Genomic DNA, 72089 nt, shown 5'->3' with positions numbered 1-72089 from the left:
GGGACTATTGTCTTGTGCAACAGTGGTCGCATGCGAGGGACAGTTTGACAAACATCAGCAAACCCCCCCCCCCCCCCCCCCCCTGATTCTCCGGCTCAGGACAGGAAGGACTGTGAAGAATGAGCGAGAAACCAGGAAAACCCTGAATATCAGACTCGAGAAACTGAGGGCAGGACCGTTTTACATGCCCACATTCTTCAGTAAACTTTCACCATAGCAGCATGGCTGTAGTGTCAGTCTGTCTGTCCAACGCTTTGGTCCAGACTGAAGTATCTCATTGAACTATATACTTTCATTTCTATTTTTTGAGACATTCACCTTCCCCAGAAGATGTACCGTTATACCTTTGGTGATCCCCTCACTAGTGCCACCGTCGGGTTCAACACATCCAATCCTTCTGTCCAATTACTTTCAAAGTTATTGACATTCCCATCAGCCGCAGCTATACTTTGTGTTTACTACTGCATGTTTGCATATATTAAACGTTCTAATGTGACAACGTTTTTACAAAAATTGACAATAGATGATACACAAACAATAAAGTGTAATTTTGTTAACTGGAAGTAAAACGTATTCAAACGAAAGACGGAATGGGACTACAGATGAAAAATAGCCTTTTGGCTAACTCTGGCACATTTGCAGAAATGTTTTTATTAATGTGCACTGTCCCGTTCAAATAAACCAATCAAATAAATGAATGTAGCCTTTTGGATGTTTTTCTTTCTTTATCTTTTTTTTTTTTCTTGCAAGGAGAGATACTTTGATTTCCACTAAAATAAAGGTACGTGCTGCATGGCGTTAAAAATAATCAAAAGCGTTCTCTCTGAAGATCAGCAGCAGCAGAAAAAACACAACCTGAACAGTTTCTGTTGCCATCAGATAAATGCCGTTGCAATTATTAATGCTTGACTTCATATATTCTGACACTAACATCCGGCCCATTATTACATCTACTTCACCACATGTGCTGAAGATCAAAACACATTGTGTCTTTATTTATAACATTACCGAGATTATAAATGTGGGATTTCAAAGGATACTGTACAGCAGCTTTCTGTCACAACAAAGGGACTCTGACAGCTGCACACTGTCAAAGCTGCAGCATCAACTGTTGTTCTCCACGAGAGCCACAAGAGAGCAGCGTCACATAACAGCTGCCGGACACTTTACTCGAATGTGAATGCAGAACTTTTGCACCGCAGTATTGCTGCTTTTACATCAGTAACATATTGGAGTATAGGCTACTTCTTCCACCTCTGACAGCCAAGCATCCATGTAAAGTAGATGTTACAGTTGACTGACAGGTAATTATCCGTCTCATACATCCATTATCTACGGATGTACCTCTTATCATGCGCGCGGGGTCCCGGAGGACCGGAGTCCATCAAAGCTCAGAGAGGCGGGCCCCACTGGACCGCTTACCAGTCAATCACAGCATTCAGCTCGTCCATCCGTTCGTGTTTGGATTAGATTAGAAAACTTGTATTAATCCCCAATGGGGGAACTCATTTGCCACCAAAATCAATGAGACAACAGGCCCATGGACAGGCGTATTGTTTCATTCGCCTTTTTGTCTTGGAAAACAGACAGAAATATGCTCTATCTATATCTATATCTATATATATAGATATATATAGATATATATACATATAAGTGTAAACGTGTGGCGTTTTTGCTGAGATTTGGACCAGCAACTCCGGTCTCTCTAAAACCTGTAGGCAAGCACGTTGTATGCAAACGTCATCCATCCTTTTAGGAGAATGTGCTTTGAAGAGCCTTTTTCTTCTGATGGGATTTTTGTCTCTTTCTTTCCCAGATGGACCAAAGCGATTTTGACGCCGCGATAAGAATCTCCTCCAGATCAGATGCGACTGTGTCTGTTTGAGGATGACATGTTTTTAAACAGTGTGACGATGAGACGGAACACGTCTCGCTGCCCGAGATGGCATCACTTGCCGCACGGCGGGCGTGTCGGATGCTTTTCAGACACAAGACTGAAGGCTTTCCTCCTCCATCCGCTCCACCGCTCCGTTATGTAACGTGCTCGCTTATAACTGCAAGTGTGTGTGTCTGCTGCTTCCTTGATCCAAACGAGTTGTGCTCTAAACAAGCCTCATCTTCATCAATAATGGATTTCCGCCGTAAAAAGACGTTTGCTGTCCCTGCTCTTCAGGACTGCTTCGCCTAGCGCGACATACCAGAACAGTTATGTAACGGGGCGGGTTGGGAAAGTTCTGAGTGTGTGTGTGTGTGTGTGTGTGTGTGTGTGTGTGTGTGTGTGTGTGTGTGTGTGTGTGTGTGTGTGTGTGTGTGTGTGTGTGTGGAATGTACATCATAAACGATTACAATGTGGCATAACTAATCAATAAATCCCTGCTATTTTTAACTCCAAATGGTCTACAGCCGGACAATATGGGCCCCTGGACATGTTAAAGGCCCTTCCAACTTAAAAGCAAGACTCCCATCGAACCACTTCTTTCGTGGTTGTTTTGTATCTCTTTGTGGGTGTTTTCCTTCTCTGGATGGTCATTTTGTGTGTCTTTTGTGGTTGTTGTTGCATCACTGATGTAGTATTGCGTATCTCTGTAGTTGTTTTGCATCAATTTAAGATTGTTTTGTGTCTCTTTGTGGTTGTTTTCCATCTCTTTGGGATCTCTTCATGATCGGTTTGTGTCTCCTTCGCAGCTCTTTATGGTCGTTTTCTGTTCCTTTTGTGCTTGTCTTGCGTCTCTGTGAGGCGTGTGAGGCCCACTCAGTAATTCATCCTTGATACTGACAAGTCAACTACCTATCACTGTGGCCAATCAGATTCTAGTGGGGGTGGACGTGCCACCCTTTTGGCCCCTGCCTTTGTGTAGCACATGACTGACAAGTGAAATGCCACAGACAGGGCGGATGGCATTGGTCATGATGGAGGGGGACGATGCTGGATGCCTATCGGACCCCCTCCAGACCCGCCTGCCCGGACCTCAGCCTTCCTGCCAGGCCCGGGCCCTGACATTTCGATGGAGCACACGGGGTCGGTGGCGATAACGAGCCACCGCTGAGATGTCGCCGCTGATCTGGGCTTCGACCGCCATCCTGTGACTTTCCCTCAGTCCGCCGGCTGGGAAGCTGACATTTCCACCGGCGTTGGTTTTGGAGGTAAATGCTGATTAGCGCAGCGGTACAGAGCAGGAATGTTACAGTGACGTGCTGGCAGGTGTGAACCGAGCCCACATGTTGAGCACCGGATGAGAGCGTTTCAGGCGGGTGTCGCATTATGTAATGAAACATAATAGATTTGTGCTGACTGCAGTCCCTTAAAATACGAACTATGCACCAAATATGAATCACCAAATATGAATCTCTTGAGTACTAGTTCCCGACACATTGATATTACCTCAACATCGTGCAGTTGGGAAATAGGTGATGGGTGGGCGGGCAGATTGTGGGGTAAAAATAAAGAGCACGGAGAATGAGTCACCGTTCCCTCAATCCCAGTCTGGATATAAATACATCCACATAGACACACGCACGTATACTCGTACGCTTCTCCACGCGTGGCTGACGTTACATAAGCTGGAGCGTGGGAGGTGTGATGCGAGGCATGTGTAATTCATCGGTGTGGGACTCAACTGAGGAGTAGCTCTTAAACCTGCCCCCCCCCCCCTCCTGCTGTTTGGCTTTGGACGTGATGCTCCATCCTGCGTGGACGCACCTGAGAATCAGACTTCAGTGTTGCATACTTGCCGTGGTGAGTGTGAACCGACAGCCGGCCCAGAGGCTGCGGCGCAGAGCACTTATCAAATACGACAGGAAGTGAGGACAAAGATCAGATTGTCACAGTGGTGGAGCAGAAGTGGAGACGCGAGGATGTGCTGAGATCTCCCAGGAGTCGGAGGATGATGGTGTTACTTCACTTAAAAAAACACACCACAGTCCATTTGAATTCATGTCAGCAATAATAGTTATTTTTGTAGGACCTTCTAAGTAGAACTTAGTACTAGTAGTAGAGTTAATTAAACATCCAGCAGACCCTCAGTGTACCCAGTGAAACCCTTATCATTCATTCGGAGTTGTGTTTGTGTCCACCTGTCGAACGTAAGCCCAATGTTCACTCTCTTTTTGCTCTGTTTTTGGTCTCCACCAACTCCTGAGGGAAACATTTGTCTCTTTCGCTGCTCGGTGCTCCACTTTGTTCACAAAGCTAGTCTCAAACTGTGTCTCTCTGCCTTTAAGTGTTGAAGTGCTGATCAGGTGGTGTACTGTCAGATTTTAGAGGGGGTTTTTCCCGCTCAAAATAGCTACGGCCAAAAATGCGAGAGGGTGAACCAAACCAAACCGAAACAACGAGCGGACAGATGCTAAAATGCTATGAGCTGAGGGGGATTGTACATGACGGGGCATAAACAGCCGTCTCTTGTCCTGTCTTCATTTGACCCGTCCAGTCACCTTGACCTCTTCTGTGGACTTTGTCTCTCTCTACACTACATGACCATACTTCCTTCAAGGCAGCGCTGCACGTCCTGGCTCAGGATTACAGCGGGTAGCTTCATAGGTAAAGGTACGAACACTGAATGAGAACAGCCTGCACCTATGTATTCCCTTGACCCTTTTTTAGTATTAAAAATAAGGTTATTGCTGTTTTAATTGACTTTATTTCAGACCAAGGGTCCACAGTTGAGAAAAAGAGAACCTAACATTTCAAGCATCAAAGAGCTAATTTGACTCATTTTACAAACTGTCATGTTGGCCTATTTAGTGAATAACAATGCATTGTATTTTATAAGATTATAATCATTTTACAATATTACAGTACAATATTTCCCTCTGAAAGATAGTGTGGAAGTATCAAGTAGCAGAAAATGAACTCAAGTGAAATACAAATTCTACAAATTCAGAATTTAAGGTTAAATTGTACAGTACTTTACTCTAAGGCACTTAGAATGAAGAAAAAAGCTGTCTGTGTTTCACATGTGTCCACAGGGGGCGAAAGAGAGCTAGAAAACACATGAACAACTGTATGATTCATGGCTGTCCACTGCAGTCACAGCCCTCATACTTCACCATTTACTTGGCCCGGTATGAATGCTGCATCATCCGAAAACAATGAGAAGCCCCTTTTCTTTTCTTTTCTTTTCTTTTCTTTGTAAACGTGTCTGTCTATCAGAGAGAAACAGAAAGCCGGAGCTGCTGCCAGCTGTAGCATCAGGAGAGCAGTGATGTGAGAGAGCAGCAGCAGCACTGAAAGCCTGCATTGGATTCTGATTCCAGCTAAAACACTTAAACCACTTATATGTGTTCAATCCACCGTCATCAGGTTTGACTGTAGAAGTGGAAAAAAGCTTTTGATTTGGTCATTTGAAGAAAGTCTTCACAATTGAGATGAAACATGATGCACTTCAGTCACAATTATCTCATCCAGCTGAGATATCAACAGTATTAAAGAAGTATTAAAGAAGTATTCTGCGTGAACTTGACAGTCGTAGTAAGTAACCTACTTTCACACTCGGGTCTCTGTGGGGAAACACTGTATTTTATGCGCCAACAACAAGTAACCGAGATACTTTCATTTCCTCCCGTTAATGTCAGATGACAGTCGGTGAAGGGATGACACCAAAGCGAAGCAAACCAGTTCAACCAGTCAACTGAAACAAAACAAGCTGAAAATAAATGTAATTATAAATGTAATTATGTAATTATATGTAATTATAATTATGTAATTATAGCTCTTAAATAATTAGAAGTTTTAGAATTCTTAAGCCCGTCTCACTTTATACACTTTGTGAATACATGTAGTTGTTTGCTTTGTTGCCGAGAGTTGAAGGAGAAGATTGACATCATTCACACACGTCAAGAAGGTGAATGAGCATATTCCCAAAAGTGGGGAACGAATCCCTGTTTTAAAAGATGAATTGTTGGAAACAACCCCCACAGTTTAGCCAATCCTATTTGGAAGTAAAATAAAGGCTAAACATTCAATTATTTCTACCTATAGAGTACTTGGCTAAATTACCATCGGGGTGCGTTTGACCTCCAAACAGAAGAGTTTGGATTTGACTTCTTTACGACCTGTCAGATCTTCTGACTGTAGATTTTGTCTTTTTTTTTGTTGCCCAATCTGACATGTTTTTAATCAATGTCACAGTGTTTCCCAGATCTCAGCCATTGATTTGGTGATGACTATTGTAATCACAACCAAGAGGACTGATATCCGTCCAAAACCTAAAAACTAAGTGAGTAAATCAGAATGTTGGAGTCCGGGCTCCTCCACCCTCCCACTCCACGAGGACTCCCTTTACACACTCACAGCTGAACTTCCCTCTCTCCTACATGAATGTCACAATCAGAAATACCTTCACGGTTGATGTTACAGTTGCTCCCTTTCTACAATAGAAATGTATAAAATAGAGATATAATAAGAAAATATGAATATGAAATATGTATGTAAAAAGATGTGCATTGTACTACAATACAACAATAGATATGGAAAAATATAAAAAAGAATAATATGTAAATTATATATACAACATATAAATAATAATTCTGTGTGCAATAATGGCATGAATAAAAAAGAATATCCGTTTAAATGTGCAGTATAAATAAATGCAATGTTAAACCAGTGGTTTGCACTCAATGATTGTGCTGTTGAGCGAGCACTGCACAGTTGAAGATAGAATACATTATGGGGGGTTGTAGCTGCTACAAAACCCTTGAATGTTCATCAGTGTGGATGTGTGAGGTGATAAGCGTCACACACACACAAGTCGAGCACGAAACATTTACCTCGCAGCGCTCGGAGAACAATTAATAGATCAATATATCTGATGCTGCTAAAAAGTATAGTCCCCTCCAGAACACTGACCTACGGCCCTCTTTACTCTCTGCCACAGGCGAGGGACTACTTTTTGCGTTCCACAAGGCCCACGGGCTCACAGGGACAGCAGAGGGTTGTTAAGTGCTGTGTGTAACTCATAAATCAGCTGATGTATGAAGCACCAGGGGAGCTGCATCCGGCTCCTCCTCCCCTCTTCAGGCTAATGCAGCATTTATTCCCAAGCAAACCCAGTGTATTTCTTTGTTTCCCGCCCTCATGTCTTTTTTTTCCAGTGAAGCATCTAAAAGTAGAAACAATACAGCTCACATGATTCTTCCCCCCCCCCCTTCTTCCCGCAAATGTTTTCCAGGCATTCAGAGTGCAAAACAAGTGGAAACAGACCATGACGAGTTTTAATTCAAAAGGATGGAGTCGACCATGTGTTACACAATGAGTGAATTCAGAAGCATGCACTCACAGGTCTTGACAACTTGTAGGAACTGTGTCACATTCAAGATATAAAGTGAGTTTCTCATGTGCTGTTTTTAAAGAAGTGGGACACATGTCAGTTTAAAAATAAGCCCTTTTTCCCTTTCACTTCACTATTCCCAAAAGTAATATTGTACAATCTTTTTTGAAGAAACAGTGAGCTCACAAATTAGTGTTACTCCGTGTCATTTTTAAGAAATGTATGACTCAAAGAACATTTTTTAGTGTTCATTTTTCCTCATATTTTAGTCATTTTTCCCTCTAATTATATCTTCTTTTTGTGCCTAAACCCAGTAAAAATGGAAGACACAGAGTCTAACAAGTATCAAATTGGGACTTATAGGTTCTCTATCCAACATTCAAAGCATATTAGATGTAGGGGAGTAACCTTTGGTGTGTGTGTGTGTGCGCAGGGCGGTCCTGCTGTTCTGCCTGGAACACTACTGCCCACAATGTATTGATTGTACTGCATTGTCTGACTAAAATGTCTACAAAACATTTCATTTTAAATTCAATTTTTTTTTTTGAGGTAGAATTTTTGAGTGTTTAAATGCTACTTTAAAAAAACAAAAAACAATTTCTCATAATATTACCCTGTCCCAGGGGTTTAACCCTCCCAAATCCTCAATGGTATACAGCAGTAACAGTGATACAGCTCGAATATTCCTTTTCTACTCCACCTTGGAATGGAATTATTGAATTTCTCCTCTCATAATACCGCAGTTACTGTCATATAAGCAGACACTCAAAGCATTTTCCCTTATTAGTGCAGCCCGGCCATTCCCAACAGCAGGGATTTTTCCTCCTGTGGTAACGTCACTGGAAATGTTGACACACCACCAGGCTCCCCCCCCCCCCTCCCCAAAAAAACGCTCCCCTCCTTCAGGATCCAGGGTTTTTCAGTCTGGCCTCGCTCACTCCACATCCTATACGCAGGGATGCTGCAGGGATGTCATCGCAGCTCCGAGCTCGGTGTTGTCTGCAGTTGAATGGAAACTCAGCTGCCAGCTGGACTGTAGTAAAAATCCACTGGCACCAAGTCTGTGGCAGTGACTCGACGCAGGGCAAGGATGTTGGACGCGCTTTAAAGAACTTAAATAACTTGTTTTTTCCCCCCTTCTGGACAATGAGTAGGTCACATGGGAACAGTGGGTGGAAAAAAAGTGGGGAGTTTATTTTTCCTAAGGGCTCATTTCGCAGGGCATTGCGAGCTGGATGGAGCCGCCGGGGCACAGAAACGGTGTTTACCTCAGCCATACTTGTTTTCCGAGCAGAAGTGCTGCGTTTAAAGCGGGCATCGGGCAAAGTGATTTTCTCGGCAGTGATTAGTGCCGGGCGTAAAAATGTTCCACTTCTGCTCCACTGATTAAACATCAGATCCACATACGGTACGATGCTTAAAGTCGGGCCTTAAAAGTGGCTTTAGCTTGAGTGGATTCCGGCTTTTACCAAGAAGATTTACACAAACCAAATCTCCATATGAAATAGGTCTAAATGTCAGCTATTACCCCCCCCCCCCCAACACACACACACACACAGTCACACACAAGTATTCACTGTTTGTATAATCTTGTGCTGTGCTGCATTTGCCTTGAGGTGAAACAAAGTCAGCTGACTTGCCATCATGTATTCACTGCACCGCTCTGCGCAGCCATGATGGATGGGAATACTGTCAAAAGTTCTCCCTTGAGGGCCAATAATCACGGCTGCTGATACACACACACACACACACACACACAGCTTCTTTTCTTTCTTTCTTTTTAGTGATAAGCACCTCTGGATCTGTGCCCGGCTGCATGCTTTGGGGACAGTTTTTACGATCCCAACGTGCCGGAAGACCTCTGCAAGACTTCTAGAGTTCATGGTTTCCCTTTTGTTTAATATGCATGTGAGAAGGCTCTCCCTGACACTGAAACACACAATGCATGTGTGATTATGCACACATACCTTTTCCACACCTGATTTAATTTGCTGAACCTTGCTGATTGGAAACACTACTGGAACCAGTTCTAAAAAGGATAAATTAAAAACACTTCTGCACATAGACAGAGTGGTGCTTTGGTCAAAATGCTAACGTCATGACAATGCTAACATGCTAATGTTTAGCAAGTGTGATGCCCACCATGTTTGCCATCTTAGTTCGGTGTAATAGCATGCTGACATTTGGCAAAACTAATGGAAGGATGATTTTGCGGTCATTTGATCATAGCATTGATCAACAAATTGTCCCCTGATGTTGGCGCTAAATTCAAAGTTAAGGGTTCACCAAAGAAAATGCAATTCATCCTGAAGGGACATGAATGTCTGAACCAAATTTCATGGCAATCCATCCAACAGTTTTTGTAACATTTTAATTAAAACCTAAGATGTCAACCTGGCAAAATGGCAGTAGAGGAAACTTTAATGTCATTAGGGATCATCCTCTGGAAACCATGAATGGCTGTACAAGGCTTCAAGGCAATGTTAGATGTTGAGAAATGTATCTGAATATGGGAAAAGTTTGAACCACTGGTGGAGCTTGATGAAAAGTCGGGGGATCACCAAAATCTGTAGGATTATCCTCTGGAAACCATGAATGTCAGTGCAAAAAAATCGAGTAGATGATGAGAAATTTCAGTGTGAACCAAAGTGACAAGACAAGTTAGGGATTTGGATTTCTACCCCTCTAAGAACGTTCTATGAGCTACAGTAATAATGTGAGTGGCATGCCATTATATGACATATGTAGAGAAGCATTGCAGTTGTCGCCATCATACTTTTGGACAGCTGTCTTTTGAAACTGGAGAAGGGTGAAAGAACTGTCCAGCGGGACAAAAAAAAAAAGGCTTTTAATTGATCAGTTTGCTGACAGATACAGCGGCGGGGGGAAGGCCCAGATCCTATTTCTGCCTCCTGGACCAGAGGCCGGTTCAATGGACTGTCAGATAGCGTGTGAATGGAGCTCTGAGACGACGTTGAGAGCTGAGAGAGTCCTCAGCGCCGTCCCCTTCAACACAAAGAGACAGCTCTTACGCGGGGATGCCTGGGCTTGTTATTGTGCGGCTCAGGGAGGCAGGAGTGCCTCCCTGACCTTGAATTCAACTAGTGGAGCCGATTGCTCGCACAGAGTAATGAAAACTCACACTGTTGCCATTCAGCCGCTGACAACGCGCACATTGTGCTGGCACGAACCTGGGCGAGAGCTTACATGCGCGACCATAAATAACAGGATTGTTTGAGAGCAAGCAATATAATGTGGTTAATTTGTTTATGGAACGACACCGGGGTGGATCATCATAGCGGAGATCCATCCCCTCTCCGGGTGACTGTAAAACATCTCTTAGGAAACAACATTTCCGGACACCGGAGGGAGGCCATCTCATTAATAGAGGGCATCGACGAGCGTTAAATCAACCAGTCGAGTCATGTGGTCGCAAAAAAATGTCCTGTTGCCTGAGTGTGTGTGTCTGTGTGTGTGTTGACATGTATGAGTGTCTAAAGGGTGGCTGGGTGCAGGGTGGAGTCTCGGCGTTGCCACGGCAACAGCCTCGGTTATGTAACATCATATGGTGCGGCGTAAACAAAGCATCCAGCAACGTCTTGTATGGGTGTAACCGAGGACACACAGAAACAGACATTTTTTTCAAACCAATGCACAGCAGTGACATTTTCAAGTCATTAAACCCTTTGTTGCACTGATGATTAATAACGACCTTTGATGATACAATTTACACAGAGAGCAGTGGACGTTATAGCCTCATAATTCACCTCTCACAACCATGCATGTGTACCTCGAAATTGAAAATCCTGAAATATAGTTTGTTGGGGAGGCGGGCGTCTGTTTGTGCTCTGCTTCTGCATTCTGTGTTTAAAGGGAAAGGTGTGCGTGTGTGTGTGTGTGTGTGTGTGTGTGTGTGTGTGTGTATAAGGAAGAGCTTATCTCCGCGGGTCAGCTTGGGTGTCAAAACCATTGCCGTGTTTATACAGGGTGTTTCTGGCCAGTTCCTTCTAAATCTGCTACGATAGGAAGTGTACGGAGGAAAGAAGGAAAAATAAAAAGTGGGATGAAAGGACGCTGCCCTATAAATACTTCAGCAACATCAATCTTTATCCAAAAACGCCTCACTGTGTGCCAGGAGAAATAGGACACTCAGGCATTCCGTGGTGAATACTGTCTTTCTTTACAAGGTCGCGTTCAATAAATATCTATTTTTGATGTGAAGGGAAACAAAGATAGAAAAAAACAGCACGAGAACCCCCCCCCCCCCCCCCCCATGAATATCAGTTGCATAAGGACACAAACAGCAGTGCCTTCCCCTTCACAGAAGAAGCTATTGTTCTGGAAGACATGTTCTGCTGGGCAGCTGTGCTTATTTTCTGTAACCACTCCAGGATATTAATAGCCTCTGGCTGCCGTACACTAACACTGCTTTGGGGGCAGTTGAGGAAGTCCCCTTCTTTAATATGACTGTGATTATATTGCTGCGCTGTATTCAAAGGGAATCGGGCAGACGGACAACACCTTCTGGACGACACGTGGCAAAAACAAACATTCTCTGGTAGAATGGTAGAAGTAGCATAATACTATGTACTACATCTGGCTGTAAATCTGGCCGCGGAGGACAAGATATTACAATAACGTACCGATTCGGATCACGAAAAAACTTCCCAAAAACATCCTTTGATGATGAAATAAAGAAAGAGAGAGCAACAGATGTCATGTGTACAGAAACAACAGTAACAATAAACTGTAGGGAAAAACAATCCTAGACTGCATACAAGAAGTCACTGTGGTCACCGTGACCTTTTGAAACCTCGGATTCTGCATTTTTGGCCATCGCCAATTTCAGCTCCTGGCCGTTGCCACCAGAAGTGAGACAAGAGGGTCAAGAGGGACAAAAGGGGAACTGGAGGTTGCCGCCTGCAGCAATGAGAACCCGGCTCGTTTGGTGTGAAAATCTAAGACCAATTGTTTCTAACATGACCACGAATTTGAAGTGTTACCTCCCACTGTTATTATTGTAAACTGCAAAATGTGCCATGCAGGAATGGAAAGCCAGATATTGTCTCCAAGAGGGGAACTATTAGGAGAGAAGAGCAGCACCTCTCCCTCCCCTCCAGACTTCAGTACAATAAATCTACAAACACTTCCACAGCAAAACCGTATTTCTGCTAAACCCTAAAGACATAAATGGATCTAGTCCAGCTGCAACCACATCAAAACTCAGATCTGATCGCTGCTCGCATTCACTTTGACTAACAGAGTGGCAGCTGAGAGCTCAATGAACAAGCAGTTGTACGACTCTCTGCGTCGCATTAGGTCAAACCAAACAAGTTGTCTTCTCAGGAAAAATGCGGTTTTGTAAAAATGTTTTCACATCACACACACTCCCTCCCCCTCCTTTTTCATCCTGCACTGAAAAAAACAAAAACATCTTCATTTGTATGTGGGCGTACAGACAGCAGGCACAGAGCAATGTCTCATTCTGAGAAAGAAACAAAACAGAAGCTTCTTTTACCATTTTAGATCATTTTAATTGTCATAAAGCTTTGTTGTAATTGAGAGAAAATGGAAAAACACTGTTACATGCACAAAATCATCAACACCCCTGGCTCGTGCATACAAAACAAACGGACAGAAGCGCTGCATCAATGTTCAGATCGCTGGCTGTGAAACGGCAACACCTCATTCCTATACTTGTAAAAACAAAAAAAGTTACACCATTCAAATGTGCCATGTTAAGTTGCAGTTGAAACAGGTGAGTCATAAAGCAGGAAGTCTGCAGGAAGCCTGTGATATGAAGGTGGGCGGATGTCACACAATCACTTATTAATGGGTAGATCTGCCTCACTGCAGCAAAGCTGTGTCTCTCACAGACAGCTTTTGCTGCAACTGCAGCTTGATATGAACAATTTGAAACTTTAAAATCTGCGGGTTCGGTAATCTGGGTCGTCTCATCTCACACCAAAACATCAAAATCTATACAAATTACTTTTTAATTAAAATAGTCAAGTGTGTGCTAATTATAGTGTGTACGCATTTTATTTGAGAGCTATTTCCGACTATGTGTGCAAAATATAGCATGACCTTTTTCGTCTCTGTGATGTGTCATCATTGCTGGACCAACTCCCGCTCACGGTGATTAGAGGACTACCAACAGGATACAAATAACAGCACGGTGTCCTCTTGGTGTTCGACGCACCCGATCACCCAGACGGGTTTCTTCTGCTGCCAATGACACGAAAATATCTAGAAAATGAAATATTATAAAATATGCAAGATTACAATCAACCTATTTCAGATGTTTAAAAGGAAATTGTCTTTGTTTTAAAGACTTTCCTTTGACTGCGGGTTGTGAGAACATGTTGCATTGTGGGGCGGCCTTGTTTCATGGTATTTTTTACATGTTTGTTGGAAGCAAGGTGAAACTGGGGAAGAAGTAAAAATTTCCCTCCATGTTGCTCTTCGCTGGCTTTGAGCCAACAGCATAAAGGGCTCGCTAAGATAAAGCTACTGTGGAAAATATGAGCTAACGTGGGGGAAACGGTGTAAAAGTGAGTGTGAATCACAAAGGTCAGTCGACTCTACATGTCGATCCTACTCAGATAGAGATAGACCTACAGACTTGGTGACTTTGTGAAGGTCTGATCAAAATACAAAAACATTGGCTTGTTCTTCAGAATGTTAGCCTTAGCATGATTGGGAAACATTAGCTGAAATCACCTGTCATTCAATTGGAGAGCTGTCAAGAAAGGTAAGGACATAAAAGTCATTTTAATTTGAGGTTATTATTAATAAGCATTTGTTAACCGTTATCGTTCGCTTATAAAACAAAGAATCAATGTCTGCTTTGGATATAGCTAGCTCCTTTAGCCTCCTAGCCTAGCCTCCCGTAATGTTGGCAGTGATACTGAAGAACACTTTGCAGCATATTATAAAGCAGTCAAACTCAACACTTGCAGGTACGTTTGCGAGCTGTTCGCAAAGTGTTCTGTTTCTATGTGTGCGACTAACAGCAGCTAGCTTAGCTCATTGCTAACTCACTTACAAAGCAACATTAGCTAGGACACTTTTCTTATGGAGATTTGTTTGCTAGCTTGTTCAACAAGGGGACAGACATTTTATGTGCTTATGTCTGAGGAAGAAAGGAAGACATTAGAAATATAAAATGTGCTCAAGGTAATTTCAGTCCATGGTGTTCTGTTTGCGCTTGAGCCTGTCAGTTATTGCTTGACACAGATAAAAGGTACCCTATATGGTGAGTGAAGTTTCAAAATGAAGTGTTGTGATTGACTGTAGATATAGGTGGGTTGATAATGTCAAACCAGCTGGTATTAGTGTAGCAGATGTGGGATAGCAAGCCCACCACACAGAGCGGAGCTCCACAGTTTACTCTGCACAGAAACAGGGGACATAAGACACGTCAGGCACAATTCACTGATACAGATGTGTCAGTCAGGAACATCCACAAAGCTTTGATGTAACCTAACCCGTGTATTGGAAAGGTTGTGTCTCTCAAAAGTGATACAATTCGAAATTCAGAGCATTTCTATTGCACGCTTCCACACGCTTCCTTTCCACACGCTTCCTTTCTATGTTTGATGTTGTTGTGTCTTCTAGTTAATTTTGATCCCGAGAAAAACACAAAAAAATACAATCAGTCATATTTCAATTTTTTTTAAGTATAAAATGAAATGTGCTATGTACTTTACAAAAAATCATATCGTTTTAATTATACCAGTCGATTTTATTCTAGAATTGAACTCATAAAATCCGCCTACCTGGGAAACTCAAGTCGAGTCTACCTTTGTTAATCACCCTTATTGCAAACAAGGCCACGCTGGTGTAATGAACAGGTCAGGGACGTGACTAGCAGCAGTTTGAGTGGTTAGCACCAACGGAGGCGACAGAGGCCATCCTTCTTTTCTTATTTTTCCCCAACAGGCACCGGTCCCGGTGCAAAAAGAGACCCACTGCTGTGAGCCCGCTGCGGGTTTGTGCATGGGAAAGCCCAGTCGCTAGTGGCGGAGGGGCACAACGTGACCTGACAACAAGGAACCTCCGGGAAAACCGTCAGTCCTAAAGTATGTGCAGAAGAGCGAGTGTGTGGGGGTCCACCAGGGGGCGTCACGACAAACGACACGATCTGCGGCTCCTCTAGAAGCGACGAGAAACGATTAATGCAGCCCCATCGCGAGGGAGAGAGGAGGTGTAGCTCAACGAACACAGGGGAAAAAAACACGCGGGTGAAATTTTGGCTCCGGTGTCATCGGCCTTGCGGTGGCTCACCGGCCGTCGGGAGCCCCCCGCTGCCCGGAGAGGACACCCCGTAGCTGGGAGGCGGAGACGGGACCCCCGTTGACGTCAGTGGGCCTGTCTGTTTCCTGCAATAGAAAGTGAGAGAGAAGGTGAAGGGAGAAAATACAGAGCTGTACCCCCCCACCTCCTCTTTACACTAAGAGGTGTGTTACAACCCTGCACCTGTGAGTATTAATAAATCCAAGCTAGATTTGTTTTTCTCTGTGTTTTTGGATCCGGGAGCCGCTGCCCGGTGGCGGGGTGTCAATGTGATATAGGTCGCTGTCGGTAGCTGCAGCCAGAGAGAAGTCGGACATGCTTTTATCGGTGTCCGCTGTGTTGTCTTGTCCGGGTTTAGCCTGCTGCGAACTTTAAAGCGTCTGTGAAGTGTACTTTGTTCACGTAGGAGGCCGGCACCGGTTTCTTTTTTTTTTTTTTTGGCGCAGTGTTGTATTGGACTTCTGCAGCAAACCGTGCTGTTGAGGAGGCAACTTGAGCTCCCCGGGCGGCTGCGGAGCTTCTCTACACGGTGCTCTTTGTTGCTTAATTTGTTTTTCTGCACCTTAGGTAAGCCACAAGCTATTTCCGTCCCCCCCTTACTTATGTGTTCGCGTGGTCACTGTCATCACCAATTGCTGCTGATAAAATGTGCATGTGTGGCGGGCGGAAAAGGTTTTCCGGCCGCGGCGGGTGTTTTGTTGGATACGGTGGAAGTGTCCCGTTCGAGCGCCGATGCAGAGACAGTGAGGGGTTTTCCCTGGCTCCTCCCTCGCCTTGCAGGGCGTTCACGTGTTGCAACAGGCACAGAATACGCTATTCCCACGCATTGTTTTTGCTGACTTCATTGCAGGCGCTTAAATCCCTATGATTTGTCTTTCCTCCTGCCATGTTTGTCACGATCGCGCCCGGTGAACCGTGGCGCTCACCTCACTTTGCAACAACACAAATCTGTGCAGCATCACTCTATTTATATGTCCTTCTATTGCATCTTATTGATTATATCACACACTCCAAGACAATGCGTGACTGTGCGTGCGTTACCGCCTGCTGCTGCTTTTTATTTTATTTTATTTTTTTTACATAATATGCCTCTGGTCGATCCTCAGGTGTGAGTGGAAATCATCATGAGTCACCTGCTAGTGCATTCCAGCCTGCCCGTGTTAGGACATAGCGTTACAGCGCAGCCTTGCCTTGGGTCACCGGTATGTTTATTTTTTGTTTTTTTTGTATCCTCGCTTCAGTATCAGGGTGTTTCCTCAAATATCGGTGCGCACGCACGCACGCGCGCAACCACAGACGGGCTGGCAGACCGACTGACAGACGCGCCAGAGGAAAGAAAAAATGTGCACGTCTCTCTCTCTCCCATCTCCTCCGCCTCATCATCCGCGCAGTCGATCCCCGAACCGAAACCGAATTGCGCATCACAGGTGAGACGCGCGTTTCCGAATCGTGTGACTTCAACCACCCGACCTGGATGTGTTTTAGTTGCGACCTGCTGCAACCGCCGTGCACACACACGCACGCTCACACGTGGGCGCGCGCGACTGAATATATCGAAATCCGCCGTGAGGTGATGTCATTGCCATAGCGCCACATGTACCAACTGTATGGAGCAACAAAAAAAAAATCCTCATCCGGTTGTAGTAAGTGTTATGTAATAAAGTATGGGGGGGGGGGGGGGGGGGGGACAAAGACTGATTCCTGAAGCTCTGCAACGTGCATCGCTCCTGGCGCGAGGTAGAGGTGTTGTGTTTGTGTGTTTGGGGGGGGATGCAAGGGGGAAGAAAGCTTAGGAAAAAATGTGATTCTATCAGATGTTTATTCATGATGTTGTGATTGTCTGTCTCTGCAGAGGTGAGCTTTCCTTCTGCGGTTGTTGCTGTTGTAGCTCTGTGTTTTTGACATGTTGATAACATTTAACTTCAACAACCCCCCCCCCCCCCTTTCTTTGCCATTCAGAATTTGCATGAATCTTACATTACGCTTTTGATCTCTCATTTTGGCAAAAGAGCATCCCACACACACACACACACACACACACACACACACACACACACACACACACACACACACACACAGGTGGGTTCAGTGTTCTGGCGGTCTGCCTCTCCGCAGTGATCCAATTTCAAACAGGGAGGTCTCTCTCTGACAGTAACCTCCATGTACCCCCCCTCCCAGCTGCCCGACCCGAAGCGTTCATCGGCGTCGCACGCGGGACCTCATTGTTTGCATCGTTCGCCATTCGCACCGCCATTCGCACCGCCATTCGCACCGCCATTCGCACTGCCATTCGCACCGCCATTCGCACCGCCATTCGCACCGACATTCGCCAAAGTGAAGCGCGGGCCACCCCTGTATCAGCCGCTGACATCTCACATCAGTCGTACACAACGGCCGATCCACCGCCTTTTTGTTCCAGATCAGAGTGGCAGATAGCAGCTGCTGCAGAGGTTATATTCATATGGAGGGGGGGGCATATTCACACCTCCTCCCCACAGAAGGTAGCCCGAGTAGCACTGGACATTATTGCACAGCAGCTCCGAGAGGCAAAAGGCTTGAAATGAAAAGCCCATTCTTGTTTTGTGGCACCTGTTTGAGGAATGAACTCACTCAGCGACTCTGCCCCGGACTCCCAGGCTACTGCCAAGCGAGAGCAGAGGACTCCGCTCGCTTGCGGGGGCCAGCATGAGTGCCTTATTGATGTGTGGGAGCTCACGTTTAGCCGATTCTGTGACTCAATGTATACATATACGTGTGTTTGCTGTAGATGAACCCTGCGGCTCAGGAGCCAACTCTTCTCGAGGTCCAACGTCCGAGTTTCCCCAAGATGCAACCCGTGAACTGAGGGCGGAAAAGATGCCGCGCACCAAACAGAACAACCCGAAAAACTTAAAAGGTGAGTTCACGCTGCTGAGGTCTGCGTTTATCCTATCAGCTGGTGGATTTTCTTTGTTTGGATTTTTTTACGAAGGCCTAAAGAGGAACTGCTCTGTTGCCTCTTTTGACCACAAAGTAATGAGGTAATTTCATCTTGTTCTGAGATGTTTGTCTTAAAATAGCGTGATCATTATCTTCCTACGTATCCTGAAATACGATTACAGGAAGACTTTTTGTAAGAGAAGGCGTATACTGTCTCTGTCATAGTAGTGACTGATATTGTTTTTAAATGAGCCCACATATTGCGAAATCCATTCATGGCAAATACGATAAAATCCTTGCCAACACTGGTGTGTTGATGCTCGGCTCTGCCAGTTGCAATTTGTCTGTTTGCTTTTTATAAACCACACGTCATGTTGCTCTCCAGTGATGTATCTCTAAATTTGGTGACTTTTAATGTGTCACGTTAACTGTCTTTTTATGCATTAAGAGAGAAATTTGTAACCTCCCCCCGAACTGAAGGATCCATTAGCTTGTCTTATGAACGGGGCTGTTTTTCCTTTTAGACATGCATGCGTTTCACAGGACAGCGATGATCATGTGATCTTTGGCTTTCTTGGTACTAAAGCGGTTGCTTGCTCTTCAGATGGGAGTTCTTATGTTACACTTATGCCGTGTTCACACCGGTCGCGTTGATTTTTTGACGCGCGTCGAGATTACATACAAAGTCTATGCACAGACGCGATGAGACTGGCGCCCAGCGATTTTGCGATGGCGCGTTGGACGCGTTATTGCAGTGCGGTTGGACGCCGCAAAATCGCCAACGCGCGAGTTGAAATTTTTCAACTTCAGCGACATAATCGCGTGACGCTGTGGCGCGATAGCCTATCAGCGTTGAGTTGCTCCCCCTGTCATCACTGGCTTTCTGCCGTTGTTGAATCAGGAAATAAATCCTGTAGCCGTCTGTGTTCACCCAGAGCGCTACGATACCTCATATCAACAGAGACCGGACCAAACTATATGTATGCATGTGTGTGTGTAAACCATACGGTACAAACAATGAATAGACGCTGCCGTATTTACGTCTACGTGACGTTATTGAGTGCTGGTGGAGCTGCTACGATGTTAGCATAGCCTAGCACCGATCCATCAGAGCTCCATTGAGAAGACCAGTAACCTACAAATCGGTATCATTACGTAGTTATTTCGGAGTCCCTTTTTGTCGGAGAAGACAAGTACAAATCGGCATCATTACGTAGTTATTTCGGAGTCCCTTTTTGTCGGTTTATTGCCGTTGAATCACAGCCAAATCAGTTTATTTTGTGTTCCTACAGCTGTAGTAAACAGCGACCGGTGGCTTGCTAGACACAGTGAATACAGCTCGATACAATCCACGGAGCTCCTCTGAACAATATTATGAACCAGACATGACGGCGTTTGGCATTCCGATGTTTGAGGGACGTACAAAACACGTACAAACACGTCCTTATTCCTTTCACGGTTGACAGCGGAAAGAAATGGCTGCCAGGTGAACGGCTTCCAGGACGATAAACCACGCCCCCTCTCCGGCGCTACGAGATTTTGCGGCGTTTGGTGTGAACACGACCGGCGGCGCGTTAGACGCGATTGTGTGGACGCTTTTTTGCAGTGCGTCAAAAAATCAACGCGACCGGTGTGAATGCAGCATTACACTGCCTACATGTTGCTATGCCTTGTTGTAGATCACACTTTTTACCGGGGCTTGCTATTGAAAAAGAAATCTGGTGAATCAATGGTCATCGTGGTAACGACTCAATGTGTCACGGTGTTGTTGTGATACTGTAAGCAGTCTTGATATTTTGCTATTTTTTCGATCTAATTTTAGAAAAGCTGTCGTAGTATGAAGAACAAACCATCAGTGATCAGAAAGGGGTGGCTGAGTAGGTAGAGCAGGTCGTCCTCTGATCGGAAGATCGGTGGTCCGATTCTTGGCTGCTTCCTGTGGAAGTGCCTTTGGCAAGACACTGAAGCTATAGACTGATCATAAGAAGTGGGCGTCGTTACCGTGACGTCACCCATTGGTTGTGCTGTTTTTAAGGCCTCAAGTTCTGCATTTTTTGCCTTTGCCCTCTTGACTTTTTGCAGCAAGAAGCGACACAAGAGAGTGGAGCCAAGAACAACTGAATAAGACATGCAAACATTTTAAAAGTAACTTTCGTGAACTGAAAACACAACGATTGTGAAAGGGTTAGAGTTGACGAGACTGAACAACGCCGTGGTAGCTACCTGTCAATCACAAGGTAGCCAAGCCCTGCTTTATGGTCTATGTGACTCTAAATGGAGCATAACTTACTAAATAAACATGCGGTACTGACTTGAAACTCGAGATTGAGACCATAAACTCATGTTTACAATGTTTACCGAGGTAATAAATCAAGAAAGAAGTAGAGTCATTTTCTCATAGACTTCTATACAACCAGACTTCTCTTTGTCGCCATTAGAAAGAATGGGTCGGCACCTGACTGAACGCCAAAAGCATCTGTGTGTTCGAAGCACTTTGAGTGGACGGAAGACTTGAAAGGCAGTATGAAAATGCAAGACCATTTACTAATTCCATTTACCACCATTACGCTACTTCCTGTCTCAGTTTACGTGGTTACGTTGGCGTGGAAGAGTCAAATGGCTGAAGATTAGGTTACTAACACTGCTGTCTAGCGGCCGGGTGTTCATAGAAAACAGAAAACAAAAGAACCGCTGTCTGCCACGAATCTTTGCATTTCAACTTTTTATTAAAAATCAACACATTGTTTTTGAGAATAGATTCCGTATCACAAAGCATTACATGCCGGTACTTCATGTGTCAATATTTTCTTACACCCCTCACTTTTACTGTGTTTCCAAACCATTCCCACACCACTGGAGTTGCTCCCTTTTGTCAACCAGAGTTGCCCGATTGGACCATTCGCTCCTAAAAATCGGCTGCTATTTTATTTTGATTTAGAGTGGAAGAAGAAGAGGAACGTTGACGTCGACATCATCCAGAGACTTGGTGGAGATACTTTTTCTCCATTTGAAAACGTGCGATCCTCGAGGTTCCTTCTCCCTGATGTTTGGCCTTCTCTGTGGGAGGAAGTGTCTCTAACGTGCATCTGGGTTTAACGCAGACGTGTGTTTCGTATGAGAGGAAGCACAACTAGTTTGGAAGCCAATCGTGGTTCAATATTCAAACACTTTTTGGGGAAACCGGAGACATAGCAGTTGAACTTGCATTTTCATCTGTTTTTTTGTCAACGAGGGAGAAGGAGTCGATGTAATTGAACTTTCTGGTTGAAAAAAATTATCTTCAGCACAAATTGTTATTCATAGCAAATACGAGTGTTGTAGGGGCATGGGTCTTTTAATATAGTATATACAATAGTAGATAATATCCGACTTTATTAAAACACTTGGAGATCAACTGCTGAAATATAACAAAATGCAGTAGAAGTACATGTTGAAGCCAACAGGGCTGACCGAGTGGAGTTCCAGCATCGCCCCATGCTAACACAGAACACCAACTTGAGGGATTTCGTGTTAGGTTGAGAATTGACAGATTTACGCGTCAACAGACGTTTGCAGTTCACAGATCCGGGAATTTTCAGCGTTACACGCTGGGTGTGAAAGTGTGCATCACTGCCATTCCCCAGCAGCAGATCCACGCGACAGATTTCCTCATGTCTGTAGCGGCGAGCCAGAGTCCCTCTGTTTATTCATCGTACAAACACTTCCTGTGCTTTCATTTTCACTGGCCAAACAGCAATAATTGAGTTTTAGAACAGTACATTACATCGCCCGACAGAGGACGATCGACACAGCAGCCGGATAAAACTTTATTCTATTTTTATTGGCGACTCTTTTTTTTGTCGTGGTGCAGACAACGGAGCTGCAGTTGCTGCAGTGTTTTGGCATTTTTGTACTTGAGGGTAAAAGATCTGGACGTGAAGAGAGTATAATCGGCGGGGATGGGGTTGAAGATCCTAAATTCAAGGGCGGGTTTTGACACTTAAAGAAGGTGGGGGCGCATTTGTGAAATGAGTTGAGGTGTGTCAAGACTTGCATTTAAAACCCTGGTTCTCAGCAATAATAAACTGCACGTTGTTAAAAGTTACATTGTTTTATTCACTGTAACAGATGAATGCTAAGTGTATGAAATACAGCTATGGGCAGGTTATGAGACCGCAGACCCCTGGAGTGACACTGCCCCCCCCCACCCATCCTACATAGGATAACCTATGACCCCCAGACACAGAAACACACATCAACTACGTCGTTTGCTGTCTGTGGTCATTTTGCATCTCTTCAGAGGTGTTTTTTATCGTGCTTGTTTCGCGTCTGTTTGTGTCTCTTTGTGGCCGTATTGCATTGTGTGTCTCTTTGTAGCTGTCTCGTGTCTCTTTGTGGTAGTTTTTTTATCGCGCTTGTTTTGTGCTTCTTTGAAGTTGTTTTACGTATCTTTGTGGTTGCGTTGTGTCTTGTGGCTGTGTCGCATCATGCATCCCTTTGTGGTTGTTTTGTGTCTTTGTAGTCCTGTTCTCACTGGTTTGTAGTGTGTTTGTAGCTGTTTTCTTTGTGGATGTTATGTGTCTCTTTGGTTGTTTTTTTAAATCGTGCTTGTTTCGTGTCTCATTGTCGTCGTTGTTCATCTCTTTGTGGTCATTTTGTGTCTCTTTGTTGCAGGTTTGCGTCTCTTTGTGGTTGTTTTGCGTCTCTCTGTAATCATTTAGTCTCTTTTTAAACATTTAGTGTCTCTTTGTGATAATTTTATCTCTCATGCGGCCTTCCCTCTGCAGCTATTGTGATTTAAAAATGCTGGTGTATCTCTCCCTGTTGTCTTATTGGGATTTTTATCTCTATAATTTAAGACTTTACATTGTTCACCATGTTTTAAAGTTTCGATTCAATCTAAAAGCAGTAGAAGCAGCAACAGTCTCTCATTTAAATAAAGCACAGTGTCTTCGAGGTGTTGGCGTGAACTCGATCAACGTGACGTCTCCAGTTCTAGTGAAATTGCTCAACATGTTGTGGGGAGTACCCAGTTCACTTCCTCATCATCTGATAACTCGCTGAGATATTTGTTTGGCTTCTTGTTTTTCCTTGTAACCCAGTTAACTCCTCCCCGGCCTGCACTCGAGGCTTTTCCTTCATCAGACAGGAAACGATAATTGCATGGCATGCGATCACATGCGTGAACTCTTTTCTGCGTCGCGTAGGCTAATGAAGCTCAATGCCTGAGGATAGCTTAAAAAACAACAACAACAACTCTGCACTTGAAGCCAAGTGAGACTTTAACGTTGTGTTTTCTTTGCTTTATAGCAGCAATTAATCGCAGCACCGACGTCAACGCGGTTTTTACCTCAGCATTCTGAGTTCTGGCTGAATGATGGGAAGCCTCGGCTCTGTCAGGGGCCACAAAGTGATTTGTTTTATTGACACCGTGCCGACCCGGCTGCATCTATCAGGTGAATTTAAGGCGGCGCTGCATTCTTGCTGGCGTAGGAGGGCAACGAGTACAAGCATGCTGTCAGCAGTCCGACAAAACTTAGCATGATAAGATATTGTCTTCACTCTTAAGCATAATATTTTACATGACTTCCAAAGCAATTTTGTATTATAAAACATATTTTAAACCAGCATTTTCAAAAAAGCCAGTGTGAACTTTATTGAATGAAATACTCTCATAAGTAGTTACAAGCTAATGCTAATCCAATACAAGCGCTGTGCAATGAACTTTGACTTTAAGAAGCTTGTTAATTGTCGGTTTCTGTTGGCATTGTGGAAGAGAGCTGTTGATCAATAAGCAACAACAACTTTATTAGTTATTCTAAGTTATATTTCAGGCCAGTTTTAGTAGTGACAGGAAACTGATATTTAAAACGGTTTCATAGTGAGTAATTTTTATGGCTAAATCATATTTTAAAATCTTTCTTTTTGTTAAGTTGAAGGCAGGTTCATCGTATAAGCACATGTATAACAAAAAAGCAAATTTTGTTCAGCTTTTAATTACAACTTTCCAGGAATTATTCATTGTAGAAAGCTAAAATGCACCTGCCCTAATAAGAACTACTTCCTGTGTGCCTAAAGTGGTGACTCTGGTTTCAAACGCAGAAATGACCAAAACATGAACAGATCAATACAAGTGGCAGAGAGGACGGAACATTGAGTCTGTTCTGAGTCTTTGGGAGAACATTCCTGTCTGTGTTTATTTTATATGAAACATAATAAACCACCACACACTGTAAACCTTGAGCTGTTATATGGGCTCGAGTTATTCCTGTTGTCCGTTCTCGTTAGCTCGATATCTCAGCCTGGAGGGAACCTCTTCAAATTTGGCACAAACGTTCGTATGGACTCAAAGGTGAATCGATTGGAAGTGGAGGTCAAAGGTCAAGGACACTGACTTCTTTCTCATGAGGTCTCAGGAATTTTCAAAATTTTGGCACAATTATGATAATATTACACAAATGTCTATTAGAGTAAAATGATTGAGTGAGGATATCTTGGACAGACATGGATGTTGAGTGCAACTTGACTGGTTGGCAGACAACCTTGATGTGGTAATTCTAGTTTTTTTTTCTTATCTGAGATGTCAAGAACGCAGAAAAAAAAAACAGCAAAAAAAACGGGACGTAAATCTTAATTTCACAAATGTTTCATCAACGTTTTTGCAGCACACACTGACACGGCTTTGTAACCCGCCTGAGGCCTGTCGGCATACAGCTCATGCACTCCCGATGCTTGCGTGTCCTATGACGCAGTTTGTGGGCAGCAACGCAGGAAGTTAGGAACTCCTGCCCCCCCCCCCCCCCCCCCCAGTCTTTGTTTACTTTAGTCACACAGCTGGCCTCCAGGCAGGGACACTCAGTGGTTTCCCCTCAGACAGACTCCCTCTCTCTGTGGACAGCAGCATAATACTCACTGCTCCCAGGCAAACTGAAGTAATGAGATACTAGGGTTTCTTAATGTACTGCAATGGAAAGTGTAAAACCAACAAGAAAAAGTTAGTTTATTCAGACTGAATGGTGTAGTTCCTCCGACCAGATTTTCCGTGTTTTTAGTGAGCAGATCTGTATTGTACTATCTGTATGTACTTGACAATGAATCCTTTAATTAATTGTTTAAGTCCTTTTTCATGTAAAAATGCCAAACATTTCATAGCGCCAGCTTTTCCAAATGTGCTGATTTTTTTCTCTGCTTTTAGTAATGTTGAGGATTGTAGCGTTGGTTGGGCTTCAAGATGAAACAATGATTCCTCCTGTGTGGTGCACACCTGTAAGCTCACTTCTCAAGTGCTTTAAATCTGCATGCAGTCGCTGTTGTGCAGCGCGCTGTAGGATGTGTGGCCTGGTTAGTCAGTCACAACGGAAGAATGTGACCCCAAGTTAAAACCCACCGCTTCAGAAATGAGTGCAGTTCATTAACCTTTCTGCTGCTGTCACTCTCTGTCTGTATACATCCAGCGACTGTAGCTCCTCTCTCTCCTCCTGCTGCTAGTGTCTCCAGTGATGCAAAGTAACTCAATACATTTACTCAGGTGCTGCAGTTAAGTACATATTTCAGATACTTATACTTTATAAATAGTATAAATAAATACTAAATATTGTAGTTTTTACTCTACTACATTTACACATATCTCCATCTATATGTTGAGAAAATCCTCCTGCTTCTTCAGCTAAATAAACACTTTTGCTATTATTTGACTTATTATTTGAGTATTTTCACAGTGTGTGTATAGGATCTATATACTTCTTTCATACCGGACGGTGTGTGGTGTTTGGCTTTTCAGCGTGCCCCTGAAAATGCCCAGACTTGTTAGCAACACCGGTGTTTATAGAACTGACTCTGGCATTCCTCCTGCCTTATAAAGAAAAGGCTCCTCACACCAGAGCCCAACAGGTCTTTAGTGGAGAACATGCTGCGTGATGAATGGTGAACAACTGCAGTGAAAGGTGTGTGTGTGTGTGTGTGTGTGTGTGTGTGTGTGTGGGGGGTGGTACGTTTAACAAGGTATGTTTTATTGTGCTCTAAGCAGGCGCACAAATTGCCTTCAACAGCCCAGTTTGACAGGACGATGACTGATTTCCGTGATGTGTTTCTTTTTTTTCACTGCCTCGGTAACTTACAGCAAAGTGACAACAGTTTCCTGTTAATGATCGACTGTGCCTCGGACCTCGGCGCTGACTGCGGTTAAATATCCAGGGTCGGAATGAACTGCACTAATCAGAGTTGTCCGATAACCCGAAGACGGCCCGATGCCGGACACGGAGTTGTTTGTTTTGTTGCCTTTGAAGCCACAGAGTCCGGCTTCTCCGGTCCTCATTTTGAGCTACATTTAAACCTCGGAGTGTCTCAAAAAATGAAGGTCGGAGAGGTTTGTGGCGGCCCTTCTGTCAGCTCTCTGCCCCCGGCCTTGTGCTCTACAACCTGCTCTGAAGTTCCTTCCAAATCCCTTTTAATCCCACAGTTAGGGTCTCTTGCATAGCCCACCACTGCCTCAGCAACATTTGGCTTTGTGGAGAACACGCTGTAAATCATGAGCCCTACCCAAAAATAGTTGTTGATAAGAAATTGGCATATTCACGGTGATCTGTACTTATTTAGTCAAAACTTTGACCAAAAAGTTACTCGTAATGCCACTTTAATTGTACACACAGACACACACACACAGGTGGGTAACCAGCCGTTGCTGTTGTCCGTCCCAACTGTGACCTCAACATCTGTAACATCTGTAACATTGTACGTTTCTTCATTATGTTCCAGAGAAACGTACAATGTTGAAACATTCTTTCAGCCAGGGGTCCGACGTCGAGGTTGATTGATTTGTCATGCTTGAGTCATGCCATCACTTCCGTTATTGTGGGAAGAATATTATTTTTATCCAAACAATCTTTTCCTAAACCTTAACAAAGTAACTAACTTGTTTCCTGTGAAGACGATAGTTAATTTTGAAAAGTCCGTATTCATGTAATGAGCCAAAAATGTTCCACGTGTTGCTGGACTTTGGTAAACGCACCAAAAAATGAAGAGTAACGTTTTGGTAAGATGTGACACAAACTGTTGCATGAGTGTACTTTGCATTACTCCACTATATCTTTACATGGCAAACAGATGTCTGCTGCTATATTAATGTGGTGAATGTCATATAGAGCTCTGTTAAGTAACCTTTTAAATGCAGGACTTTTATTTGTAACCGAGTATTTCTGCACAGGGGTTCTTGCTCCTTATAAGGTCAAGTAGTCGTCCACCACTCAGTGTGTGAGCGAGTTAGCCTAGCTCGGTAGGTTCGTCGGCTCCAAGCAACACCGGCCCTGAAATGTCAGTCAACCGTTGCCGTGGAATACGCCCCCCCGCAGCTTAGACTGTTTCTTCAAATATGTCCAAAGGTGCCTCTATCCTCTCAGCGGGACTCTACCAGGGACACTCAACTCACTTCGCCCTGCACAGGGTCCACTTTTTTCAGAATCACAGGAGGCCAGGGGCCAGTTAATCATTTCTAGGATTTGAGGACAATGTGGGGCTTAGCTGGTTCCTCCCCTGGCCCTTTTTTCCCCTTCTCTTTAATACAAACAAGCTAGAGTTTATTTTGTATGCACTCTGGCACCTTATTTTCATAAAAGGTATAAAAAACATTTCCCGTCATGTATCCATTTTTTTTTCTTTGTGAATTCTGAAGTTGTGTTTGGGACACGCAGTTGATTATCACTGGTTTATACTATTAAAAAAGCATTTGTCTGAAGTGAAGGCCTCGGCGGTGCAGAGAAAGAGTTAACGCGTTGGCCCCCGGAGACTGGATTTTTACATGTTGTGTCATGCACAGGCAGCCAAACCAGTGTTTCCGTACGGTCCCTTCAAATTACAGTGTGTTTGAACACAGCGAGACTCACACAAAGGGAACTTCTCTCCCAGAGGCAGGAATAAACCTGGGTTTTAGCAACAGTAACTACAACAGACGGGCCGAAACTAGTTCAGGGATGTCTGTTTGAATTAGTGGTAACCAACAGAGAGGCCTTCACTTTGACAGAGAGGCAGCGCTGGGACGGGTCGGGAGGAATCTTTATGGCCATCGTTTGTGCGAGTGAAATTGAATATGGTGAAGGAAATGGCTCACTTTGCCATCCTGAAATGTGGGATAATGTATATTCCTTGTTATTGAACGAGGAATAAAAGCATCTACTTCAATCATTTTTCCCTGTGTGTGTGTGTGTGCTGGTTTCAATCGGTCAGACATCCTGCAAAATATATTTTTGATGATGGAAAAAGTGATTTTCGGGAGCTTGTGCCCTTTCTCCATTTTGACTGAACTCTTAATTGTGAGGTGTGTTTTTTATTACCGTGGGCCATTTGACACGCGAACTGGTGGTCGCCCCGTGACAGATCAGCCCACTCAGGTTAACAAGTTCACCGCGGCGGGGCAGAGAGGAACCTCCCCAACACCTGGCAACATCTGGTTTAGAGGAAGCCAGTTTGTGAGTTTGATCGTTTGTGAGGATTTTCAGACGGCCAACTGCCGGTCAAACGTTTGCTCACTGTAAATTAAGAAAATATGATTAACTAAGGAGAAGTGAATTCAGAAACATTAACACTTTTTTATTTATTTCATTGGAATTATTTAACCACTTAATTAGCTGACGAGACAACACAACTTGTACTTGTTTCCCAATGAATTGTAAGAATCAGAGCTGCTACAATTACCGTAGTCAATTAATCAGCAACTTTTTTAAGTACTTTTTAATTATCTTGTACTTTAAGTACAATTTGATCACTTGTGTACTTTCAAAGCATGAGTTCTACTTTTATGAGAGTATTTTCACTTCTTCCTAAAGTGGCGATCCTTAAGATTTCACTCCTGGTTGATTTAGAATTTCTATTTTAGTAAAAACAAAGGAAATGTGCTTTGAGTTTAGTCTGGAGTCTTGTGCATCGTTCAATGTTTGTGTGTGTACACAACTGAGAAAACTGTAATACAGCATTTCCCCCCCTGTGAATGTCACCACAGACACCCAGCTCATAACAGTGCAAATATATAACTGTTGCAATACTTTGATCTGGGGGTCGTAGGCTCAATCGCCGTTGTGTTGCCTCCTTCAGCAACAGACGTGTATTTAAATGAAGACTCTTGGAGATTGCCTCTTTAACCACAGCGCTCATACGCAAGTTTCTCCTTCAGTTCTCAGAGCACTTCTCTCTTTCTCCTCTATTGTGACATTTGTCTCCCATGGTAACTTCTCTGTGTCTCTTTAAAAGTGTTGCACCACATTGAAGAACATGTTCATCCTAGTGGAGCCCTTTTTAATTACTGCACTGCAAAGGTCATCCAGTGTGACTGTAACCAAACATATGATCACAATTCAAACCATTTTCAATCAAAGGTACAGTCTGAATTCACTTGTAGCCGTATCGTTCACATACTGTCACACGTCGGCTCCTGTGCGGTGACCACGCGATGCTAAAATGTACGCCGTTCAAACCTGCAACCGTTTTTTCCGCTGTAGCGGATATTCTGCCGATTGTTTTCTTGAGCAATCATTTTGGGTTTAGACTGTCGGTCGGGACGAGAACAAACATTTTTCATAACTTCACACACCAAAAGATCTCCAGGTTACTTTCACATGAAACAAAGAAATAATTTGAATTCCCTCCCACTTTGGTATTTCTTCCTCCCACCTCACCTAAAACCGTTCGCTGTGTGCAGACTCTCAGTATGAATGTCTCTCAAACTCCTGCCTGTTTTATCCGACGCCGGTGACTAATACCAGCCAACACCACCCGCCTGCTTGTGCAGAGGTCTTGTGTGTGTGTGTGTGTGTGTGTGTGTTTCTCCATTTGTTAAGTCGTGCACCTTCTCATCTTGTGCTGCGAGCGTCTCTCTGTGGAGGCAGAGATGCACTTCCATGCGAGACAAAATGTTCTACGAATGATCGAGGCATCCTTCATTAACAGCCTGCCAAGGCCTGTTTACCTGTCGCTGCTCAGATGTCCACAGCTGCTCCAGGTGTGGTTTTTTGTGTGTGTGTGTCGCCACCCACTCGGCCATTTACGTACGACCCCCCCGAAGACAGATGACCTGACTGTTTACGGTGTGTGTGTGTGTGTGTGTGTGTATTGGGCTTACACTTTTCAAAGCAAAGCACAAGTGAAGGGCTCAGAGAGGCCGAGTTAAATTGGAGCTAACGAACGGTTGACCTTCCCCATACTTGTTAGTACCTTTCTCCCCTCCACAGGTGAGCTTCTGTGCCCACCCCCCACCCCCCGAGCCACTTCCTGGAAACTTTGCTGAGCGGCATTGATGTTGGCAACTCGGAGAGGCGTGAGCGTCTGAGTGGGAATGATGAGTTAAGGGAAGGAGAAGGAAAAAACAAAACAGGGTGGGGGCCGGCAGGATTTGCCTCTGCTCACGTCAGCGCACAGGCCCAGAATAGTGGAAGAAATTCTCCCAGCGCTGGCGAGGCTGGATGTCACATTATTTCGGAGATGTGCTCACGACACACAGATGGGGGCGGAGAGCTCCTATACGCAGCGAGGACGCATGTCATCTGCAGAGAAGTGTCCTGACAAAAGCTGCCGTTGTTTGGACTCTGAAACTCAGGGGGGCCATCTTTTTTTTTGTGATTGTGGGGGAAAATGTGACGCCAGTTAAACTGTAGGCGTTAAAAAAAACTCCAAAAAAAATAAAATGCTTTGGAAAAACTAAAAAAAAAAAAAAAGAGAGAAGGGAACGTCTGTAAGCCGGAAACCCTTAAAAGGTTTGTTGTGTGGGGGCCGTGTTTGTGTGTGTGTGTATGTATGCAGAGCTGGTATTGCTTAATGGTTTGCACACGGAGAGCCCGATGTAGGGGTTGCCAGGGAAACAGAGCAGCATGAGTCTCGGTCTGCAGGTGCTGTTCCTTGTGTCCTACGGCTGGAACCTCCCACGAATGAGCAGGGAGGGAGGAGGGCAGAGGAGCATTCTGGGAGGGGGCTGGGGGGGTTCACTCGTATGTTAGGAGCTCTGCTAGAAGGAGGAGCGCTGGTCTGGTTATGTTGCTGTACGAGCGTTTTTTTGTAAAACAAAAGTTTCTATCAAAACTTCCCAAAATGCCCACTTCTTCAAAATGGCCTGTTTTATTGAAACAAAAGTCCAAAACCCAAGAAATATTCATGTCACCTGAGTCACAGTTTAACGTCCTGTCATTTAAGGGCTTGTGCATGGTTTTTAGGCAGCAGAAGTCGCTCACTGATAAATGAAGAAATCAATCCGAAAATGTATCAGATTTGGAAGATGGCGCAACGAGATGACGTCATCCAAAAAAGATCCAGTCAAACAAATTGGAAAAATGGCAAATATGTACGTTTATTTCATGTGTTCATTTGAGGACGGTTGCAGTCTGCTCATCAGTCAAGTCAGAGGTTTTCATCTGCCGCCATTGTTATGTCTCCTTTTATTGTCCCGTTCTCGTGAACACTGTCTCAGGAAACCCCTGAAGGGAATTTCTTAAAAATTTGCCACAATAGTCCGACTGAACTGATTCGATTTTGGTGGTTAAAAGTCACTGTGGACTCACAAAACCAAGTTGTTTTTCACTCTCATTATGACAGTTCTGCGCAAATGTCTAATAGGAAATGAAAAAGTGATGACATTTTGGACAAACATGGATGTATGTCGCAATCTGCAACCTGCAACTTGACATGGTTGGCAGAGGCATACGAGCGTGAACGCATCAAATTGTAGTTCTCTTTAGTCCGCGTTTAAGTCGCGTGCTTCGTGTGCCTCTCGACGTATTCGCTCAGTTTGTTTCCATTGCACGTGCACCAACTTTTCCGCCTCAGCCAAATGTTTCGTGAACGTATAAGTCATGTCTGAATGACAGAACGCCAGCGCTTCAACAGCTTGACGAAGCCAGCTTGGGTGGACACGTCTGAAAAGGTTCTCGTAGCCACAATCGTGTTGTTTGAGGGGGAAAAAAGAATGAACCGCTCTAAGAGGAGGAGAGAGCAGCCGTACTGTCGATTCAACCCGAGGAGCTGGCAGAGAGCTGGGCAGTAAGGTTCGAGGGAGAAAATGGTGGAAATGTGCCGACGTCGCCCCCCCCCCTCCTCTTGAGTGACAAGCCCTCAGACATTCCTCTTCTCTGAGAGAGCTGCTGACTCCGATTTCCCCTCGTGCCAATGAAGCCGCTCCGCTATTAGCATTAGCGGCAGCAGTTTTGCCGCAGCGGCACAACAGCTCATAATGAATTCAATGTCGGCGTCTTAATTTTGCTCACAGACGTGTATTTTCTTCACTGATTGCACACGTTGCTGCCGAATTTAAGGGGATAAATTCCATTTGAGGTTCAGTTTGAGTCTAGCCTTCAGGAGAGTCCTCTGCCGCTGCGCCCACCAGATGTGAAGGGCAGAGGTTAGCTGCGTGGTTTCCTGCAGGTCAGGCTGTGGGCTGTATTTATCAACCCTGACACTTGTCGTTTCTCCGCCACGTGAGACGTCCGCCATCATCGGGCAGCGTGGGGGTCATATCCACGAGGGGGGGGAGGGGGAGGACCAACGATCAGAAACTGTTGCTTCGCTTACAGGCGACAAACTAAAGCGACACTTTGCCGTCAGGAGACGTGTCGGCTTTTTTAAAATTTGTCCTCCTCCCCTTTTAAACACTTAGTGATCTGTGGAGAAGCTCGGAGAGGAAACGTGAAGAAGTGCTGTGCGTTTCGCGGCAAAACAAGCATTTTGAAATGATTATAGAGAAAATTGCAGCGAGCCTTTTGTGGCGTGCAGTGACGGATGCTCTTTGTGTTTGTTGGTACAACACTGCTGAGACATAGTTTGTGATGGCGGCGCGACAAAAATAAAATCTTGTCGGCTTGTACTTAAAGACAAGACGTGTGTTAGTTTGGTTGGAGAAAAGTTTGTAAGCGTTTTGGAAAGAACAAGGCTGGCTGTTTCCCCTTGCTACCAGTTTTTATGCTAAGCTAAGCTAACCATGTTGTGACTTTAAGGTCCATACTCAATCCACATTGTGAGTCTTTTTTATATTAGTGCCATTCCTCACTAATCAATCTTTGTTTTTCTCTAAATTGTCAGAAAAAAGGTGAAAAATACCCCCGATTGTTTCCCAGAGTCCAAGTGTCATCTTTAGACGTTTTATTTTGTCCAACCATCGGTCCCAAAACTCATATCATCAATTTAAAATGTTATAAAACTGAGAAAAGTCACAAATCTTCACATTTGAGAAGCTGGAACCAGCTAATGTCAGGCTGTGTCTGCTTGATAAATGACTTAAACAGTAAACAAATGACCCCAAAAAAAGCCATACCGTACTTTTCGGACTACAGAGCGCACCGGTATATAGGCCGCACCAGCTGATTAAAAAAAGGAGAAGAATTTGTACATAGATAAGCCGCACCGGTCTATAAGCCGCAGGTGTCCCCGTTGAACAGCAAGATGCTTTTAACAGTACTAAAGTTGTCTTCTTCTCTGAACATCATAACATGTCTCTAGCTTCTAAGCTAATTTTAACATTACGGCCAATGGGGAAATGCTCACCGCGATTAGCATTAGCGAATATAATATATATTCGTACATCTTTTCATGCAGACATACTTACAGACTAAGGTCTCTCAAGGCTACCAAATGGAAGAAGTAAAACGAAGCTTCATCCGTGTGTGTTTAGTTAGGTATCGACTCAGTGAGGTATGCGGAGGAGGAGTATGACGGAGGGAGTGAGCGGTGCACGCCCCGAAGTGTCCGTCGGGGGGAGGGAGAGGGGAGGGGGGAGCAGAGGGGTGGGGAGTTCGTCCTTTGCTGCCCAACGACCTCGTGGACTCCGGTGGGTCGATGGTGAAAGATTGAAAGCCCCCCCCCCCCCCCCCCCCACAACAGAGTGTCAGTCATCGGAAAGGTTGAGCAGGGTCGGACGAGGTCGGGTCAATATTTTAAAGACGTAGGCACACACACCTATATTTAGAGCGAGGTCAGGAGGTCGTCGGCCGCCACCTTCTGGCTTGCTGCAGGAGCGGAGTGACTAGCGGCGGTCAGGTGTGACGAGTCGGCGTCCCACACGACCCTGACCCACGTGTCTAAAATACCTTTTAATGTTCAGCCACAGCAAATACACATCGAAGGAAACATTTTGTATTAATGAAGATATCCCTTCTAGAAGTTACAAAGTATGTTACATCTCACCATGTGGTGTTACAAAGATCGTAAAAGTCCTAACATGTTGGTGAATCCTGCAGATATCCTGAAAAGGTGACGATGGGCAACTCCGCTCCCCTCAGCAGGGTCATGGGGTCACATCAAGCCTCCAGCAAACCAACCAACAGCTGACTGGAGGAGCAGCCTCTTTTTTTTAACCAAAAACCGCTCAGCAGTGCTGCAGCAGCAGTGTTTCTGCAGCCACGGTCAAATATAAATGCCTCGGAGGAGGAGGAGGAGGAGGAGGAGGAGGAGGAGGATCTTCCTTTAGCCGCTGTTGCCATGGGAAGAGATGTTGGGAGGGGGGGGGGGGGTTCTGAGCTCCCCGATGCCTCACGGCGGGAGAGACTCTGGGGGATTCTGAGCCGCGAGTTTAAGAAAAACAATCCTCCAGTGATATTTTTAGACCTCGCATTCTCGTTGATTCTGCCGGCTACCTCCAAACACACACTTTATCAAAATAAATAACAAGGAAGCTGCCGCCATGTGAAACCGCGTGTGTGAGAGAACCTGCAGGGCGTTGATGTGTGACTCATTCGCTGGTTCAGGTGTGTCTTGTAAAAATGAAATCCGGGAATTGTTTAGAACTATTTTTATTTTTTCCATGTGCTCGGCATGACTAACAGTGAGTGTGTGTGTGTGCAGGTATTGTGTCTGACGGTGTGTGAGTCTGTGTGTGTGTGTGTGTGTTGTTATCAGCCCCGTCCAGTTGAGTGAGCGATGAAGAAAACAGTCATCCTCACCTGTAGCGCTGATATGAACAGAGAGATGAATCGACAGCAACTTTGGTGATTGCTCGTTCAGCATTTGTTTTTTCTCTCTGAGAGTTTAAGATGATCAAAAATAAGGTGCTTAGCTTAGCATAGCATAAAGGCTGGAAACAGTCGCTGTGCAAACAGAAACGTAAAAACTGTTTTTAGATCCTCCGTACTAGAGAGAGAGAGAGAGAGAGAGAGAGAGAGAGAGAGAGATCCCTCCCTGGTTTTTTAAAAAGGAGGAGGAGGAGGAGGGAAAGAGAAGGAACACAAAGGCAGGCAGGGAGGAGGAGGAGGAAGAAGAAGCGTGGTTACACTAACAGTGGAGAAAAGCAGCCAGAAGTGAAAGCACAGCGACACAGTTAGTGAGAGAGGACAGACCGAGGACACACGCTCTGCTGTTGTCTTTTTTTTTGTTTTATTTGTCTTTCTTTCTTTTTCTCTGGGAGACAGAGGCAGAGGAATGTCAGCGGTTATTAGTTGGGGAAGTCTCTGACTGTCTTTCTGTCTGGGTCGGGAATGTCAGGTGCCCCCCCCCCCCCCCCCCTCGTAAGCACACTTCACTCCGAGAGGGAGAACCAGCAGCCGCAGCTACTCTTTCTGAGAAAGTGTCCACTTTGGTTGGCTCGACTTCTCCCTGCTAACAGGTACTGTGTGCTGCCTGAGCTCGCTTGCTCAGTCACATTGTGTGACGACATCTCTTCCTCCTCGTTTTCTCTTTCTCTCATGTCATTTTACATCGTTACAGTTCTCCTCCTTTATTCTGTATGTTCCCTTCCAGCCTCGCTGTTTGTGGTTTGTTGTTTTTATGAGATGTTGACCCTGCTGCGATGGGATGAATTGTATTTAAATTGATCACAATATTTCACTTATTTTGCAGGGTTTCATCTGAGAATTTGTTTTCTCGATTAATAGAAACGAGGGTCTTCAAAGTCAGAAGTTTTACAGCTTAAGGTGACTTCTTCAGATTGCTTTTTTTATTCAGTTTTGCTTGTGCAAGACAATATAAAAGGACAGGTTGCATATAAATATATATTCAGTTTACTATAATGTAAGACAAGCAAAATGCAGAAAATCCTCACATTTGAGAAGCTGGAACCATGAAATGTCAAAGGCATATCAAAATAGTCGACTGATCAATTAACCAACTAACTGTGTCATCTGTTCTTATTTTACGGGTTCAATTCAACAGAAAATAATCTGAAAGTAACGAAGAACACAAGTTCCTCAAGCTGTTTTTTTTATTTTTGTCAAATCTGATTATTGCATTCCACACCAGAACATTTCCCGCTGCTCGTCTTTCTTATTGACATCTGCTCTGAGATGTGTGACTTCGGTCGGAAGGGCTCCTACCCCCCCCCCCCCCCCGTCAGTGGCTGAGCTGCCGGTGTTACGCAACCGGTGTCTCAGCCCGGAGATAGAGCAGAGCTGAACTTAAGACACTTCTGACTTGTTCCTCAACGCACCATGAGAGCACCAGACTCACTCCGCTTCATGTATAGCTGGAGCTATCACAGAGGAGCAGCACGATGAGGTCAGTATGAGTGCCGTTACGTGAACGCCTCCTGACCGAGCCGTTCGTTCATTTGCAAACATCCTTTTGTTAATTTGCTTTCCAATTAAATTCTGCCGTAATTCCATTACGCTCTTTTAAATGCGTCATCTCATGAGCTCTCCTGGAAACGTCCCCCCCCCCCCCTCCCCAGTCTGCAGTGGCCTCCGTTAACCTCCAGTGGTGCGGAATGTTTGTCACATTTACTTATTAAGCTCTTTTTTTTTTTATGGATAGTTTCAATTTGCTTTAGCTCAACTGAGGTGGAAAAGTTGATCTATCGATAAAAACATCGGTGAAATGTGAACAGGCATTTTGACGTCCATGATGCAGATGACTTAGACATCCAGTGACGAGACAAAATCATCACATCTGTGTGGCGCAATAAGGAGGCCGCAATGTTCCTCAAAGTAGTACGTGAAACAAAGACCAAATTTCCATCCTGTCTTTTAATTCTAGCTGCATCCTCTTCTACTTCTCTGATAGTTTAATGGCAGATTGGATAATTAGAGTCACCAGCTGTTTATCTCCATGAACCAACTCTCAATATTGACATAACCAGCTATCGTAGAAGGAAATGTGCATATATTGTCATTTTGGTGTTGTAGATTTTCTGGAAATTGGTTTGGAAACTTGATTATTATCTTGGAAACGATAATGTTTCGATGATTAATGAGTCAGCTTGTCATGGTTCCAGCACCTTAAGCGTGAGACTTAGCTTCTTCTATTTGTCACTTTAGTTAAATAAACTGAATATCTTTGGTCAAACAAAACCCAAAAGCCATTTTAAGAGGTTATCTTGGGCTCTTCCTATAGGAAGTTGTGATGTGGGCAAGCATTGGCAAAATGTTTATTCAATGAGGAAAATGACAGTTACTTGCAGCTCTAACTAGGACAGGCATTGGTATTTTTGTGCTCGTATAGATGTGAACATGTGAGTGGAGCAGTTTGGTTGTGTAAGACGCAGACGTGTTGTTGGTTTCCTCGTCCTGGTTCTGTTTTTAAACTCTGATGTGATCGTATCGGAGGAGAGGGAGTGGGCAGCAGAGGCAGGAAAGAGACTGCGAGGGAGAACATTTGAAAATTGGGGGATGAGGTTGATGATGATGGGAAGAGGCAGAAGAGAGGGAGGAGAACAAGAAGACAAGGTGGGGAAATTGGGGATTTAGAGGAGGAGGAGGAGGAACACAAAGAGACAGTGAGGGAGCGCCATGTCTCTCGAGCTGTGTGTGGTTATGTAATGTTACCTCCTGCCTACTGCTGATGGCAGAGGAAAGCACAGAGTAACAGCAGTGAATGCCGTGGAGGTGGGTGGCAACAACAACACCACAGAGGAAGACGCTGTGGCAGTATCCACCAGAACCGTATCAAAGGTCAAAAGCTGCTTTTATGTTTGTGTAATTCAGAATGTTTGTGGTTCGACAGACAGTCGAAACCTGCTTTTCTTTGATTCTAATGTGGTAGTAACTCAATGGATTTGGGGGTTTTGGAATGGAGATTGGCCAAAGCAAGTCATCAGGATACATCAATTCTGCAAGGTATTTTTCACTGACACTGTTGACCAAACAATGAATTGATTAAGCGAGACAAGGAACATAATTGTTAGTTGCAGCCCTAATATGTAATATGGATGACAGTAACTGTAACTGTAAGATGCTAACAGTCAATTGGCTCACATACAGTTTTTGGACCACACTCGGGCTCGTTTCTGTGAAAAGCAATATTGCTAGGTGATGGTTTTCTGTAAAAAGAAAATGATATTTTGGTTGTTTTTTCCCAGGTTAAATCCCTCAAAAGGTACATTTGCTGACTCTCAACGCTTCGCTGGCTGACATACACAAGGCTGTCTGTTATGGCCACTGTTGAAACATGTCCCTCTGTGTTTACATGCGGTACCAGTCATGCAGTCATACGAGAGCGTGTATGTGCTAAATGAGCTATAAAAGCAGATGGTTGTGTGGCAGCATCCACAGAGAGAGAAACCAGAGAGAGCCTCAGAGCAGCTACAGGAGAGCCCTGTGGGAGTCTGCAGAGACGGCCACTGGTCTCTGCAGACGAGCCAACTGCACACTGTAACAACACACCGTAACTGCGCACTAACAACACACCGTAACTGCACACTAACTGCACACTGTAACAACACACCGTAACTGCACACTAACACACTGTAACTGCACACTGTAACAACGCACTTCATGGTAGAAACACACTGTAACAACACTGTAAGACAGAAACACCCAGCAACAAAACACTGTTCACAATGTATGGCAGAAACACGCTGCGACAACACGCTAATATAACACTGTATGGCAGAAACACACTGTAACAACACACTGTAATAACACGCTGTAATAACATGCTGTGACACACTGTAACAACACTGCATAGTAGAAACACACTGTAGCAACACACTGTAATAACACGCTGTACCACATTGTAATAACACTGTATAGTAGAAACACACAGTAACAACATACTGTAATAACATGCTGTGACACACTGTATAGTAGAAACACACTGCGACACACTGTAATAACACTGTATAGTAGAAACACACAGTAACAACACACTGTATAGGAGAAACACAGTAACAACACACTGTAATAACATGCTGTAACACACTATAATAACACACTGTATAGTAGAAACACACTGTAGCAACACACTGTAATAACACGCTGTGACACACTGTAATAACACGCTGTGACACACTGTAATAACACTGTATAGTAGAATCACACAGTAACAACACACTGTATAGGAGAAACACACAGTAACAACACACTGTAATAGCATGCTTAAACACACTGTAATAACAATGTATAGTAGAAACACTAACAACACACTATAATAACACTGTATCGTAGAAACACTGTAACAACACACTGTAATAACACTGTATAGTAGAAACACAGTAACAACACACTGTAATAACACACTGTAACACACTGTATTGTAGAAACGCACTGTAGCAACACACTGTAATAACACGCTGTGACACACTGTAATAACACTGTATAGTAGAATCACACAGTAACAACACACTGTATAGGAGAAACACACAGTATCAACACACTAATAACATGCTGTAACACACTGTAATAACACTGTATAGTAGAAACACAGTAACAACACACTGTAATAACACTGTATAGTGGAAACACACTGTATAGTAGAAACACACTGTAGCAACACACTGTAATAACACGCTGTGACACACTGTTATAACACTGTATAGTAGAATCACACAGTAACAACACACTGTATAGGAGAAACACACAGTAACAACACACTGTAATAGCATGCTGTAACACACTGTAATAACACTGTATAGTAGAAACACTAACAACACACTGTAATAACACTGTATCGTAGAAACACTGTAACAACACACTGTAATAACACTGTATAGTAGAAACACAGTAACAACACACTGTAATAACACACTGTAACACACTGTATTGTAGAAACGCACTGTAGCAACACACTGTAATAACATGCTGTAACACACTGTAATAACACTGTATAGTAGAAACACAGTAACAACACACTGTAATAACACTGTATAGTGGAAACACACTGTAGCAACACACTGTAATAACACGCTGTGACACACTGTAATAACACTGTATAGTAGAATCGCACAGTAACAACACACTGTAATAACACTGTATAGTAGAAACACACTGTAACAACACACTGTAATAACACTGTTTGGCAGAAACACTATAACAACATACTGTAATAACACTGTATAGTAGAAACACTAACGACACACTGTAATAACATGCTGTGACACACTGTAATAACACTGTATAGTAGAAACACATTGTAATAACGCTGTATGGCAGAACCATAATGCACCACACTGTAAAATGATGAATCGACTATCAAAGTAGCTTCTTGACAAATGAATGAATGATTTAAGCTCTAAACCGGCTGAAATAAGAATTATGTCTTGATTCCACAGTCAAGACAAGAACGAAAAAGGACATTTGTTTGAATTAAATCAAAATGGAATTCATGCTGGCAACGTGCCACATGTTTCCATGAACAATGGGGAGGCTGACGGCTGTTTTGCAGTCGAAACAGCAGAAAGGAGGAGGGAGACAGAGGAGGGTAGGTGAGAGGCAGCCAAGACACAGAAGCTGATCCTGAGCAGGATACCGCTGCTGTTTTAGAACATGATCAATGACCTCGCGTACCGTTGAGATCCTTATTTCCTGTACAGGCCCACTGCCTTTTGTTACACCCGCTGCCTCTTGCTGCGCTCAGCCTCATAAGCTCCAGATCTGATTAAGAGTTGTCTCTTTTCCTAGACGGCTTGGCGGCTGCAATAGTGTCTCTTCCCGTAGCGAGGACGACGCTGTGATTCGATTCAGAGATTCAAGAGCAACATCTGTCAACCGGATGACACTTATTGGCCAGATATGTGTGAGATTCCTCTGATTGGACTCACGGTTGCGTCAATGCCTGTGAGCTACAAATGTGTCTCTGATGGTAAGTGGTCGTGTTCAGGCTTCTCTGGAACGTTAGCAGCTGTGGAACAAGTATTCATATCAGTTACAATGTAGGCTGCTTATGAAACATAAGTATCGGTACACCTGGGACTGAAATATATATATATATATATATATATATATATATATATATATATATATATATATATATATATAGACATTATTAGACTTTATACTGACAGCATTTTACTGTTGCAGCTGTTTCTTTGTGAAATCCTTATTTGAAAAGTAACCATTTACCTTCAATTAACTTTACAATGTACGATTTACATATAGTGGAGTAGAAGTTTAACGTAGCATGGAATAGAAATAATCAAAGTATAAGCATCTCAAACACGCTGGTTTCAGACTGCAGTTTGACTTTTTGCTTCTGATAAAAGTTGAAGTATTTTTGCCTAAAAATCTGCTCATTCCGTATGAACGAAGGGACATGTGACTGTGGCCTTTGTGTGCGGCTTAATGCGGTTCTGTACGTGTTCCTCTTTGAGATGAAGCCCAGTGAAAGAAGGTTATGATGGGAGCTTTCTGAATAGTGTCTAACTCTGCGATTGGGCTTTGTTATTCATCCCCCCCCCCCCCCCTTCCCCCTGTGGTTGTGGATTGGTTTCAGTTTGGTATTCAGGGTATGAAGGGGTCAGCGTGGGCGTCTGGTTGTATGTGGAGACATTTTTTAGCAACAGAAGACTGACTGACTGTGTTCGTGTGCGTTTGCGGACATCTTTAACCCAATGGACATCCAGCACGCACAGAGTATTGGAGGTTACTAGCTGGATTACTTAATGTAGGCTCTGTTGCATTATCACCGGCTCAGCTGTCATTAACTCGGATTGTTCCCAAAGGGAGGAGGCGGTGCATCCTCACCCTCTCCCCCCCGCACCGACACAAACACTTACATGGGCAGCGTTTGCTCAGTGATCCCTCCTTAGATCATTTTTAAGAACAGTAGAGGCCGTTTCAGTGACTCAGTGCTTATTTTTCGCCAACACCAGCTCTATGCCGTCGCTTTGGCCGGTGTAATTACAGAGCGAGATTGTTGATTCTGGAGTCTTTGCCTGTGAAGTATTTACCATCTGTACACCGGCAATGACACTACAGAAACTGCTTGGTCACACGGTTTGTTGTCCCTGGCCATGTGTAAATATTCATCAGATTTTCTTAACCTCTTTTGCGGTAAAACTGTAAAACCCTCAGAATTCCCCGTAATGACTAATCCAAAAACAAAGCAGAGGGAGCTTCCTGTTTTTATTCCTCCAGTGCAGTGAGGTTAAACGTACAGGCGAGCTTCACTCAGAGAGATGCTTATGTCATCTATCTATTCCCCCCCTCCCCCCCTCCCCAGCTTCAACCGAGTAGCTAAATTTACTGTTGAACTTTCAAAGATTCTGCAGTTTTCACGGTCACCAGACTGTTTATTTTTCTCCCGCACGCTTGCATATCTCTCTTCTTTGGAGTTATAAAGAAGAACAATATTGCTCCGGGGTGTCTCCGTTTTTCGCAGATTTCTTCAGTTGAGATCAAGAACACAAGTAGTTTGCTGCTTTTAAGGCCCGACGTGGGAAGCGCTATAGGACGTCCAATGTGCTTTACACAACTACAAACTTAAAGTCCCCCTTCAGTCAAAAATGTCTTTTGCTTGCTTATGTATGTATATGTTTATGTATATAAATATACACATATACATACACGCATATATGTGTGTGCCTAAATTTGGCAAGATTACTATCTGATCAAAATAAACATGTTCATGAATCTGACCAGACATTCGATTAATAACGTGTCGGTTGGTCACCTTTTAAGTGTTTCCGCCACCCTGAAAGCAAAACAAAACAACGCAACAGTTACCATTCGACCTCTTTGCTGAGAATGAATTGAAAGGGAAGCCGTAGGAGGAGAGTTAGAAGCCTTCCTCACCCGGTGAGTGAGCTGTTGGGCAACCAGCAGTTGGCAGGGCACATTCAATTCCTCCCCCTCTGACACAAACGGAAAGAGGGACGGAGAGCGAGATAGCAGGATCCCCTGAAGGGTGCCAAAGCCGGTTTAAATGACGTCACCCGGCCTGCTCTGTCTGGGCAGGCCCTCCCCTCCCTCTCCCTCCCCTCCCCCCCTCTTGCTGAGCCTTACAGGAATTCCCCTCCTCGTCACATTGTTCGTAGGAAACCGCCCCGCCCCGTTGCAGAGTCACAGCTGATAGGGCGGAAACACAGACTTGTGACTACTTGTGTTGACACTGGAGTGAGTGTGTGTCTGTGTGCACTTGTTCTTTCTCCATGTTTGTTTTTTTTTCTTCCTGAACAATAGGAGCTTCAGAGTAGTTGTTCCATGAAACAACAGCAGGGTAAGACGTGATCATTTTGTCCGATAGACTGTTGTGAAACACTCGGACATATCCTGCATTATTTATCGTCATGAAGTCGCTGAATTGGGGACGTTGGTGTCGGGAGTGAGGTCAGACGTAGTTCTGTTTGTTTGGGATGTTTTTTTGACATCTAATGAAAGTCCACAGCGGAACACCTCCGCTGTCGTCAAACTGAGTGAGAAAGGCTCTCGACCAAGTGAACGACACAGACAGGAAGCAGTCGCTGTGCTGCCACTCAGCCGCGGCGCCGCGGTAACCAACAAGTTCTTTCAACCGAGGGCAGCGCTGCTTTCAATTTTGATTTGACAGGACCTGCGGGGCGCCAGGCTGCTCCGTCGAAAACAGACTGACGTGTCAGCCCTGGGTTTAATTTGTGACGAAGTTTGATTTTTACTGTAAATTGTTACTGTAAAGCCCTCCATTCCCTGTGTGGATGTTGTGTTTAACATCAATATAGCAGCGAACAACTGTTTGCTTTGTAAAGATACAGTTGAGTGATGTCTACCTGAGCAGAGATCCTGCATGCTTTTGTGCATGTGAGCATGCACCAGTAGTTAGCTCAAGGCCGCTGCTCTGCACCGCTCTCAGACGGCAGTTACAGCTCATAACGCTGTCCCGACCGACAGCGTCTCACCGTCGACATGTTGAGAGCCGTTGAGAGGCAATCGAAATGCTCCCGATCTCTGATCCTGCACCTTTAAGTGCTTAGCTTTTGTGTATGGCAACCTCAGGGCAAATCGTTTATTAATTAATAGGCTGCAACTTACAATTATTTTCATTGTTGTTGAATCTGCAAATTATTTTCTCAAGAACATTCTATTAATAGTTTTCTTCAAGGTGACTTCTATTTCAGGAATTGTTTGACATTTTGAGAAATCCACTTATTCACTTTATTGCCGAGAGTCGCACGAGTGTGAAGCTGGAGCCAGCAGTCGATTAGCTTAGCTTAGCATAAAGACTGGAAACGGGTAGAAACGGCTAGCCTGGCGCTGTCAAGAGGTAACAAAGTCAGCAAACTCACTGATTAACGTGTTATGTCCTGTTCCTTTAATCTGTACAGAAAACAAAGTGCCTCGATTGGGACCAGTTACTTCCTGGAGTCTCTGCTCGTTGCCTGGCAACGGCTCCCGCCCAAATATAAACAGTCCTACAAAACAAACAACATATAACATGGTAATTACTGCGCTTTAGAGCTGCTGGCGGGTGTGTTTTCATATCTCCGGACGGAGTCACGCTAGCTTGTTTTCACCAGTCTTCTAGTCTTTATGCTAAGCTAAGCTAACTGGCTGTAGCTCTACATTTTCTGTACATACAAGAGTGGTCAATGTTCTCTTCCAACTCTCGCGTGAAAGTTTCCCAATATGTCAAACTATTGCTTTAAAATTGCTTGTTTTGTTGGTGGAACCCCAAAGATATTCAGTTCAATGGAGTTTGAAAGTTCATTCTTGTCTTTGGAAAGAAGTAGTTGGCGAAAACAATCTCACCTCAAAGTCCATTCAGAGGCTGTTGTGGAGCTTTTTATCGTATCCCACTGTCTTCCTCCGGAAATGGAATTACCCAGCTGTCATAGAACTGTAGAATTCATCTTTTATTTATTTATTTTATTTCTAAAACCAGTCAAACAAACAAAAACACATGAAAAACATGAATACATTACAAATAAAAAAAGTAGTATTGAGCAAGTTTCATAGAGTATCCAAGTTACAACAATAAAGAAATATGAGATAAGTAATATGAAAAGTAACAAAAGGAAAAACAAAACAGAATAGATTTTTTTTGGGTGGTAAAATTGTTCTGACCCCTTCTCCTCCTCCTCCTCTTCTTCTCCTCCATCTTCTTCGGATGACGCACAGAGCTCACTGTATGTGTGCAAAATGAGTTTTTGGCTCTAAAATAAAATTAAGATGTGCTTCCTGTCCCACGAGGCCCGTCCACAGACCGGCCGTCAGTCGCTGAGCTCGGTTAGTTCTATGTCACAGCACCTCTCAACCCAGAGGGGGAACTCGCTGACTGGATGAAGGTTGCCATGCAGCTTGTTTTACTTCCTGTTTTTCTTCTTGACTCTGAAAGACAGAAATAAAGAAGCAGGTGTTTGTGTGAAGGCGGACTCGCTGCTGAAGTTCAGTGTTTTCACGTCTTATCTGAAAAGGTAGTGCTTTACTTCACTTGGGGACTTCCCTTGTCCTCTACTTTATACGTCGTCCACTACATTTCATCTGCAGCTATTTTCATAACCGATATCTCTTCAAATGTTACAATTTGCTGCGTTTCTTCGTCTTCAATTATAGTCAATTGAATCCTTTGGGGGCATTTCTCATTATTTTGTAATGTTTTACAAACCAAAATATTTATGAAACTATCTACAGATGAGTCTATAGTGACAATACTCATTGGTTACTGCCCTATATCAAATATTTAAAAATGACTGTAAAATGCTGCTCAAACATGAATGCCTTCTAATACTATAATATATAATAGCATAACATAAATATTTTTACTTTATAATGCATGACTTTTACATGGAATAGAGTATTTTTCCAACGTGGTATTGGAACTTTTACTTAAGTAAAGGATCTGAATACTGCTGAATATGATAGTTAACTGAATATCTTTTGTGTTTTTGTACGGTTTAGTCCTATAAAACACAAACACTTTGAACATCTTGGATTCTGGGAAATTATGTTAGACTTTTTCTGACACCTTGTTGACTAAATCTGTGTTTTCAAAACTTTATGGCTCGTTATCCCTCATGATGCAATTTTCCCCCAATTATGACAAGTTTAACCGAAGAGGGATTTTTACATCCTTAATTTCTTTGAATTATCTTTAAAAGGCTCGAAATGCAAAACGTACCCAATAATTTACATGACAAAAACAAAGATTGGAGGAATTTTATGTTGTAGAATATATATTTTTTTCCTGCTGTGATATCTTAATAATCACAAGACTGAATTTGTGAATTTGTCTATTTTAGTGCCGGCAAATCTTTTTTTTGGGGGGGGGGGGGGGGGGGGAGGAGTGTGTGTGTGCGTGTGTGTGTGTGGTCTGAAAAAGATGGAAGAGGTAATAATATTCACGTTCCTCCCCGCCTGCACCATTAACCCCCCCCCCCCCCCACACACACACACACACACACACAGGCGCACTTTTCTACCCACCCAGCCGAGTTCTCGTTATATAAATTTTTCACAAGGGTGCCCACGCAGTCCCAATAATCAGTGGCCTCCAGTCTGCTGCTTCTTCCACCTACAGAGTCCTGCGGGGGCAGCAGCGCTGTACAGATACCAAACCACTGTCTTTGTCTCTGTGTGTGTGTGTGTGTGTGTGTGTGTGTGTGAGATCAATATTTAATTTGTTTACTGCGTGTTTGCAGCCTTGTCCCGATGTATTGCGAGCGCAGGAGTAATGAGTATGTGTCCTTTAATAACGGTCAACTGGAACAAGTAAATCCACATTTCTGCTTATGGCTGAACATCTTGTTTGTGTACAAGATCAGCATTTCTTCTTCTTTTTATGGACGTGCATTATTAAGGTCGCCCGCCCGAAGCTCTAGTCAGGGCGGTGTGTTCTTTTTTTTTTTTTTTTTTACCTGCTCCGTCATTGTCATTCAGCATCGCCACCAGTTGAGGGAGGCTCGACCGCTGCCTCCCTCCCTCCCTCAATGATTGGTGTACAATACCTGCGTGTATCTCGCTTAAATATAATCGTGATTCTTTGTATGTTTTTCATTTTCTTAATTGTGAAATATCTGAGCAGAAGGAGCTCCAAAAGAACATGTCAATGAAATACAGTTTAAAACGTTTTTATTCCATAAACAACATCGGAATATTTCATTCTGTTATGATTCTCTCTTTATACACGTCAAAAAGAAATGAGACCAGACTTCATAAAACGTCCCTTGGTAAATTATTCATTTTAAAATGAAAGATTCAAAAGAGTGAATGTCCGTCATTGATCGTTAATAATTCATCAAAAACAAGCTTTGTGTGACTCCAACGATCAACAACAATCCTTAAAGCCTGTCAGCGCAAGTCCAACATTTGACAGCTATTTTGGAAATCTAATAATGGCTCTTTGGACTTGGAGAAATTATAAAATGCATTTTTCATTATTTTGAAACATTTTATCCAGACAAAGTCCGAGACGATGTCTTCAAATGAGGTGGGTTTGGGTTCTGCAAATATTTGAGGTTTTTCCTGATAAATTACTAATGGATGAAATACTTTCCTAACCTTTCAGTCACTTTATTCAAATAGCCAAAATGAACTACTGTTTTGTTGGCTCACCTGTCTGGAAGCTGTTCTTTAACAAGTGAAACCAGCTAAAACAAACCCGCGTGAAGCCATTTTGCTGCAGCAGATCTTATTGCTGTCAGAAAACGAGGAGGCGAGGAGGCTGAACATTTGAACATGATAACAACTGTAAGAAATTCATTTGTTTTCAAATGTCCTCTTTTAAGCCCCACTATGAGCACATTCCGGTCGTCTCGAGGCTCGAGTTCCTGCTCCATCTGTGCCTCCACCTTTCATCTTCTCCGTCTCTGTCCATTTTCGCTTCGATTGCATTCGATAGAGCGAGCCTCTCCGGCTCTCGGCCCGGCTAATGTGAGGCAGGAGAGGGAGGGAAGTCACTTTGTGCTCCCCTCCTGAGCCAGCTGATGATGATGATGGACTGCAGGGTAACGGGACACTCTCGGGATGGAGGGGGATTCCTCCGCTCCGCATCATCGTCTGCGAGCGCTTCCTGTAGCACTTGTGAGTCTCTCGGCCTGGGCTCTGCTTTCAGACCGGCTCGTCTCCCGCGAGGCCGTCTCTCTCTGTGCGGACGTTTCCGTGACGATAGACGGCGTGTCGGATGCTGACCGTGTCCCTTATGGACGCTTGTTGCGTGGGTCAGGGCGGCGGAAAGGCTGCGTCTCCTCCCGCAGGCCGCAGGAGAGGGAAACAAAAATACAATCAAAAATACAATCTTCCCTTGAAAGGTGACGGGGAATTCTGCTAAGCTCATGCATCGCCCAGCTGCTGGTGTGATTATAATAGGAGGAGAGGTTTAATAATAGAGCTGTTGTCATATGAAGCCTGTTTAGCATTTTTCTTCAGGGAGTGATACTGATGTAATTATACATATAGCACTATAATTAATAGATTGGTTGGTCTATAAAAATGCCCATCACAAGTTCCCAGAGCTCAACATGAGATCTTCAGATCGCTTGTTCTGTATGAACAAACGCTTCAAAACCTCCGTTGCAATTAACGCAACTGAGCACGGTGAAGTCACACTCGAGGTCATTTATATCCGACCAGCAGTCTGAAACCACAGAGATAATCGGTTCACTGTCGCATAAGACGAAGACTCGCAGTAACCAGGGAATGTCTGCTTAAACGACTTCAACAATTGATGGAATATCACAATAGGTGCTGAATAATCTACTTATCGTCTCAGCTGTACGTTCACGTCCGCCGTTGTTTACTGAGAACTGTCTGTGATCGTTGCAGGAAGGCATCGGCCGCTGCGAGGGTGTGTTTGGCGTGTGTGCGCGTCTGCACGCGGCCGGGACGTGTCCGGCGGGCTGGCGGAGGTGCTCCAGTTACATAATCTCCATCTCCCTCCCACACAGTGACGGGGAAGAAGGGGGCAGCTGCCGACTCCCATCTCGTCATCTTCAGCCTGCTGAGGCATCTCCTCCTCCTCATCCTCTTCCTCTCTCCGAACACCACATTTGTTTGCTTTGCCACACTGTGCGCTTCCACACTGTGCGCTTCCACATCCAGCTGGCGGTCAATCTGCTATCGCTGTACGTTGTCTGGAATCGACAGTTTGCTTCACACTAGCAGGCGCACGACTCCCACCTTCGCACACTCGCGCTGCCGTTTGGTCCTGAAATATGAAATGTGGCGAGATAAAGGGATCTGCGGCAGCATTTACATCATGATCGCTCGTGGACGCCTGCCTACTGGCATTGCTCTGGCTTGTTGCTGGTGTCCTGGTGGGGTGTCACGCATACTGATGACTCCGAAACCCTCACAGATGCTGTTTCTTTCGCAAAACAACTTGTCCCCTCCGCCCCACACGCAGATCTTACATATAGGGAGAGCCGAGCCGCCGGGGCCATGTGAAAGACGTGAACGCCGTGCATATGGACTCGGTGAAAAGCTGCCGTTGATGCCCGCCATTTGGCATGCGGAGGCCCAGCAGGGCAGGCTGTCGAGCAAAATATGGATGTGCTGCAGGCTGGCAGTGATGGGGGGGGGGGCGGCGGCGGCGGCGGCGTGTGGAGCCTGGTGGTTATTTGTTGGCCAACAGGCAGAAGGGGACCATTGGTGGTGGGGGGTCTGGTGCAGTTGTGCCGTGGCTGCTCCGTGTGGGTGGAGGTTGGCACTTTGCTGTAATGTAACATTGTTATTCATGAGACGGGGGTCTAGCTCCACACAGGAGGTTATTGGGTCTTAATGGAGTTGAGATGGCCCCCCCACACACACACACACACACACAGCTGACGGGCTGTGAATTAACATCAGGCGGGCGTCGGGACTGACGAGAGTGCACGGTTTTCACTGTGGCCCCTCCGGGCGCAAATAATCACATTTCCCAGTCGACAGCGCAGAAAGAGGAGCGGGCTGGAAGATGCTGGGAGGGGGTGGGGGGGTGTTGCATTAAAGATTTTGCGGTTGTCATGACAGCGACCATGGAGGAGGCCCACAAACTCCCGCTTAATTTAAATTGCCTCCCGCCGCCTCCCGCCGTTGCTCGCATCGAAGATCACAAGTCCCCAAACCTCGCTCTGCATTTCAGATGTGATCGGCCACACCGGCCCCACATTTGCGGGGCCGCGTTAGGAGAGTTATCAGGGAGTTCAGCGGGTAGTTAAAGGAGGGAAAGATGGCTAAACAAGACGTGTCAGCTGTGGATGAAGATGTAATATCACAGCCACATGTTCAAGTGTATCGACTCATCACTACTGAACTATGAAGGACGGTCAGATGCTTCACATGCTCTTTGCTTACAGCCCACTTGAAAAAAAAAACAACCTCAATGTGCTTTGCAGATTCTTGGTGAATTTTCATTTTGAATTGACATTTATTGGCTTGAACAACAAAGAATTACAGCGTGACTCTGTCTGCAGAATGTAAAGCACAGTATTGTTAATTTCCTTCTGTTTTCTTTCAGACCACACAGTCGGTCTTAAGGTCCTCTTTGTGTGTTTAGAACCCTCAAACTGTGTCTCCCCACAGATTTTCGAGTTTCATGTTTTCATTAACGTGCTCTGGTTTTCATCACCGGCAGCATGTGTGTGTGTGTGTGTGTGTGTGTGTGTGTGTGTATGTCCCATTGTTTTCCCTGCAGTTACTTGACAATTACACAGATTTTCAGCCGGCATGATGACGGTCTTGAAGCCTCACAGTAAAACAAGTAGTGCAATGTCACCACCTCGGCAACCCCAACAGCCATAATGAGGGAAATATGAACGACCCTGTAATCATTCCCTGCTGTCTTAATAACTCGGGCGCTGTGCATGGAATATCTTTTGAGGCCAGCGCTGCCTCGTCCCTTTCCACTGATATATCTTCTCCGTGCTCCAGAGCTTCACTTCATTCAGCACGAGGGGTCTTCGCTGCGGCTTGTTATGTAAGAAATGCAACCCGGTCTTCAACAGCTTCCCCATACGGTCTCCTACCATACGCAACCACGAATGCGGTTTCTGTTGGGCAGTCTAATACGAGACACGTGTATCAGGGCGGCGCAAACAATGAAGCGTCTGCTCACAAAAAGAAATCTACCTCTAAATCTTGTAACCACTAAAAATACGCATTTATTATCCAAAATTGGTTTTGCAATAACAGCCGTTTGCTCGAGGAAGCTGTGAGGGAAGCTACGGGATCCTCTCTGTGTCGCCGCCAGGAAAACACAACCTACCCGGTTCCTTTCTGTAGGAGGGCGTTCACATGGCCATTCATATGTTAATAGATCCAGACACACAAACACATACCTCTCTGTCAAAGACACACACACACACACACACACGCTCTGCCCTCTCTCCTCGTGAGCCTCGGTTGCTGTGTTTCTGCTGGCAGGGTGCCTTTGTTTTGCTCCACGGCAGCACAGGGAGGGGTGGGGACGCGTTATGTAATCCGTGGCGTGTGCCTGGGATACAGAAACGGAGATGGGGAAGGGTGTGACTCTAGTAACACACGCACACGCGCGCACACACACACACACACACAATGACATAATCCACTGACCTCTTCTGTGGCTCGCTCGTGTCCCTCCTCCTCCTCCTCCTCCTCGTGTTCCCGGCATAGCGCTGCGATTTTTGGGAACCACAGAAGAACGCCCTCCTTCACCCTCCCATTAACATCTGTGCAATCTAGGAAAATAATAGTTACCATTGGTCCTCGAGGATTCGTCTCACAGTAATGTCGTGTGCAGGGCACAGGGTTTATTTTTCCATCGAGTACCAACATGTGAAATGCTCACAGTTTTCTGTTTTTACTCTTTACGCACACAGAAAAGCAGATTGGTTTGAACTCATTTCATTGCTTTTGGGCCCTTTGCACATCCACACGTTGCTGCACAAACCGATTACTGCAGAAAATGCAACAACAAAAAAGCTTCAGATTTCCCTCAAATAATAAGAAAAACAAACCGTTAAAATGAGAGTTTGCACTATTATTTTCATATATACGTATATTTGTATCAGTCACAATTCAGCCTGTGAACTAAAAACTTTTTTTAAATAAAAAACTGACTCGAATGAGCCTTGGACATGCAAGCACACACTCACGATGTACACACACTCACGATGTGCACACACTCACGATGTACACACTCACGATGTGCACACACTCACGATGTGTACACACTCACGATGTACACACTCCCACAGCCTGTGGTGGTGATTCCCTCTATTCCACTGTGTATAAGCCATTCACGCCACACTGAGCCAGCGTATGTAATTAATGTTGATTACAGTAACACAAAGTAAATACTGCGTCACCTCCCACACATCCATATGCTTGTACAGAAGCAGGTTCTTCACCTGCTGCATTGTGGGTGATGAGTGTTGACGTATAGAAGAACTTCCCAGAGGGGTGTTGATGGTCTTTAAATATGCAAATTGGCCCGTGGGTTAGCGCTCGCTCCGTGATGATGAGAACGAACCCACCACATTGACTTGTTTGCAAGCTTAACCCCGCGTACCATACATACTCAACGCGGTTATTTCTGTCAGTGGGTGTGCTTGCATGGTTGTGTTATTGTGTGTGCACTCAGGGCTTGCCCCCCTTCATAATTGCAGTAGTTTCCATAATGGAATAGTGTGCTTGCTCTCTCTCTCTTTTCTCTGTCTCTCTCTCTTTCTCTCTCTCTCTCAGCTATGGAAGAATATCTGTTTTTCATTTCATGAAGGACCTTCGTCCCGCTACAGCCGTGTGGGAAGCATCCCCAGTATCCGTTAGTTACATTCTGCACTGCCTTCCGCCGCGGAGCGAGAGTCCGTGTGCGTTTGGGCTGAAAATGTTTCTGTTCTTGTCTTGCAGATAAAATCGAAGAGGCACAGAAAGAGCTCAAAGACCCCGAAGGCTCACAGAAAGGTAAGAGGGGCTTTTAATTAAGACTATGACTGAAAACAACTATTTCTGTTTTTAATAAATAATAAATGTGTCAAATCTATTCTCTTTCATTTGAATGGCAGTTTGCTTTTGTAGTTTTTTTTGTTTGTTTTTTGCTAGTTTAAAATGAGTAAAATGCCTGCTTTGGGTTTTTCACTGAAAACTCAAAATAAATAAAATTCACTGGTCTGGAATGTAAAGTGTTTTTATTCATGGTGCAGAAATAATTTATTATATGGTGTGTTTGTCATTGCAGTATTTGCAATATATTTTCCTTTTATCTAGCTGTAATTTAATGACACTCCATCTGATTGATTTATCCAGAATAGTATATTTACACGATGTGGATGTTCATGGTCACATTTGGTAACTGGTTGCTGTGAGTCATCTCGATCTTTGCAGCAGCCACCACGTTTATTTTCACTCCTTCAGTGAAACTATTTGCAATATCCAAGTTTTCTCTCCGGTTTGTTTCGAGCCGACGCGGCTTCATGGTCTCCGTTTGAGCCGAGCTTAACTCATCACCGCGGCATTTTCTTTTTAAAAAAACGCCCAGCTTATTCGCGGGACATGCACGCTTTGATGGAATCACCTACTGTGATCGAGATTGGGTGGAGACACTAAATAGAGTACAAATAACAATATCAGTACATTGGTCGCATTGGTTGTGCGCAGCGTTCAAATGTTGGCATGTTTGTGTCGGAGAATGGATTGACTTATGTAAAGACAAGGCGTTCCTCAACCTACTTACACTGGAGACCTTGAGGGAACCGTGACCTCATCTTGGGAAATACCTACACAGGCCAGGAAACTGTGACGGGGCACTGCTGATCTTATGCAACATGTCCTGAAAAAACACACGGCTGAATCACCACTCCACACATTATGGGACTGCATGGTATGGGTGTGCCCTTTTTTAAAAACAGAGCTGCTTTATTGTTTGAATGCAGTTTTGAAAGCAGTTGCATTTTCTGATCAGCCAAGCCTCGTCGTACGTCGACCATCTTATATAATGAAGCGTGGGCCTCTGTGGTATGAGTCACACAGCAAGTAAAAAGCAACTAAGGGTGATTTGTCTAAATTCTACAAATATATCCCCATCCAATTTCAACAAAAGAAGCTGTTGATAAAAACAATAAATTACAATGAAATGGGTTAAGCTTCAGTGAAGGCTTTTCAGAAATTGAATGTGAAAGGTTATGCTCTGTATCTTTAAGCTACAACACTTCAGTGTTTTGCTTTATGTAACAGTTGTGCATGTTAAACATCAATGATGTAATTGTTTTGCACTATAATTGTACAGTCATCAGTGGTTTCCAGAATGACCGCATGGCTCTGTAACAAAGCAATTCAAACATAAGTATTAGTTTTGATTCAGTCTGTGAGTGTTTTTTATTCGGGGTGCAGAAAGTGTAAACCTCTAATGGTCACCAGAGTTTGCACAGTTTATATGGAGGAGAATAACTATGAAACATATGAGTGAGGAATCAAATATAGTATAACAGGAGGCAAATACTGAATACTGTAGTAACTTAAAAAATACTTCTTTGCTTTTTAATCTAAGACAGAAATTTGTTTGCAGAAAAAGGTTATAAAGCAACTGTGACAAATATAGAAGTTAGACGTAAAAAACAATAAATTGAGAAAAATCGAATGATTATTGATTATTTGGGAGATAAACTGCAGCTATTGTTTTCCTTCACATGCTAAACTCTGTCAAAGTAATGTTACTAATGTTTAAATGGCAGTTATATAATTGACTAGTTCAAAAAACACAACTGCCATAGCTTTGGGTATTGGTTGCTCAGACTTCTCCACTATTTTACTAATTTAAAAATAGGCACCAAATAAACAAATTGTCTAAAATGTTTGATCTCTAAATTGAATATACAATGCTAGAATTATCTGCACTCTAGGTTTTTATTAACTGCCATTCGTTTTATGAGCCAATGAAATGTCCTTCATTTCAACAATTTAACACATTTAGAAATGATTTTCTCAGAGGGGCCTTTTGAGCTCACTCTGCTCATATGGTCGGGTGTTGGGGAAAGTTTAAAGAACGATGGTGTTGTTGTACCAACGGTGCTTTTCTGTCTCCTTCTCCCACAGGGATATCTGAAAGCAGTCGGAGAAATGCAGATAACATAAAAGGCCTAAAAAGAAAAAAGGTTGTTACAGAGAATCGGCTCGAGAAAATTCCGAAATCACCGGTGAAGAAGCCCCTGCAGTTGAAAACATCTGAAACTGCGCTTCACGAAGCAGCGTCCAAAGAGACTACACCTTCTTCTTGCTGCTCCTCCTCCAACAGTCCTTCCCACAATCCTTTAACATCCCCCAGTGAGAAAAGAGACCCACAATATGCCCAACCAGTTGCGACGTCCCCTCACAAGGGGTCACCTTCCACCGACGCTGACAGGCTGAAGCAGGAAGAAACGACTTCCAGGCCACCGTCACTTGAGCCCATTGCTGGTGAGAAGGGCTCATTGATTAAAGTGTCTCAGTCCAAAGACAGCGAGAGCAGAGAGCCCAGCTTTGAGGGAGATCCTTACCACAGCAGTGCTCCACTTGATGTTCTACTTAAGGCAATGGAGCCTGACTTTAGTACACTGGCCGAGAAGAACAACTCCTTGCAGGTCGCAGCCATCGGAAAACCAGCTTCCACCCTTAATGCTCAATCTAGTTGTGAATTAACAACAATGCCAGCTGTCAATATTGGTCTTCAGAACCCAGCTGCCCATATGCAGACTTATTATATTGACAAGCAAGGCAACGTTATTGGCATTGCAGCACCACTACAGGGAAATGTGCAGACATCTACACAGAGTACTCCCATGCAGTCCTCTCCGCTTGCTACACCGCATTTTATGCCAGAAAAGAATTGCTTGCACATGACCTTTAATACTGGACCATCAACTATAACACATGCACCTGCTCCCTCAGGCTCCAATGCTTTGCCACAAAGCCAACCACCTGTTGTGCACACATGCCAGTCCCTCTCAGCAAGTGTTCCCAGCACCATTCAGGTCCCAGTTACACCTTGCAGCAACCAAGTTCAGATGACCTCGGTAATGAATTTTGGAGCTGATCAGGTTTCCAAGGACCAAAAGCCTAAGAAGCCTGGAAGGTATGTTTGTGAATACTGCAGTCGGGCATGTGCAAAACCCAGCGTGCTGCTCAAACACATCAGGTCTCACACGGGGGAAAGACCATACCCCTGTGTAACTTGTGGCTTCTCATTCAAAACCAAGAGCAACTTGTACAAGCATAAGAAATCACATGCTCATGCTATAAAACTGGGTCTCATTGCACGGTCTGAATCTGGAGGTGGCTCACTCTCTCAAGAATCAGACAAAGCCCTAGGAACACATTCGGAGGCAGAGGAGAGTGGGGACAGTGACGAGGATGGTAGCACTGCAGACCTGGACCCTGACTCATCACAGAGTAGTGTGGCAGCTATGTCTGAAAATAGTTTACAGAGTGTAGGTACAACCCCAGCAAGCCACGGGGAAGCAGACTCATCGGCTGTGTTTGAGTCAATTAAAGCAGGTCAGAGGACGCATGAGCCCAAAGTCACAGCTGCACTTCCAAAAGTTGTTGTATACCCTGTCAATGTCTCCCCTCTGAGGGCAGATAGCCCGAGAGTCACATGTGCAGCACCTGAGCAAGCGGCTGCACAACGGCAACGAGAGTTCCAGACTGCTAATATGAGATCAAGCATCACAGTCCTGTCATCTCTTAAAGAGGTGGATGGTACAAATCCTTCACTAGATACTGTGAGTGAAGATGAAGACCAACAGTGCAAGTCTCCACTGTTAGGTGGACATGCTCAGCTTCAGAGGCAACAAGCAACAGACTTTTCCCAACAGCAGCAGGTCAAGTGTCTACTAAGCCCTCGCAGTTTAGGAAGTACAGATTCTGGCTACTTCTCGCGTTCTGAAAGTGCTGACCAGGCAATGAGTCCACCCAGCCCCTTTGTTAAGATAACTCCACCAGTGGACATTGACATTGTCAAGAATACCCTTCCCAATGTCCCTCCTGTGGCTGCCACAGTAATGCATGTAGCAGCTGAGCAAAAGCCACGAGCCACAGAAGGACAGATGCGTCCACCATTAGAAGCCAAAGTACTCTCTCTGGAAGAACGAATTTCAAAGTTGATATCCGATAATGAGGCAGTAGTTGACAACAAGCAGCTGGACAGTGTAAAGCCAAGGAGGACATCTCTCTCAAGGAGAGGCAGCATAGACTCTCCTAAATCATACATATTTAAAGACTCATTTCAATTTGATCTTAAACCAATAGGAAGAAGGTCAAGTTCCAGCTCAGACATTCCCAAGTCCCCATTTACGCCTACAGATAAATCAAAGCCAGTATTTCTCCTCTCTGTACCTTCTCAATACCCACCGATGGATTGTTTGCCAATAACAAGAAGTAACTCTATGCCTACTACACCAGGACACTCTGCTCTTCCCCTTAATGTTGCCCCTATCCCCCACCCTCTGCGAATTTGTCAGTCATTTGATGACAAGATGAGTTCGTTTAATGATGAAGTATTTTCATCAGCCCCATCAACTCCAAATCCAGCAATACATTCTCGTACCTTAGTCAGACAAGCAGCAGTGGAAGACTTTACCACAAGTGAGGGACATGGCCTCCCTACTGTTCGCTCCATGGATGAGTGCTATCATGGTCAAAGCAGTTCCACTGAGCTGGTGCAAAGAAGCAGATCTTTTGAGCACAGTCAGGACAGAAACAGAAAGCCTCAGCAGAACAAAGGCACGATGTACGAGTGTGAAACGTGTCGTAATCGGTACAGAAAGTTAGAAAATTTTGAAACTCACAAGAAATTCTATTGCTCTGAGCTTCATGGTCCAAAAAACAAGTCAATCACGGTTAAAGAAACAGATCAAGATGTTTTTCACGTTAACATAATGCAGCCCACAGTCCCTAGATCAACTAGTGGCGCAGGAATACTCGATCAACAGACATCAATTAGGAAGAGAAGGAAAATGAAAAGTGTTGGAGATGAGGACGATCAATCTCCGACCGACACCATTCCACCTTGTTCAGTTAGTTTTGAGCTACCGACAGCTTTGCCAAGTCAGGCTATTTCTCAGCATGCTGTAATAGTAGACATACAGCCCAAAAACAATCAGTCAAAGCTACCTCAGATTCAGCTGTTAGCTAGAAGTATTAATACTTCGGATTCCAGACTGTCACCAATACGAGAGACCCAGATCAGCACTTCTCCTAAAGGAGAATTGCAAAGGCAAGGCAGTGGTACTTCCGTCATCAGACACACCAACTCTCTCAGCAGACCCAATTCATTTGAAACTGAATCTATTGACAGGGCCTCTCCTGTTGATATTTTGGAGAAGGATCCCCTCAACAAACTCAAAACTGATGCAATAGCAAATGCCTCAGCTGACAGCTACCATGAAAAAATGTCCCAACCAAAGAATGCTGACTATGGAAAACAAAGGAAGGAACAATGCACTGATGGCGCAGTAGCAGCAGTTGGTGACAACACTACTCCTGTCCATCAGTCTCGTCTGGTTCGTCAAAATAACATCCAAGTTCCTGAGATTCTGGTCACAGAGGAGCCCGACAGAGAACATGAAACACAGACTACTGAGCCATCGGATAAGCCTGCAGATCAGTTCAGCTGGCCTCCGAGAAGTGAGAGCTTGTCAAAGGTACCAGCAGAGAAACTTCCGCCGAAAAAGAAAAGAATTCGTCTCGCTCAAATGGATCACTCCTCAGGTGAATCCAGTTTTGAGTCCAGCCTCTCGCGAAGCCTCAGCAGGGAGAGTAGTCTTTCTCGTTGTTCCAGCATCTCTGCCTCTTTTGACAGAGATGAGCCATCTAGGTCAGAGAGTCCTTCCAGAGGGGAGTGTGTCAGCAAAGTTCCAGAGCCGAAAGGTTTGCCAATAGCCTTCAACACCCTTGGTGTGCCTGGTATGATGAGGCGTGCCGCATCTGAACAGATCACTTGTACTCAACCATCTGTGGAGATTTCATGCGACTACCGTAGCAAGTCCTTTGACTGTGGCAATGTATCCCCCAGCAAATCTCTGTCACCTGCTGGCCAGCCAAAAAGTGGACAAATCCCCCAAGTTTCCCAGGTGCCACTTATTGAAAGGAGGCGGGGGCCATTAGTTCCCCAAATGTCTTTAAAGATAGGCCTCGAGAGTCAGCAACCTGTTCGGAAAGCTGTCATTCCTCTCGATAAACCTCCCATTACGAATGTTAGCTCTTTAACTCAGAATAGATCCCAGCAGATTCACATTGCCAATAGGCGCAACGTGGCTCCGCCTTTCATCCTGCACACTGGAGAAGCACCCTTGCAAAAGAATGAGCAGATTGTGCAAAGCATTCATTTGGGTAGCCTAATTCAGCAGCCTCAAGTCCATGGCCTTCCACACCCTTGGCATCAAACATCAAGGGTTCAAATGTGCCAAAAGATGCAACCACCTCTGAGCCAGATCGTAGTTTGTCGTGAGAATGTCCAAAACAAACCAGCCACCTCTGAAGAAAAGAAAGAAAGAAGTTTTGTGCCCAAATACCAACTGCAGTGTCCCGCTCTGAGAGCAAGCCAAACATTTTCATTCTCCAGCACACAGGGCACGCAGACAGCCTTGCCAATTTTAACAATACCTATTGCTAATCCAATCTTGAGCACGTCAGACGTACTCCAAAACGTATACGTTGGTCAACCCAATCAACAGGCCTCTGAGCTTAAGACACAGACAGTTTGGTCAGGTGAACACCAAAGGCACCCATTTGGTCAGAACCAAGCATGTGTTATACCATTGCCACAGATCCTCATCACTCACGAGCAGATGCACCCTGCTCCCTCTGTGTCCAATAAAAATAGTCTCTCATCCACTCACAGTGTAGAGAGTGATAGTCATGCTGTACCAACAACAAAGAAGGACAGGACTCAAACAGTTAGCACTCATAACCATACTGGTGAACAAGCACCTTCTCTTGGGTCTTTACATTGCACAAAGAAACTGTCTTCAGTGACTCTATGCCCACAGCAGGAACCCACTGCTTCCAGTAAACGAATGCTGTCACCTGCCAACAGCTTGGACATCTATATGGAAAAGCACCAAAAACGGGCTAAGGATGAGCATGGCGTGGCCTGTCTGACTGACGGCAGATCGGTCAATTATCTTAATTCTAAGATGTCAGAGGTTACCAGACAGCGGAAGTTTACACTTGTTAGGCAGGTTTGCACAACTGAACCAGTGGACAGTCCCATTGAAACTGAGGCCCCACCTCTGCCGCAGGTTAAAGCCGATGGGGAGAAGGACTCACAGGCTACTGATGACGTTAAGCCCATGTCACCTGACAGTGCTGGGCTGAATAAAGACACAAGCACTGTTATTCATGAAGAGGCAGGTGCCGCCCTTAATAATACAACTGGTAGCCAGGGCTCCTCCATGCCAGCTAACAACACTCTGAAACCACAAGAGAAAGCCGAGGAACAAAGATGGACTCCTGCCAAATCTCCTATTAGGCCCTCCAGCTTTCACGGTGGTCAGGTGAAACTGACCACATCTGTGTCTGTGGTTAACACCAAAGACAGTCATCGCCTGTCTTTCCCCAGCTTGAAGACTGCCACCACTTTCACGTGGTGTTTTTTGATGAAGCGGAAACCTCTTCATGTTCCACAGACTGACCTGAAGACGTCAGCCTATGCTGTCTGGACTGTCAGCCCGAACAACCATAACCTGCTTGGGTTGCCCACCAAGGTGGTCATGTCTCTGTTTGACTCCAAGCAGAGCTCCAAGAAAATGCACTACACCTCGGCCATAACAACTAGCGGGAAATCGGACATCTTGTCTTACTCGGGCAAGCTGAAAGACGTCATGCCCAGGGTAAGATCTGATGGGTTTTTTTTATGTTACAAATTGTTACTGTTGACTTTTTTTCTTAAATTAAATCAATAAATACATCAATCACCTCTTCTCTCTGCAGGTGCCAATAACCCAGAAGTCTATATCAGTTGAAAGCAGAAGTAAAGTGCAACCAGAACCTCAGGCCAGCAGCGAGTCAGACAAGGAGGTGGCATCTAAAACAGAACCAAGACGGGTCAAAATATTCGATGGCGGGTATGATTCTGAACTATTGATTACATTCATATTATATTAATATCAAGAATCGTATATGCTTGGTTTTATGTGTTTGTCTTATTTGTCCTTCGTGGTTCTATTGCAACCCCACAGATACAAATCTAACGAGGAGTATATTTACGTCCGTGGGCGTGGACGCGGTAAATACATCTGTGAGGAATGTGGGATCCGCTGCAAGAAGCCGAGCATGCTACGCAAACACATCCGCACCCACTCAGATGTCCGGCCATACCACTGCGTCCACTGCAACTTCTCTTTCAAGACGAAAGGTTCGTGCTCATTGGTCGATCAGTGTTCAAAGCTAAAGCTGCTGCTCCTCTACTTATCTGTGGTTGGAGATGGATTTATCAATTTTTCCATCAACCAGGAAGTTTGAACTTGTTTGGATGCGGCGAAGTCTCTGGACTTTCTCAATAATCACTTCTACAAAATCAATCAAAAAACAAGATGGAACGTATTCTCTGATCCAGACGTTAACCATCAGTGTGATTTCTCAAAATTTAATGTTTTTTGGTTAAATTGCGTTGTCTTTAAACATACTGCGCTGTATGCGGTTCTATATTACTGAATACATATGCACCATGATGAATATGGTACCTCAGATTTGAATAACATTTTGGGACACTGATCTCATATCTGAACACACACTTAGTTTTTACTACAATTCATATTTCAGACATATTTTTTATATCCTTGAACTGCTTTTTATAAAATGTAAGATGTTTCACCATCTCTTAAACCAAGACAGTATGATTCACTATTCTTTATCGAACTTGCCTACCCACGCCACACTGCGGAACAGTACTCTGTGTCAGAGCAACCCACGTTCATTTAAAAATGTCTTTATCAGTTACTCACCCTCTACGTACAGCTTGCCCAAAGACCGCATTCTCTTACATAAACTCCTTCTGTGCTATTGTTCGAGCTCTACCCACCCGTAAGACCTCACTGCCTCTCTTCTTGCAGGGAATCTGACCAAGCACATGAAATCCAAGGCCCACAGTAAGAAATGCATGGAGATGGGGGTTCCTGAGGGTCTCATTGAGGATCAGGATGCAGAGGACTCAGGTACAGTACTTCACTGGTCTTTGCCATGAGGGAAACACGGAGGAATTGGTGTGCTCAAAAGGCTTATCAAACAAACTGAACCATTCTCTGTAAATTAAAGGCTTTATTTACACTGACAAAGTGACTTAATACAGAGAGGTCTTGTTTTCCCCCTTTGCTTTGGTTTCAAACAACAGGATTAACCTTCTTGGAGTAATTCTCCCACGGTCATGCCCTGAGATATAAAACACAGGTTGTCCCCACTTGTGCTCTGTGTCTATGTCGATCAATAGCTTTGCCATGTTCTAATTACAAATGCTAAATGCAGCTCCTTCCTCTGTTAACTCAAAGCGCATGTGGGCGACATGCACAGCGTTTAGAAAGGAAATTGCTGCGTCTAATTTTAGAAAAGAAAAAAAGAGAGAGAGAAGCTCCCTCAAAGCATTCTATGGTCCCAGTCTCTTAAGAGCATATTTGTTTTTCCTCCTCTGCCTGTGATGGAGCTCAGGGGCGTGTGGTGATGTGGGGTGTGAAACACTGCAGCAGCACAAAACCTCACCGAATTGTATTCTGAGTGGTGGGTTTTCTCACTGTGTGGAAGAAACCTACATGATGATAGAAGATCTTTAATGAATAAAAGTGGTTCAACACATATATGTTCATATCAGCTCTGATGACTCATTTGTTCTGCAGAATACCAAGAATAGACCTAACTTCTCACATATCCTATCATCTACAGGGGACCGCAGTCAGGTGAGCAGTGCTGACCGCCAAGATTCAGACGGCGACGACTCCGATGGCCCCGATGATGAGGAGAATGACGACAACGAGGAGGAAGAGGAGGACAGCCAGGCCGAGTCTGGTCTGTCTACCAACCCTTCTGTCTGCGCCAGCCCTCAGCACATCCCTTCCAAAGAGCCTGAAGTCCCTCCTAGCGCCCTGCTAGCCAAGATGTCAATCTGCTCAGTCTCCCTGCCTTTCTCCCGGCCTCCAGCCTCTCAATCCTACGCATCAGACTTTGAATCGGTCCCCATGATGAGCCCCGTGTCGCTGAGCAAGCAGATATTCATCTCTGGGTCCTGCTGCAGCTCAATGCCCCTCCCTTACTCTCCTCCACCTGTTGCCACCACATCAGACTCCTACACCTCAGACACAGAGTCGGTGCAAATGATGAGCCCAGTGTCTCCGTGCAGGCAGATGTCCATCGACTACCCTGACTTTGAAGTGCCCCCTAGTCCCCCAGTGCCAGGCAAGGGCTCCAAGCTAGGCCAGGTGAGACCCATGTATTCTCGTTGTGTCTCTGCCCACCCATCCTTACTTTCCTATCAATACTCTTACTTTGAATCCTGCATGCGAGGCACTTCCACAAAGCTCCTGAACGTTCTGTCTTGTTGATTCTGATTTGACTTAGTGGACTGCTCAAAATACCATTTTTTGATTTTGCCTCGATAAGTAAGACTGAATATTGAATTTCCTCTCTTTCCACAGAACTCCTCCTCGGCACCTCCCGCTGTGGCAACCAGCGAATCGGGCATACCCGTGAACCGCAGCACTCAGACTTCCTCTTATGCTTCTCAAGGCCTCGTGCACCTTCCCCCACAGGGTCTATCCCAAACGCCAAGAACAGCGACCCAGACGCACCTGTTCAGTCACCTGCCCCTGCACTCCCAGCAGCCGGCTCGCTCCTCTTACAGCATGGTCCCGATTGGGGGAATCCAGCTGGTGCCCGCTGGCCTGGCAGCTTACTCCACCTTCGTACCGATCCAGGCGGGCCCCGTCCAGCTCACCATCCCAGCAGTGAGCGTCATTCACAGGAACACAAGCCCGTTACCAGCTCTCAACACTCCACCCCATCCGGAGGGCTCGCAAACCCAGCCACTTGTGGTGCAGGAACCAATCAGTAGTGTGCTGCCCTGCTTCCCCTTAGGGCACGTCACTGGCCTGCAGGCTCAAACAATACAGCCAGTATGTCTGGAGACACTAAACCTCATGGGGCTCACAAACACAGGCCTGGCATCCACACAGCTGCTGCCCCAGCAAGGGCTCACCCTCAATGCCACCCTCGGGCTGCAGGTGTTAGCTGCCAACCCCACCTCCCAAAGCAGCACCTGCCCGCAGACACACGTCCCAGGTCTGCAGATAGTTAACATCGCCCTGCCTGCCATCATTCCCTCTCTCAGCCCCCTCTCCACACTTAGGCCTCTCCCTGGGTTGTCAGAGAGGCAGTGCAGCCCCGAAGCTCCGGGAGCTCAGCCGTCTCATAGTGAACATTGGCTTGGTTCTTTACGGCGCTGCATGTCTGCCTCCCCGACCGGCCCGTTTAAGGTCAGCAGCTGTCCAGAAGTGGCCTCGGGCAGCAGAGCTAGCCCCGGAGGCAGCAGCAGCAGCAGAGCAGAGCTCACACAGACCGTTGAGGGGCGAGACAGGGATAAATCCCCACGGCAGCATCGATCACCAGCCCCTGAGAGAAGAGCAGACAGTGCTAAGGAGTCACCAGTTGAGGGAGCTAGTGATCCTGCACCTCCTAGACCACCGCCAGTGCCCAGCTGGCAGAGGGTAAATGATGACTATAATGAGGTATCCAGTGATGATGAAGACAGACTGGTCATTGCCACCTGAAAACCCCACACGGAAAGCTCTTCTTGTTCTCTTTTTGTAATTCTTGTCACTTTGTAAGACTGAAAACACTTTTCAGGGGGTTTGTTTCGTTGCAAATCACCTTTCAAAGCACAGATGCTGACATTCATATTGTACGTGCAATCATGAAATTATAATAATGACCAATCATTATTATTTCTTTTTTTTTTATTTCCTTTTTTTTTTTTGTCCGCTCCAGACTATTTCTTTTTTTGTACATGTTGTATAGACAATTGTGCCTTTATGGAGTTTCTTGTTTAGGAACCTGTACATAATTCCTTATAAATTCAGTAGTTGCTTGTTTATTTAAAAGAGAGAAAGACAGAAGTAAAGAGAGGCATAAAAATGGAGGATATCAATTACATTTTGGAGGATTTGTCATTTGTAAATTCAAATTATGGGATTATAAATGTTGTACTGGTGTATGTACATTTCTATGGATTATTGGGCAATGTTTCTGTGTACAGATGTTGTGTTCAACTATTTATTATAATCCATCTAGTGCCCATTATGATTCATGAGTCCATAGGTATGTGCATTATGGTAGCTTTACATTGCTGTATCAATATTCTGAACTGTATCAGTAAAAATTTGTTTACAAACATTAAAGTGGTGTCACTGTATTTTTGTCAGTTAAACAACGATAACGTATTTAAAGTGGACTGTGGTCGATCCCGTTTAGTACGTCGATATGAAATTTGTGTTTATTATCTATTCTGTCGTTTATTATACGTCACATTTAATATTGTGGGTGCCACATTTCCCATATTAAAACACATTATAATCCAACCTGAAAAGTATAATCGATCAACAGAAAATGAATTGGCAACATTTTTTTATATTTGATTTTACCAAATTTTAAGCAAAAATAGAAAAACGTCCCCGGTTCAGCTTCAAATGATTTTCTGGTTTTCTTATACTTATGTGATGATGAACAGAATATATTTGGTGTTGGTTTGACCAATCGTCACCATGAGCGCTGTTAAATTGTGATGGGCTTTTTTGGTGTACAATTTGCTGATATTTTAGAGACCAAACATCAATAATCAAGAGAACACTAGGTAGGTTAATTCGTAGTAAAATAGTAGTTCAGAGTTTTAACTAGTTTCAGTTTTAATTCAGTAAATGCATAGACCGTATGATCGTCATTAATGGCTATGTCCAAGCAACCACAACTCAAGTGTACAAATATTGCACCAAGCTAGCATCATTTTGTTTGCGTGCAATTTTTCATAAAATTACAATCGACTCCAGTAAATCAGAGATATTAAGAGTTCATATTTGATCATCTACAGCGACTGTACAAGGTTGACTCTCCCCGACATGTTCTGCAGACCAAACAGGACTTTTCATACTATACTACAACTTCTGCCTCACGTATTTCACATATACTATACTGTGGCTTTTTTACCTTTAGACATACTATACTCGTCCATATAGTACAACTAATACTTTTATACAAAACCTTTTATGACATTTTTAAGACATACTGTATTATGGCTTTCTTTCGACATTATGCTTGAATGGCTTTTGTGATATATACTACTACTGACTTTTTGACATACTATGGCTATTTGTTTACTTTTTATAGACATAACTTTTCATCACACACAACATTCTAGAATTACTTTAACGACCGTAATGATATTTTTATGACATTTTGATTAACTACACTACAGTATGACTCTTTTTGACATTCTGTATCTTAACTTTTCAACATCATTTTGATACACTGTACTAATACATATTTAATTTTTTTTTGTGCACACTATTGTAACTAATCGATTCCTCCCATGCACCAGGAGTCCCTGTTGCTTGCTGCAGATTGTCTGCTGCAGACCTGGATGGAGGGTAATCAGCTGCACGAGCCACACCTGTGCCGGTGTTGCTCCCTCTTTCTGAAGCCTCGCGCTCTTTGGGGAAGATGACACCGGTTTGTGTTCCGTTCCTTCCCACACACCCGTACATGCACTTCACTACTGATAACGTTCACGTTGTGGTTGTTTTTACCAATGCTTTTTGCAAATAAATAGCTTTTCTTATCGCAGCCAGTTCGTTGGTGTCTGTTTTGTTGCAGACATCTGACGTAGAGGGGCTGGTGACGTGTGGTGGTTCCTCCGGTCCTTGTCGAACCCGGTGTCAGCGTTGATGTCCAAGGCTGCAGGTTATGGTTGCTTTACCTGGCTCGTGTGTTATGCGTGCGCAAGTTTGTCTTTGCTTAAAACTTAGATTTTACTCGCGCGTGTCACAGTATCGCGAGGCTCCTCGCCATAAAAATGGCGTTTAACGTACGTATCATTACTCGAATTATTCTGAAACTCCAGAGGGCGCACAAACGAAATGTACTGTCAAGAGGCAAGAATGAATGAATGAATGAATTTTATTTATATAGCGCTTTTCACAGACAGTAGTATCACAAAGTGCTTAACAGAGCAGACATTTAAAAGCATAAAAAACACAATGTGACCCAAGGGTCAATAAATTATCTACACAGAGAAAATAAAAAAATTAAAAGATAAAATAAAAAATACTAAAAAATAAAATAAAAATGTAAAACATATTTTAAGAGCAGGTCTAGGACATGGGTTTACTTTTACACAAACGCCAGCCTAAACAGGTGGGTTTTGAGCTGGTTTTTAAAAGTATCCACAGTATCTGCGAGGCACAGAGTTGCAGGCAGAGCATTCCAGAGCCTCGGGGCCACTGCCTCAAAGGCTCGGTCACCACGTGTCTTAAATCGTGTGTGTGGGACTGACAGAAGACCTAGAGCGTTTGACCTGAGAGTGCGGGCGGGTGAATAGGGGCGAAGTAGATCAGCTACATAAGCCGGAGCCTGACCGTGAAGTGCTCTGTAAGTGATGGTGAGAATTTTAAAGTGTGTCCGAGATGCTACAGGAAGCCAGTGGAGAGATCGGAGTACGGGGGTGATGTGAGACCGTCGATTTGTCCTGGTGAGTAATCTGGCGGCAGCGTTTTGGATTACCTGCAGACGGTTAAGAACAGATACACTGAGTGATGTGAAAAGTGAGTTACAGTAGTCAATGCGTGAAGAGATAAATGTGTGTATGATCATCTCTAAATCAGGTATTGATACGACAGATCTTAGTTTACTGACATTTCTTAGATGGAAGAAACATGACCTGGACAGCTGCTTAACATGGGGGTCAAACGACATGGAGCGATCAAAGAAAATCCCAAGATTGCACAGGTTGCAATGGGCAGTAGAGGAGAGTGGACCAATAGTCTGCCTGATCATGGGGACAAACCCGGGGACATTCTGGAGGTATTGTGACCGGGTGATGTGCCTCGTTGCTGGGGAGGTGCGTGTGTGTATGAGCGCATTTCTGCCGGAGACAGGCGGCGTGTTGTGGTAGTATTCTGACCGCGTAATAGGGAGAAGGAGAGGCGGTGGTGGAGAGGGAAAAATGTTAAAGAGATGGTGGAATGTATGATTGGAGAGAGAGAAGCAAACAAGTTGGACGTGATCCCGGTGTCCAACAACACTGTCGCGCGCATCGATGCTTTGTCCGAAGACATCCTGGCTACATTAGTCGGTCGCGTGAAGAAGAGTGAGTTTTACTCTCTGCAAGTAGACGAGCCTACAGATGTGGCCAATCTGGCCAATCGTCCGTTACCTCCGTAACGTTACGTCCGTTACCTTTTCGAAGGCACGGTGCAGGAAGAGTTTTTGTGTTTTTTATCTTGTAAACAAACGCCACGCGCGAGCAAACTGTTCTCTCATTGGTCCGATTTTTATGCGGCTCCGTTGCTTTTTTTTTTTTAAGGTGTGTGTGTGGGGGGGGGGGGGGGGGATTGGGGGTGCGTGAACCCGGTTGGGATGTAGAAGGGGGTGCGTGGCCTAAAAAGTTTGGGAAACGCTGGTCTACAGTGTCAAATGCAGAACAAGAAGGCAATGAGTGAAACAAAGCGACATAAACCAACCTCTACAATGCCGAGGGGAATTGTCATTAACGTTAACTAACTCATCTCATATTCATGGCCACTTAATTGCCTTTATACAAGCCCTGTAAATTATTACATGCATGATAAAGAAACAAAGGTTGATTATCATGGAAGAAATCTGCTATGGCTTGAAAAATATATATATATTCAAATGTTGATTTTTTTTTTTCTAGACCTCAGTTTCTTGAGTATTGTATAGGGACTTTATAGTGGTATTTTACCACTTTGTATAAGACAAAGAGATAGTGCTTTTAGCAGCGAACTATCTCTGTGCGCCCGTCTAGTTACAATAGTTCGCAGGTGCACTCAGCCACTTGCGGAGACTTCGCGCCCAACTCGCGGGCCGTGATTACGTACGTGTCTGGCGCACGCACCTCGATTGACCTCTGGCTATCAGAATGTTAGTATAACGGTGATTTCGTTCATCATTTGGGGGTCATGGGTGTACGTCCCATGCTACCAGTCCTAGGTGTTGTCCTTGCGCATGTAGACGGTTGAAAGCAGTTAACTGCAGAAATAACTTAAGACAAGGAAAAGTAAAATGGGTAGGATTATTGCAAGAGTCAAATTAATTTAATCACGCAGGAAATGTCATTGCAAATGAAGTCACCACACTGCTATTTCCAATCCAGGCCGCTAGAGGGCGCATTACGCTTGGGTGGTATTGAATAGTAATGCAGGCGCACACCGAGGAGTACAGCGCAGCTCTACGCGAGTCTCTTCTATTTTAAGTTGTGCACATGCTAGAGTTGAAGATGTAACTTGTGAGATCGTTTGCACATGTGGCCATAGAACTGATATGTTTGTGGGAACTTTGTGTAAATGGAGATAGAAGGCTGTCGGCTAACTTGCTAATGCTAGCGGACTGGTGTGGAGTAGCGGGTGATGGGAAGAATTTGTTGTGCTTGAACTCAATGTGTGAAAATGTGTATGACAATGTTGTCAGGTATTGGCCTCTTGTACGCCGGGATGTGTCTCGTTATATCAATACATGTCACATGACGGGTAACCCTAATCGGACCATAAAGCTCCGCTGGCTCCCATTCCAGGATCGCTCAGTCATTCCAGCATCTGATCATTGATTGTGTTTGTCCCTTACCTCGTTCACAGTCTGGAAGTAATCATTTGCATACAGTTATGTTTCAAAGCACGAGATATGCGCTATATTATTGCTAAATCTGCGGTCAAAGCACTGACGTGGTTTATTTCCATCTTTGGAATTCCAAAGTGGTTCAAAGTGATCAGGGTTCCAGTTTGTTAACTCAGAATTTGATGGATTATGTTCATGGTTTCTGGCATCGGTTGCTCGTGGCTGGGGAGAGGGCTCAGGAAAGTTTAGCTTCTGCCCAGACAAAAAATTAAGCATCCTTATGAAGCTGAGATCCACCAGGTTCTTGCTTTGTTGCTGCTCGTTGATTTGCCATTTCCCCCACCACTAGTGTCAACACAATAATTTCCCGGCAATAATCCTTGTTTTTCTGTACAGATTATCGTCAGGTAAATGCCGTAACTAAAGCAGATGCTTATTCACAGCCACGCATAGAAGACTGTGTGGATCAGGTGGGCTCAGCTCACTTTGTCATTCAATTTGATTTACCCACAGGAAATTGAGAAGTACCACCTAGCAACGTGTCTGCTCTCATAATCTCATTTGGTGTCTTCTCTCGTGTCCTTCCAGCTTCTAACGAATGTGTTTGTCTGGGCTGGGCGGCTGGGTTGTGTACCTTTTATGAAGCAGTGAATTTGGCCGCGTGTAAGTAAGCAAAAGCTACCGTCACCTCGGGAAGGTAGTTGCCCCACTACAGGTGAAGGTGACTGTGATTGAGCGTTATCTCGTGCCCACCACCAAGAAACAGCTCAAGTTCATCCAGTTAGATTATTCTGCCATCGAGAAAGAGACTCTTTCCCTTGGGTGGGCAACATTTTGTGGTTTATGTTGAATCTGGTGTTCCTCTGGTGGTCTTCCACCGCTTTGCTGTTGAAATGTTAGCTGTGCAGGTCCTGGTCTCTCGTCTCTTTCTCCTCTGCCACTCTAAAGGTATAGACTGGGGTTGTGGCGTACCCTACCAGTATTGTTGCATACAGCTGGTAGAATGGTAGAAAGTAGTTCTTGTAGTCCTCTCATGCACTTGGTGTCCCTGGTGCTGTGCTCGCGGTTGTCTTTTGAAGGTGCTGAATTCTGGCTTTTTGCGAATAAGTTGCTTTTCTCAGCAGCCTGCTCGTTTGTCTCCCTGTTGAGTTGCAACTATACTATGGCTTTTTATGGCTTTTTTTTACATACTATTTTGATGTACTATACTGGCATTTATTCAAAATACTATACTGTGGCGATATCTTCACATACTATACTATTTTTTGACATACTATAGCGTGTCTTTTTTTCAACATTCTATATTATTACTTTTTTGACACTTTTTCAACGCATGATGCTATATTTTAATGCCTTTTTTTCAACACACTATAATATTTATTTCTATTACTATTTTGACATACTTAATTGACGTGATGTTATAATACTACTTTTGGCGATTATTTTATGGCCTTTTTGTCGACGTACCATGCTATGACTTACATTTATTCATAGTATTACTTTTTTGATATAGTGTGACTTTTCTTACTTTTTCCGACATACTATGACTTTAACTTTGTGCGACATAGTATACTAAGACATTTTCAAAGCTTTTTCTGACATACTATACTATGATTTCTTTCCTCTTGACATATTATACGATTTTCTTTCCTTTTTCAACATGCTATAATGATTTTTTTCGACATACTATGAATTTTTTAAAACTTTTCCAACATACTATACTATGGCCTTTTCTGGCTTTCTTTTTATGTACTGTATACTAGATCATGACTTACTACTTTTTCATCGACATAAAGTT

The 72089-nt window shown here is 44.3% G+C and overlaps 1 protein-coding gene across 1 annotated transcript; it reads left to right on the top strand.

Moving 5' to 3' along the window:
- Positions 1-18422: 18422 nt before the first annotated feature.
- On the top strand, positions 18423-65790 carry hivep1 (HIVEP zinc finger 1; the record flags this gene model as incomplete). The annotated part of the gene is made up of 8 exons (XM_079288129.1): positions 18423-18462; positions 53345-53398; positions 55526-61299; positions 61400-61533; positions 61648-61823; positions 62521-62622; positions 63341-63873; positions 64090-65790. 8 exons carry the CDS (start codon positions 18423-18425, stop codon positions 65218-65220), a joined length of 7944 nt encoding a protein of 2647 aa, XP_079144255.1. The 3' UTR covers positions 65221-65790.
- Positions 65791-72089: the final 6299 nt, after the last annotated feature.

This window comes from Melanostigma gelatinosum (assembly GCF_949748355.1).
Source record: "Melanostigma gelatinosum genome assembly, chromosome: 17".
Lineage (NCBI taxonomy): Eukaryota > Metazoa > Chordata > Actinopteri > Perciformes > Zoarcidae > Melanostigma > Melanostigma gelatinosum.
This window is presented reverse-complemented; position numbering and strand designations above follow the sequence as displayed.